Consider the following 60,992-nt stretch of genomic DNA (forward strand, 5'->3'; position numbering starts at 1 on the left):
GGTTGCAGACATGAGCCACCATGCCTGACCTATAATATTCTTCTTATGCTTGGAGACCACCAACAATGAAGGGAGTCAAATGGCTCTAACATAGGTATGTATGATACAAAAGAACTCTGTTCAAAGAAAGCCATAATTCTGTGTGTGCCCAGCTGAGGAAAATGAACCCCAGGGACAGTGAGTGAGGCAGATCACTGCACAACTAGACCCTGTGTTACAGTCGCTTGGTTTTCTGCCATGTGAGACTTCCTCAAGGGAGAGTCCACTACTATCAAGACTCCTTTCCAAGGAGACTGGGACTTAGCATGGTCAGCATGTGTTGGCAGTTTCCTGAACTTCCAGGATTTACAAAGCGGCTGTGAAATTCTCCTGAGGGCTTAGGTGTTAAAAGAAGTTTTGCAATGTACCAGATGGAGAAACCCATGGAAGCTATTTGGGGAAATAACCCCAAAGCAGTCATTTGTCTTTGTTTTTGTAACAGAAAAGTATTGTGATGTACTCAATAAGCCATAGTTCACTTAAGAATTTTTAAAACTCTGTATTCAAGAAAGATGAATCAATTTTCATTCTTTCTTATAATCAAGGTGTAGTTTATTCATTAGGTTGCTTCTGTGATTACGCTGACATTTTTTTCTCAGTAAATAAACAAGTAGATAGAGAAGACAATAATATTGTAAATAGTATTTACTGTCAAAGTTTTGCTGAGTTCTGTGTTATGCCAAAATTGAAAGAAAAGGAGGCTGGGCTTGGCGCGGTGGCTCACGCCTGTAATCCCAGCACTTTGGGAGGCTGAGGCGGGTGGATCACAAGGTCAGGAGATCGAGACCATCCTGGCTAACACAGTGAAACCCTTCTCTACTAAAAATACAAAAAATTAGCCGAGCAAGGTGGCGGGCACATGTGGTCCCAGCTACTCAGGAGGCTGAGGCAGGAGAATGGCATGAACCCGGGAGGTGGAGCTTGCTGTGAGCCTAGATCACGCCACTGCACTCCAGTCTGGGTGACAGAGCAAGACTCTATCTCAAAAAAAAAAACAAAATACAAAATGTGCTCTTAAGATAGATAACTTGATTTTCTCTAACCTCTATAGTCTGGAATATTGTCTCTTTGGCCTTTCTGTAAATGCTATATAGACCAATAATATTCTTAACTTTAATTTTGAATTTCTTCATTCAGGAATTCTAATTCCATGTACCCAACCTAGCTAGTCCTCTCGCCTGATACCCCAGATGATAAATTTAATTAATTAATTAATTAATTAATTTATGCGATGGGAGTCTCCCTCTGTCTCCCAGGCTGGAGTGCAGTGGCTCATTCTCAGGTTACTGCAATCTCCACCTACTGGGTTCAAGTGATTCTCCTGCCTCAGCCTCCTGAGTAGCTGGGAATACAGGCACGCGCCACCACTCCTGGCTAATTTTTTTTTTTGTATTTTTAGTAGAGATGGGGTTTCAGCGTGTTGGTAAGGCTGGTCTCGAGCTCCTGACCTCATGATCTGCCTGCCTTGGCTTCCCAAAGTGCTGGGATTACAGGCGTGAGCCACTGCACCTGGCCTCCCAGATGATAAAGCTTATTGCTTGGTGTATAAAGAAAATGTCGCACATATACACCATGGACTACTATGCAGCCATAAAAAAGAATGAGTTCATGTCTTTTGCAGAGACATGGATGAAGCTGGAAATCATCCAGATCCTACTGCTCCTGCCATGCTGCATCACTGCCACTCACTGCAGTGAGCCCAGCTGTGCACCTGTAGGCTACAGCCTCCAGCATGCAGCAGGTGGCTCTTTCTTTCCCCCTTCCTTTTTTTTTTTTTTTTTTTTTTTTCCTCCAAGATGGATTCTTGCTCTGTTACCTGGGCTAGACTGCAGTGGCGCGATCTTGGCTCACTACAACCTCCGCCTCCTGGGTTTAAGCGATTCTCCTGCTTCAGCCTCCCAAGTAGCTGGGACTACAGGAGCACCACTCCCGGCTAATTTTTGTATGTTTAGCAGAGACGGGGGTTTCACCATCTTGGCCAGGCTGGTCTTAAACTTGACCTCGTGATCCACCGGCCTCGGCCTCCCAAAGTGCTGGGATTACAGGCATGAGTCACCATGCCCAGCCCCTTCCCCACTTCTAAGCTGGGCACACACCAGCAGAACACACAGAAGCAAAAGAGCCTGGAACGGGCTGACTCCCGCTTAGCAGGCTTTATATACCAAGGTTCCTGGACTACATGTTCTGATTGGATGAGAGCAAGCCTTAGGCTAACCAATCAGAACATGATAGGAAAGCCCAATCAGAATAAGCCTAGAGGTTTTCTTTCATCCAATCAGAACATTGGTGGCAACAACAGAGACTGAAGTGCAGCCGGAGCAGTAAGATGGCGGACTAGCAGCTGGCTCGGTACGGTGCTATAGCGGGAGGAGAAGGTGGTTTCCGCTGACGCAAGCTGAAGGCCGGAGCCTGTGGCACAGCGGCTCGCCTCGCTGAGGCTGGTGGCTGCAACAGAGACGGCACAGCTGCTGGAGTGGTAGAAAGGCGGCCACGGTAGGTGCGTATCCTCAACTGTACTGCCCACTGCGTGGGGGCGCTATTCCGGGCATCACTGCCTGCAGCTGGGAGGGGGTTGGGGTGCTATCCAGGGCTGTGGTGCTCGGGGACGGAGGGCGGGTTGGGGCGCTGTTCTAGGCGTCATTTCTTCCGGTATGGGGGCGGTTTGGGGTCGCTATTGGGTGCTCGAGGTGAGGACGGGTTGGGGGCGCTATCGGTGGTTACACTTCCTGGGAGTGTGGGGGTGTTCGGGACACTATCGAGGGCTACACTGCTGGTGGTGGCAAAGGTGGCCGCCACAGCGGTGGCCTCCAAGGAAGGAGCCAGGCTCCAGAATCTAGAGGGAGACCTCCTACTGCTCGTGGATTTAGCCCGGTGGGGGCACAGCGTTTCCATGGGAATCATGAGCATGGCAGGGCCCCGACACCCGTCATGGTTCCCGGGTCTGCGTCCTCTTGCTCTGTGTTGAGACAACCTGGGATCCCTGGACACGGAGTAGCAGGCGTCATGGGGGGACAGGGCCCTGTGGGTGGAGGCGTTAGGAACGGAAACTGGCACTCGGATTGGGCGGGGGGCGCGGGGAGGGGCGGACAGGGCAGGCGGGGTGGTGGTGGCTGGGTGTGAGTTTTGCTGTTCTTGCTCGCCGAGGAGCCGCAGCCCCGGTGGGCCCAACGGCTCCTGTGGATGGGGAGCAGGCCACTGTGGAGTCTCCAGTTAACTGAAACCTGTCACTGCCACCCAGTGGCCACTATGACGAGGTTAGGCTCTAACGTTACCACTCCCTGCATCATGTTCTAGGCTTTTCTGACTTTGTTGGCTCAGCTGCTCCGTGCCAGAAGGAGGAACAACCTGCCACACGCTGGAAAGTGAAGGCTGGAGCCTGGAGCCTGGGACGTGGCGGCTGGCTTCGCTGCGGTGGCTGGTGCTTTGGAGGAGTAGGTAGGAGGGCCGCCGTCTGTGGCCAGGTTGGGGGGCAGGGCTGTGGCTGTGGCCAGGTGGTAAGAGCCTTGTAGGGAGCGCCAGTGCATCGAGGGCGACAGCAGCGGTGGTTGTATTGGCATTGGCCCTAGTGGTGGCAGCAGCCGCAAGTCTGGGGTCCTGGGAAGTGGGAGTAGGAGCGCTGCGGAGCCACCTGGCCTGGCATGGGTAGGAAGCTGTGGGTGCTGTGCCGTGGGCCTCGGTGGTAGCAGTGGAGGTGCCGTCAGGGCAAGGAGGAGTCCTCCCCCTTCTTCTGTAGAATCTGGAGGGTCCCTTCCTTCTGCTGGCACCTGAGCCAGACGTGAATGGAGCATTATCTCAGTCTTAACAAAATTTAGGGGGTGATTGTGTATCTTTTTGCTTGTTTTTTGTTGTTGTTGTTGTAAAAAAGTCTTGAACTTTTTCAGTTTTCATGAATCAAGGAGGGGAAAAAAGGTATCATAATAGGCCTTCTGGTTCTCTCACCTGTTCTTTTTCCTTTCTTCCAGTCTGTTTTATTCTCATCATCATCATCTCGTTCCTCTTTACTTGCTTATGCTGCTGGTTCTATTTCTTGTTTCTATTCTTGTTTCTCCTTCACCTCCTCCTGCTTTTGTTTGCTTTTTCCCAAACCAAAACTGAGTTAAAAATAAACTACTTGTCAGTGTGTTGTACTTTAAAAATAATTGGTCCATTACTATGTCTTAGAGATTTATATAATTATTTAGTTACTTGAATAGCTATGCTTTCCTGTTCCTGTTAACGCATTGTAGGTAGTTATACAAGTAATTAAAAAAAAAAATGAAGCATCAAATAAAATACTGGTAGGAAACAGCCATTTCATACCTCTTTTATATTAGTCTGGAGATATGCAAGAGGCATGGGGTAATAAGTTCCAATTTAGGAGGTCATTAAGTAAACTATATTCCCTTCATGTTATTTCTCTGCCACTGTTTTCAAGATTATTATCTGCATGAGCAAACCTGGTTTGTCACCACATCTTTACAATAGGAAAAGGAAGGGGAGATCATGTGAATAATGTTTTAAGGCCAGGATTCACAACCAAAAGCAAGGCTTTATTAACTTTTGCCTTTAAGAACCTGCAGTACTGAGCCCTCTTTCCTAGTATTACAACCTTTAGTATGAACCCTTTTTTCAGTGATTGCTCTAGAAGTTTATGCATTTTATTGAATACTTTAAAGAAACAAATGTATATTGTATCATTTTTCAAGCCCACAGAGATGGATTAAGGCTTATAATTTTGACACTTTTAAAATTATTTTTAAGGTTATGGCATGTAAAATACTGTTGCTATATGTAAGAATATGCATAAGTACCACCAGATAGCTTATTTTGAAGAGACAGTGTCTAAATTTTTGTCCAGAGTAGATTGGTTGCAGTTTCTTAGGTGTGTTTCTCAGTACATTGCCTCAGTGTTTTAAAGCATGTAGAAATTTGGATTGTTTACTCTCATATGGTCGTTTGTTTATAGGTGGTTTAATATTTCTAGGGACTAAAGACATCACAGCCTCCTTTAAGATTCAGTACTATTAATAAGATTTGTTATATATAGGGTTAGAATCCAACAAACTCAAGAGGAAAATTGTTAAATTATATAGCTGTAGAGCAGGACATAAAACCTAGGTTCTAAGCTCTAAGGGAGCTACCAAACAAGTGCGTCAGTGACTGAGCATAGCATAGAGTGGGCAGAATTACAGGATGGTTAAGAGAGTGAGCTGTGCAGCCTAACTCTATGTAAACATGACTTTTTTTTTTTTTTTTTTTAAAACAGATTCTCACTCTGTCGCCCAAGCTGGAGTGCAGTGGTACAATCTGGGCTTACTGCAACCTCCGCCTTTCAGGTTGAAGGGATTCTTTTGCCTCAGCCTTCCGAGTAGCTGAGACTACATAAGTGCATGCCACTACACCTAGCTAATTTTTGTATTTTTTGGTAGAGATGGGGTATCACTCTGTTGGCCAGGTCTGTCTCGAACTCCAGACCTCAAGTGATCTGCCTGTCTTGGCCTCCCAAAGTGCTGGAATTGCAGGCATAAGTCACTGCCTCTAGCCTGGGGAGGGAGGGTTACTGTTGAAGTATTATCTTTGTATCCTAAAACATGCCCTTTTGAAAGCGATGACGTTGATAAAAATCTTCTACTGAAGTCTTTGCAAGGTATCATCTTTTTACCTCCATTTTCCTACGTAGTGTTTGTATTTAATGTTTTCTTGTATTCCACAGACTGTGTTTTAGTATTTATAACTATAGTATTATGTATTACTTTTCTACATTGAAAAGGAAAAATTGTATTGACCTTGTCTTAACATATAAATGAACTTGACAAGCAAACATTTTTCAAATCAGTTTTCCCTTTCACTAATCTCAAAGTGGGTACAAGACACACTTTCCCATTTAAGGTAAAGGTACACGTTTATACCTTATCTCAGAATAGTCAGAAGTCGGGTTCTTATTGTGTGGTTAGTAATGCAAATATTAGTAAGTTCATGTACTTAGTATTTAGAAGAATTCTGAAATAGCACTTGTTAATTTGTAACTTTTATGCATTTATTACTTTTTTGTAATTTTTTATAGTGTTCCCAAACTTGACACTCATAGGCTATTAGTAGTAAGTTTTACTTCTCTCTCTTCTGGCCTTGAGTACATAAGATGTATTTTCCTTATGTTTAGCATATAATATAAATTTAATTGTTCAGATTTTAAACAAAAAGGACCTATAGAATTATTGCTTACATTGACACCGGCCCAGTTGTCCCATGGATAGGGTTTTGTTTGGATCAACGTAAGAGTTGACCCTGCTGTTAAACCTTGAAACTTGTATCTGTTTTATCTGAGTTCTCTCCTCAAAAAAAGACCTTCAGTAAGTATCAAATAACTGAAAAATATCAGATCTCAGCACCAGCTGCCTCCTGCCCCTCTCTAATTTCTGTTCTCTTACACATTATTACATTTCTTTCCTGACCCTAGTTTTAGTCAGTCAGGGAGATAAATTTGAGACTGAGCCCCTATCTCCTGGGCTGCAGCACCAGGTTAAAGCTTTCTTGCTTGGTAATACTTGTCACCTCAATGACTAGTTACTGTCTGGTGAGCAGCAGGACCTGGACCAAACCCTTGGTGTTCAGGTAGTAACATGAACAACGATCTTAACTGTCATTCTTTACTGAAATTTTACTTTTTAATTACCGGCCTCTTCTTTATTATCTATCATTCCTTTGACCTCATATCTCATTTTTCTTTGACTTTACAGTCAAAGAACTTAATGCTTCCTAAATCCAAATATTAAAGTTAAAAAAAGAGAAAGGAAATGTGTGCAGAGAAAGTGTGTTTTAGAAGTTAATTAAAGATGGATTCACAGATGTTTGTAGATTTACCTAGAGTTTTGAATTCAGGTGAGTTTTCACAATATGCAGTAAGTTGAAAAGAATCCCAAGATAATTGTGACATAATAAAGCTAGGTATTGAAAACCAAAAAGATTTCACCTCAGTATGGCACTTTTAATTCAAGAACAGTAACCACCAAATGAGTTTTTCAGACTAATCATTACTCTTTAAAAATTAAGAGAAAATGTATGTATAACTTTTATTTTAGTTTTAGTACAGCTTCTGACTTTATTTATCAATAGATAGGACAAAATAGATGAGCATCTGCTTCCCTTCCCCCTAAGCAATGTATTCTTCCGAAATGTAATACATTTTTATTTATACTTGAAGGCAGTGTTTTTCAATCTTTTCCATGTTAGTAGCTCAGATCTTTAAGGACAGTGGATGTATACTAGGGGCAACCTGTGGTCTTAATCCTTACTGGAGCTCTGATAATCTTAGATTCTTTCTTTCCTATTTGTGAATAAACTTCTGCTCCAGTAGGATAAACCTGTTTACCATGTGACTGCCTAACTGATCTGTTGCTTTATGTCCCAGTTTTTAGAAGCAAGCAGATTATATTACCCGGATTAAAATGTTTTCTTGATACTGAAGATAGGATCTTAAATTTTTACTTATGAGTTACTTTAAGTACAACTTTGATTAAATTATGGGGATCGAGTTTCCATAGCTTTCACCATAGTGAAAATGGAAAGCAGGAAGCATTCTACAGCAAACCCTGAACTTATTTATAGAAAGTTAATTAAGTGTCTGAGCAAAGCAAGCATTCACACTTCGGGGTGTGTGTGTGTGTGTGTATGTGTGAGTGAGACAGATGAGCATGGTACTTGAAGCATAATTGTGCTTCTTCAGGTTGCAATATCCAGTAATTTTATCATACAGTTACAGTAACTAATGTTAAATCCACAAACCTACTTTGGTCTACTCTGTATTTGTATTCTAAAATAATATTTTTTAGCTTCCAAATAGAAGTGTTATAATTTTTTTGAATTAGAAAGTATTTTTTCCATTGAGTTAAAAAATCATTTTTCATGTTTATTATATCTTAAAAATGATTGCATTGTTATCTAGATTCTCTTTTGTCTTTCACTGTGAGTTTTTATTGGTTTATTATATGTTTATTTTCTTTTTAGGAAGCCATCATTCTTCAGAAGGCAATGACGGAACAGTACCAGCAGCAACTGAAGGACCAGCAGAAGGTTAAAAGAGATTTTATGTGTTACTGTATTTGTTGTATTTTTATTTTTTATTTTTTTCCTCGAAATGGAGTCTTGTTCCATCACCAGGCTGGAGTGCAGTGGCATGATCTCAGCTCACTGCAACCTCCGACTCCCTGGTTCAAGGGATTCTTCTGCCTCAGCCTCCTGAGTAGCTGGGATTACAGGCACGCACCACCACACCCAGCTAATTTTTGTATTTTTAGTAGAGACAGGGTTTCACCGTGTTGGCCAGGATGGTCTCGATCTCCTGACCTTGTGATTTCGCCTGCCTTGGCCTCACAAAGTGCTGGGATTACAGGCGTGAGCCACCATGCCTGGCCTGTTGTATGTCTATTCTCTTTTACAGATTATATTATTCTTAAAACACCTGTCTTGGAAATAAAAGATGATTCTTTTTGGTATGCTTTCCTAGGCAACAAGTTGTTTTAAGTTATAAGAGTTAATATACGTCTTTACTATATTGATCAATAAAGCCTATGAGGATGAAAACTAAGTGGTAACTGAAGGTCTTCATGATGCAAATACTATTTTTCTGATCATAGTTTTTATTATAAATTGTAACTTCCTAAGTATGTATGCTTCATTACTTGTTGATGTCTAAATCTGGCCTAGTAGTCAGTGCACATGGTAACAGATGGTAACGCTAGGTGACAACCTTTAATAATAGAAAAATAGAACATTCTCTTTAATGCAGATTTATTGACATTTTTAGGTATAACAGTTTCCTGCTGACAGCTTTTCAAGTGCTTGTCCATCTTCTCTGTAATACTGGGGCTTTAGTTAAGGGATACTCGAGTGTTGTCAGTAAATTAGTTTATGTACATAGATGTGTTTTTACAGTTCCTCTTCCTGCATTCAGTGTTTAGCTTTTCAGTTATGCTTCCAATTAAGTGTATTTAATTATTTAATCTCTGAAAGTAGAATTAATTCAACTAAATTAAAGGGGCAAATTTTTAATAAGCATTTAATTCGTATGCTGTTTACAGAAAAACTATCTGGGTTTTAAAAAGTTGCTTTAGATTTGCCATCTTAGTACGTCCTTATGTGGTGTACTGTTTTGGTGTTTTATTTTTATTTTTTGATAAAATATACATAATACAAAATAACACTTAACCATTTTTAAGGGCACACAGGTCCCTGGTGTTTTAAGCACATCCGCATTGTTAGCCATCACCACTCTCCATCTCCAGAGCTTTGTCATCATTCTAAACTGCAGCTCTGTACCCCATAAGCAATAGCTCCCCATTGAACCCTCCTCCTGGCCCCTGGCAATTACTATTCTATTTTCTGTTTATGAATTTGTTTATTCTAAATACCTTATATAAGTGGACTTGTACAATATTTGTCCTTTTGTGTCTGGCTTATTTCACTTAGCATAATGCTGTCAAGGCTCGTAACACTATCAGAATTTCCTTTTTTAAGAAAAAAATTTTATTTGTAGAAGTGAGGTCTTGCCGTGTTGCCCAGGCTGGTCTCAAAATTCTGTGCTTAAGCGACCAGCCCGCCTTGACCTCCCAAAGTGCTAGGATTACAGGTGTAAGCTGCTGAACCTGGTGAGTTTTTTTTTTTTTAAATGCCTGAATAATATTCTGCGTATGTGTATATTACATATTCTTTATCTATTCACCTACTGATGGGCATAGGGCTGGTTCTACCTTTTGGCCACTGTGAATAATGCTGCTATTAAACGGGTGTACAAATACCTGTTTGAGTCCCTGCTCTTAGTTCTTTTGGGTATAGAGCTTAAAGGGTGTTGCTGGATCATGTAATTCTATGCTTAATATGTTAACTACCAAACCGTTTTCCACAGTGGGCTGTAACATTTTACATTCCAAAAAGCAATCCATAAAGGTTCCAATTTATCTCTATTATTGTTAACAGTTAATATTTTCTGTTTATGTATTGCATTTTTATAGTGTTTGAAATTCATCTGAGGGTTTTCCTGATACCAAAATATTAGAAAATGTTTTTTAAAAAAATGCCTTGTTGTAAAGACTTTTACATGTTACTTGATGCCCTGTGATCTATTTTCTCAGTAAGAAGAGGAACTTCTCTTCACCCAGCCTCATTCCACTGCACCCACTCTTTTCTGTGTTGGGTTATGCGGGGGAGAAAGGGAGCTTTGTACCACTGTCCTGTGTTGTGGTAGCCCATCACTGAGTTGTAAAGCACCTTGCCTCCTCTTTTACTTGGGAGAAATGCATTGATGCTAGGTGCCATATGGATTTATTTTTGGAGTGATATTTTTCTAACTTTATGGAATTAATACTAGATAGAAAGTTAGCAGATGGATTCTGTATCTGATGAGAGTTTTGGGTAACTTGAATACCTAGTTTCTGAGCCTTATTTTTCCTCTGATGCAAGACCACTGTAAATTAGCCAGCCGGTGAAAAACTCTTACCGCTCTGGATATGGGTTTAGGACCCTGGATTTCTACTACTCATTTTTTTACTACTTGCGCAGGGATCATGGCCCAAGTTGCAGTGTCCCCCCTGCCTGTTGAAGATGAGTTCTCAGAGAGCAGGATGGCTGTGACATTCCTGATGTCAGCTCTCGAGTCCATGATGAGACTTTTTGTTCTAACATTCCATATTTGAGTAGGACTGGGCTGTAGATAAGGTTGATTTGTTTTTTGTAGAACATAATTTTATGTTTTTTTTTTTTTTAATAATGAGTAGTTCTTTCTCTTGAATAGTAGCTGTGGTCAAACACTTCCAACCAAATGTGCATGTGGAGATTCTACACCAGTTTTCGGACAATCTGGATACCAACTGGGTATCCCCCAATTGCATTCTGACACTACCTGGAGTTAGTGCCGACCCTTCAGGATAGAGGCTCAGTCCCACAAGACTACCTTCACTTCACATGCCAATTGCAAGTCCTAGGTTGTTAGATGTACTTTTGACCAATCAGTTAGAAACCAGGATCTCATGGCCCCCTTCTTCGGTTGAATCATTTGCTAGAACAGCTTGCAGAACTCAGAAAAACAGGTTATTTTCTTTTTTTTCTGAGATACAGGGTCTTACTGTGTTGCCAGGCTGCAATTCAGCCGTGTGATCAAAGCTCATTGTAGCCTTGAACTCCTGGACTCGTGATCCTCCTGCCCCAGCCTCCCAATGAGAGTACAGGCCTGCACCACCATATCTGGCTATGTTCTTTTATGTTTTGTAGAGATGGCGTCTTGTTATGTTGCCCAGGCTGGTCCCAAATTTCTGGGCTCACATGATCCTCCCATCTCAACCTCCCAAAGTGCTAGGATTATGGGCGTGAGCCACTGGATCTCACCAATTTACTTTCTATTACTTGTTCATTGTAAAGGATATATTTCAGAAACAGCCAATGAAAGAGATGTACACATGCTGGGCTTCTGCCTGTATTCTCAGCACTTTGGGAGACCGAAGCAGGAGCATCGCTTAAGCTCAAGAGTTTAAGACCAGGCTGGGCAACACTGAAACCCCATCTCTACAAATTTTTTTTTTCTAAAATAGCCTGGTGCGGTGACATGTGCCTACACTTGTAGTTACTCAGGAGGTTGAGGTGAAAGGATGGCTTGAACTAGGGAGGCATACTGGTTGCAGTGATCCACGATTGTGCCACTCTAACCTGGGAGACAGAGCCAGACCCTGTCTCAAAAAAAAAAAAAAAAAAAAAAAGGGAAATAGATGCACAGGGCAGGGTATGTGGGAAGGGGCACAGAGCTTCCATGCCCTCTATTGGGCATGTTACCTCTTAGTATCCCCTTTGTGTTCAGCAACCCAGACATTCTCCAAACCCTGTTGTTTAGGGTGTTTATGAAGGCCTCATTATGCAGGCATGATTGATGAAATCAGTTGACTGTTGCTGATTAAGTCAATCTTCAGCCACTGTTTCTTTCTGGAGCTCAGTAGGTGAGGCTGACAGTTCCAAGCCTCTAATCACATGGTTTGCTCTTCTGGCAACCAGCCCTCCTCCTGAAGCTGTCTAGGAGCTTTCAGTCACCCAGTCATCTCAGTAACATCATCAAATGCATTCTTACTATGGTGGAGATCCCAAAGGTCTTAGAGGTTCTTGTGTTAGAAACCTGGGACTAAGACCAAATATTGAAACAGAAGATGCTCCTATCACCTTTATCACCGAGAAGTTTATGAGAACTTTAGAAGCTCTGTGCCGGGATAAGGGCAGAAACCAAATGTGTATTTCTTTTCTTTTTCTTTTTGGACAGAGTGTCTCTCTCTCACCCATACTGGAGTGTAATGATGCAGTCATATCTATCTGCAGCCTCAACCACCTGGGCTCAAACAATTCTTCCGCCTCAGCCTTTGAAGTATTTGGGACTACAGGTGCACACCATCCTTGCTCAGCTAATTTTTGTATTTTTTTGTAGAGATGGGATCTTGTTACGTTGCCAAGGCTGGTCTCGACCTCCTGGGCTAAAGCGACCCTTTCACCTCAGCCTCTCAAGTAGCTGAAAATACGGATGCATACCACCATGCCCAGCTAATTTTTTCTTTTCTTATTTCTTTTTGGTTTTGTTGTTTAGTTGGGGATCTTGCTATGTTTCCCAGGTTGGTCTTGAACTCCTGGCCTCAAGCCTTTCCCCGCTTTGACCTCCTAAACTGTTGGAATTATGGGTGTGAGCCACGACTACTGTGTCTAGCAGTTACAAGGGTTTTTATAAGAGAAAGAGGGAGGTAAGAGAGTCAGAATTGGAGGAGATGTGATGATGGAAGCAGAGGTCAGAGAAGGAGATTTGAATATGCTTCGCTTCTGGCTTTGAAGATGCAGTTAGGGGCCATGAGCCAATTGAATGGGGGTGGCTTTTAGAAGCTGGGAAAGGCAAGGGAACACATCCTCTCTGGAGCCTCCAGAAGGAATGCAGTCCTGCTGACACCTTGGCTTTAGCCTTAATTGACCTATTTTGGACTTCTGGCTCCCAGAACTGTTAGGTGGTAGATTTGTGGTGTATTAAGGCACTCAATGTAGGGCAGTTTGTAACAGCTGCAAGAAGAAATGAACATGAACCCAGGGGTGGTGGCCCACACCTATAATTCCAGGTATTTAGGAAGCTGAGGCAGGAGGATTGCTTTGGCCCAGGAGTTCAAGACAAGCCTGGGTAGCATAGTGATGCCGTATATATATTTTTTAAAAATTAGCAGGTGTGGTGGCATGCACCTGTAGTCTTAGCTATTAGAGAGGCTGAGGCAGGACGATTGCTTCACCTATGAGTTCGAGGTCTCAGTTGTGATCATGCCATGGCACACCAGCCTGAGTGACACAGCGAGATTTTGTGGGAACAAAAAAAAGGAGTGAGCATGGCAGGAATGGGTACAGATGGCAATATTAAATAGAGTGGCCAGGGTCGCCCTAAGTGAAAATTGAGCAAAGACTTGAAGTGGGGGAAGCAGCTGGCCAAGGTGCTGAGGTAGGAACATTGTAGGCAGAAACAACAGGATAAAGTTGCTAGAAGGGAACTCCGTGATGTGTCTGAAGCTCAGGAAAGAGACCAGTGGGGCCGGGTGGGGGGAGTGGAAGGGGAAGAGAAGTAGGGGAGGAGGCCAGGGAGTTGTTGGGCTTAGATCAGTAAAGATTGTGTAAGCCCTGGGAGGCTATTGCTGGGGCTTTGACTTTTACTCTGACTGGGATGGGAACTGCGGGAGGTTCTGAGCAGAGAGGCAACGTGATCTTTCTTCTGATTTAAAAACATCCCTTGGCTGCTGAGTTGAGAAAGATTGTGGGGAGATTTGGGTAGAAACAGGAGTCCTGAATGTGGCAACATCCAGGCAGGAGATAACGTGTTTCTGACCAGGGTCATGGCAATGGTGAGAGATGGTTGAATTTTTTTTTTTTTTTTTTTGAGACAGAGTCTCTTTCTGTTGCCCAGGCTGGAGTACAGTGGCGTGATCTCAGCTTACTGCAACCTATGCCTCCCAGGTTCAAGCGATTCTCCCGCCTCAGCCTCCCAAGTAGCTGGGAGTACAGACGCCTGCTAGCCCACCTGGCTAATTTTTGCATTTTTAGTAGAGATGGGGTTTCACCATATTGATCAGGCTGGTCTTGAATTCCTGACCTTGTGATCCGCCCGCCTCAGCCTCTGAAAGTGCTGGGATTATAGGTGTGAGCCACCGCGCCCGGTCCTGAGAGATGGTTGATTCTTGTTGAAATACTAAGTAATAATAATAAGAATAATAAAAAACAGTACTGGCTTTCGCAATTATATGAAGTAAGGGATGATAGATTAAAGAAACCTCAAGTCAGGCCGGTGCAGTGGCTTATGCCTGTAGTGTCAGCACTTTGGGAGGCAGAGATAGGAGAATTGTTTTAAGTCCGGGAGTTTGAGACCACCCTTGGCAACATAGCAAGATTTCTCTACACAAATAAAAATTAATAACATGTAATTATCCAGGCATGGTGGTGTGTGTCTGTAGAATCAGTTACTGCAGTTGTCGAGGTGGGCAGATCTCTTGAGGGTGGGAGTTTTGAAACCAGCTTGGGCAACATAGCAAGGTCTCTCTCTCCACCAAAAAAAAAAAAAAAAAAAAAAAAAATAGCTGGGAGTTGTGATGCTCACTTGTAGTCCTAGCTATGGTGAGACTGAGGCAGGAGGATCCCCTGAGACTAGGTGATCAAGGCTGCAGTTAGCTATGAGTGCAGGACTGCATTCCAGCCAGAGTGACAGAGTGAAACTCTGTCTCAAAATGCAAAGTAAAAAATCTAAAGTCGGACCAGTTCCTTTTTGACTATGCAGCCTTTTCAACCCCATAGCTGCGTGACTGGGTTTGTGTTGCTGGAGATGAGGAGACCTGTGCACAGTTGTTGCCTGTCTAATCAGTTTATTTTTAAATATATTAGTGAAATTTATTTCATACTTTATGTCCTCATATTGTGTGGTTTTTTGAATTCTCCTTTGAATAGCTTGTAACTAACTATTCAAACATCTTATTGATTCCATAATTCTTTTCTAACTCGCTTCTTAAAAATCAGAATTGATACTAGACTACCTACTCAGTTTTTATTAATGAGGAGATGGAGTTGTTTGCACACTTTACCTAAGATTAGTGTCATATTAGCCAAATCAAATCAATACTTGAGCAAATGCAAAATTAGAGCTTCTTCAGCATGGAACTCTCTCATGATTCTTGAAGATGCCATTTCCTTTTTTAGTCTTTAGTAAAGAGCTGCTATCATTTCAGACCCCTTACTATTTAGGCACTTAGGAATTTTTTACTGGAATTCATGTAAAGAAAGACCATGGGCGTTTCTAATGAATTTAACATTCATCATTTAACTTCATGACTCATCCCTAGGGCTGTAGTTTTACTAATGAATTTTTCAGATACTACTCAGCTAGCAACTGAGCCTAACCAGGAACACACCCTCAACCATTTAGTGGTCTTTTTTTTTTTTCCTTCTTTATTCCTCCTGAAAGTCGATTACTCTCAGAAGGTGGTGAAAACTTGCATGTCTTTTGTTTTTTTTCCTAGAGACAAGCTCTTGCTCTCTCACTCAGGCTGCAGTGCAGTGGCTTGATCATGCCTCACTGCAGCTGGAAACCCTTGGGCTCAAACAATCCCCCAACCTCAGCCTCCCAAATAGCTGGGACTACAGATGTTTGCCCCTATGCCCAGCTAATTTCTTTGTTTTTTATTGTTGAGATGGGATCTTGCTATGCTGCCGAGGATGGTGTCAAACTCCTGGCCTCAAGTGATCTCTCTGCCTCAGCTTCCCAAAGTGCTGGAACTGTATACAGGCCTGAGCCACCTGTGTTCAACCCCCATTTTCTTTTTTTTTTTTTTTTTTTTTTTTTTGAGATGGAGTCTAGCTCAGTTGCCCAGGCTGGTGTGCAGTGGTGCCATCTCGGCTCACTGCAACCTCCACCTCCCTGTTTTAAGCAATTCCCCTGCCTGTTAATATGAAGGCCGCCATGGCTGATGCCAACCAGTTCTGTCCCTGTATGTCCAAGCACCAGACTTCCTTACTGACCCTTTGCAATTTCAGACCCTCCATCAGCCTCCTGTATCCTGCTGGAGATTTTGGAGCGTCTCAGCATCTCTGGGGCTGCTCGCATGCATCAGGGAGGGAAAGGCAACAAAGCCCACACAGACCCTTGCAAGCATCTCAGGATCTCCCAGTGGGATCCTCTTTTCCCCAGCTCATTCCTTAAAATTCTGCTGACTCCCCTACTTCTTCCTCCAGCTCAGCTCTTACCTGGAGTTGCCCCAAAGGTGACCACAGGGGAATTTTCACAAGGGACTTCCCCAGACTGTTCTGAGATAAAGGGGGTTAGGATTACAAAGAAGTAAACTCTAAACCCTGGTATCATGATCCCAAAGCATTTCTTAAGGGATGTACCCACAGTGGGCGCTGCAGCTCATCTTATTGGGAGAAAAGGAGACCACGGATGCTTTTTCTAGATATGTCTGCAGTGAGGGGTCTGGTTATGCAGTTTATAGTAGAGCTTAAGGAATCTGTTCCAGGACCAGGGATACTTTCTTTTAAGTGTTTCGAATTACAACCTAAACACAACACCTTTACTGATGTCTGAATGGTCAGGGCCCTGGCTTGGGTTCAGGTCTGCAGGGGAAAGCATGCAGGTGTCCAGGCCACGGAATAACAGAGCAGTCAAGTGTCTGTGTATTCTTGGTCAGAACATACGGAAAATGTGAAGAAACTGCGGAATCCTACTCTATCCTTTCTAGTAAGAATTGATATTAGGAAGTACAAGTCATTTGATTATGTTTTTCTTTTTAAAAAATTGTTTTGTGCAATTTGATTTTCTGTACATATATATTGATTTAAAGGAGTGAGAGACTTTCTAATTTCTAAAAAAATACACTTGGAAATTTGAGGGGATTACATTGAATCTGTAAATCAATTTATAGGGTATTGTTATCCGAAGAATATTAAGTATTTTTAAAATTATTGTAGGTATACATAAGTATGGGTTACATGGGATGTTTTGATACAGGCATACAGTGCATAATAATCACTCACATCCTGGAGGGTAGGGTATCCATCCCCTCAAACATGTGTCCTTTGTCTTAGAAACAGACCATCCTTGAACATAAGATGACTTCCAGTTATTTTTCAGTTTATCTTTGATTTCTTTCAGCATTACAAATTGTGTAAAATTCCTGTACCTCTCTTAAATTTTTTCTCTTAATGTTTTTTATTGATACCATTATAAATGGAATTGTTTATTTTATTTTTAATTGTTGGTTGCTTTTATATAAACCATAATCTACTTTGGCATGCCAGTTTTCTGTCTTGTAACATGGATAAATTTGTGTATTAATTCTACTCATATTTTAGTGAATCCCTTTTTTTACAGAAAATTATTTCATTTGCAATAATGACAGTTCTATTTTTATTTTAAATCTGGACAATTTTTTTTTCTGTTGTAGAATTTCCCTGGCTAATACCTTCAGTACACTGCTGAGTAGAGTGGTTAAAGTGGAAATTCTTGCCTTCTCAAACTTTCAGGTAAAGAAGCACAAGTCTGTCACCGTTAAGTATGATGTTAGTTATAGGTTTTTCATAGATACCTCTTAGTGGGTCTCAAAATCTTATTCTATCAGTAGTTTGCTGGGGGTTTTGTCAGGAATGGATGCTTGATTTTTGTAACTTTCTCTGTGCCTATTTACAGAATCATTTTTTGTTCTTTACTAGTATTGGGCATTATCTTGATTGAATTTTAGATATTAAGTCACAACTGCATTTGCAAAACAATCACATTTGGTCTTGGTGTATATTCACATTTTATGTGCCTGGATTTAGCTTGCCTATGTTTTCTGAGGATGTATGTGTCTATATGAATATGGCATATTTGCCCACAGTCCTATTATACTTGTGTCTGGCCTTAGTATTACAGTAATACTGGGCTCTAGAATTAATTGGAAAGTGTTTCCTCTTCTTCATTTTTTGGAAGTATTTTCTGCTGAAGAATTAGCATGAATTATTTATTGAATATTGGTAGAATGTTTTACATAGGTTATTTTGCTCTGGACTTTTCTTTGTGAAAGTATTTTAAATTAATATTTCTGCTTTACTTGAGTGACAATTCATAATACATAAATGTATATTTTATATTATACTTTTCAGTTTACTTTTATAATTTGTACATCCAAGATATTGATTTCTCGACTGGGTGCAGTGGCTCACACCTGTAATCCCAGCACTTTGGGAGGCTGAGGCGGGTGGATCACAAGGTCAGGAGATCGGGACCATCTTGGCTAACACGGTGAAACCCTGCCTCTACTAAAAATACAAAACATTAGCCAGGTGCAGTGGCAGGCACCTGTAGTCCCAGCTACAGGTGAGGTTGGGAGGCTGAGGCTGGAGAATGGCCTGAACCTGGAATGTGGAGATTGCAGTGAGCCCAGATCGCGCCACTGCACTCCAGCCTGTGTGACAGAGCGAGACTGTCTCAAAAAAAAAAAAAAAAAAAAAAAAATTATTTTCTAATTTGTAATATTCTATGAGTAATAGATTTTCTAGGCTGTTAACATGAAAAAATCAGAAATAATATAGAGTGAGGCTTCAGCCCAATCAATGAATGACCCAAAGTCTATTGTAGAATGGATCATTGAAATACAATTTTATCCTTAATGTTTACATTTATTGTGGAGGAAAATAAGGTAGTGATTCTAAAGGAAATTAGTAAAAATACCATTTAACTTTGGATTTTCTCAAGAGGGCAGACAAAGTAGACTTTCTAATTTTTATTGATAATTATATAAGACATAAACAGTTTTTAATTAGAACAAACAATATGCCATTTGAAGAATAATATGAAGATGATAGTTTGATTAATAATTTTGATTAGTATTTGCTTACTATATACAAATATGTTGGGCAAGATTGTAAGCCATTAAACACACACACATATATATATAGACGTATATAATTGTTTGAAATAAGGAAACCACAGACTCATGACCAGTGAAAAACTGACATATTTTCAACCTTAGTAACTTTAAAACTATCATAAAAATTTACCATTTTGATTTATATTAACTAAATATACATAAAACTATGAAAGAACTTTATTAGAAAGTTTGACTAGTCATGGAGATCAATATGTTTCACAATTAAAAAGTAACCAAAGACACACATTATTATCAAATACCAAACCAAAGCATTTAAGAAAAGATTAAACTAAAAGATGCTATGGAATTTGTCACAGCAGAAATACAACAGAGCACACTTCTAGGCACTGTGATACCTTAATAGATACTATCAATTAATGTGTAAACACAGGCCAGTGTGCTCATCATTATATGAAAAAAATTTAGAACTGGTAAACTAGGGAAGTTTGCAGGATACTGTATCAATGTAAAGAAAATCAGTTGCATTTTTTTACTCCAACAACAAATACCTGGGAAAAATCAAGAAGACAGTTACATTTACCATAACATCAAAAAGAATAAAGTATTAGGTTGGTAATGGCAAAAACCACAATTATATTTGCACCAACCTAATACTTAGGAATAAATATAATAAAGAATGTAAAAGATTTGTGCAACACAAACTGTAAAATATTAATGGAGGCAATTATCGAAAAGACACATTTAAAAATACTTAGTGTTCATGGATCAGAAAAATTAATACTAAAACATTCATACTACTCAAATTGGTGTATTATTTAAAGCAGTCTCTATCCGAATTCCAATAGCATTTTCAACAAAAATCTAAAAAAATCTACAGTTTGTGTGGAATTATAAAAGACTCCAAACAATTTTAAGCAAGAGGGACAAAGCTAGAAGCATTACACTGCCTGATTTCAAGCTATATAGCAAAGCTGTAGTCATCAAAACTGCAAAATATTGGCATAAACACAAACAAATAGACCACTGGAACAGAATAGGGAGCTCAGCTATATGTATCCATCTGTATACAGTCAATGAATTTTCAACAAAGGCGTACAGATACACAATGGAAAAAGAATAAACTCTTCAATAAATGGTGTCGGGAAAATGAGATATCCACATACAAAAACAAATTGCACCCAACCTTTACAGCATACATAAAATTAATTTAAAATATATTAAAGATGTAGACATTGGACTTGAAACCAAAAATCTTCTAGAAGACAACACTGAGGAAAATTCTTTGGCATTGGTCCTAGCAGTAAATTTTTGTATTTGATGCCAAAAGCACAGGAAAAAAGTGGGACTACATCAAACTAAAAAGTCTACTGCATGGTGAAAGACAGTCAGTGTCATTAAAAGGCTATTTACAGAATTGGAGGAAAATACTTGTACGCCAAATATCAGATAAAGGATTAGTATTCAAAATCTGCAAGAAACTCATGAAACTTAACCCCCCAAAATAAAAGTAACAATAAAAAGTGACACTTTTTTAAAAAAGCAGCCAAAAACTAAATGTTATTCTTTTAAAGAAGCCATTAGTAATTATGAGAAAAATGCAAATCAAAACCACAATGAGATCTCATTCAAACAAATATTAAGGTGATATTTATCAAAAATTCAAAAGAAAGCAAATGTTGTCAAGAATGTAGAGAAAAGGGACCTTTGTACACTATCACTGGGAATGTAAATGGTAAAGCCATTATAGAAAACAGCATGGAGGTTCATCAAATAATAAAAAATAAAACCGTCATATGATTCATCAATTTCACATCTAAGTAAATATCCAAGGAACGTAAAATTGCTATATTGAAGAGATATCTTCACTCCTATGTTTATTGAAGCGTTATTAACAATAGATAAGATATGAAGACAACCTAAATGTCCATTAACACAGAAGTTAAACAGAATATTACATAGTTGAGCATGGTGGCTCAAACCTGTAATCTCAGTGCTTTGGGATGCTGAGGGAGTAGGATTACTTGAGGCCAGAAGTTCAAGATCAACTTGGGTAACATAGCAAGACCATGTCCTTACAAATTAGCTAGGCATGGTGGTGTACCCCTGTGGTCCTTGCTACTTCGGAGGCTGAGATGGGAGAATAATTTGAACCCAGAATTCAGAGGTTACTGTGAGCTATAATGACGCCACTGCACTCCAGCCTGTTGTTGTATCTTAACAACAACCAAAAGGAAATTTAACATATATGTATGTGCATGTGTGCACATGTGTGTATGTGTGTGTCACAGTTCAGTCCTTGAAAAAAAACTTGCCATTTGCAACCACATGGATCATCTTGAGGTCATTAGGCTAAGTGAAATAAGTCAGACACAGAAAGAAGAACACTGCATTATCTCAATTATATGTGGAGTCTGAAAAAGGGTTTGAATTATAGTTACAGACACTAGAATGCTAGTGACCAAGGGCTGTGTCTTGGGGGAATCAGATACTGGTCAAATGGTACAAACCTGTTTTATAATATGAATAAGGACTGAGGACCTTATTCATGGAGGCTATAGTTAATGTATAAGTAAATTTCATTAATAAAGAAGATCTCAAGTATTTACATGTAAATTTTATTTTAAACCCATTAAAATAAGTTATAGATTAAATGTAAACTCCAAATTGACATATTATTTCCAGTCAGGGATGTTCTAATGAACAAGCATAGTATAAAAGCTAAAATTGGATATTTAGCTAAAGTGTCTTTCATAAATAAGAGTAAATTAAATTTTTTCAGAAGTAAAAACTTTGAGAGATTTGATTGCCGATAGAAAATTGTTAAGAGTATACTTCGAGAGAAACATTTTCTGCTACCAAGATAAAATGAAAATAAAAGTGTAATAGACTTGACATGGAAATGTCGACCCATGGTAGACATTGAACTAAAGAAATTACGTGGTTTTTGGATGCATCCGTTTTGAAATCAGATAAATATTAATAAAAGTGTGATTCCATGCATTTTATTAAGTAAGGTAAAAAGAATTCCAAGGCTACTTGAACAACTTATAGGATAAGACTAGTATTTAGAAATGTTTTCCATTGCTAACTTGTTAAAACTTTATAGCACTTTGCATATTTTGGAGAATGTCAGCTATCCTTTTATCAGCTAATTTGTACCAGTGGAGCAACAGTGGCATAGACATTGCCCACCAGGTTCCGCACACTCAGGATGACTGGGTTATATGTCCACAGTAGGGTTGAAGAGGATGATATGATGAGGTCCTCTCAGAACACAAAGTAGCTCACTAACAGCAGGATGGTCTGAATGGCCCTTTTCTTTGGGAAGGCTCTTGGAGAGATGCTGGTGCTGTGAAGGTGCTGGGATTGCCTCGGATGCTGGGACAAAAGGATCACCATGTGTGTGATTGAATGCAGTGTAATTTCTATAATGAAGACATCCCCGGATAATGTCAGAGTGAAAAAAGGACTTCATTAGAGAAAGTGAACAGTATTTGCTGACCTTAAGTAGACTGGTATGCATCACGTTAGAAGAAGCCACAATGAAGAATATTACGTTACTACCGAAAGACAAATTGACCAAAAAAAAAAAAAAAGAAAAGACAGTGATAATGTTATTTGTGAATTTCTTTACAAAATAACATTTGTTTAAGCCTTGCCAACCAGCAGTTGCTGGGGCTGATGATTCTGGCTTGGTGTACACTCGGGAGACAGGTGTTAGAGATACATAGGCCCATCCTCACTCTGCTAATGTAGAACAAGGACTTAGATTTGAACTCATTCCCTAAGTGCAGTGATTCAAGCATATCTGGAGACCAAGCATCCACTACAGTGAGGAACATGAATGAAGGCCAAGTGATAGCTGATCAGGTCATGGTACTTAGATTTGTGATCCTGAAGGAATGTGAAGATGTTGAAGAAAAGAAGGTGTTGGGTGAAAGTTCAATGGAAGCTTGGGGGAAAAACAAGGCATTTTTAAGCATAACAGAAGCAGAAAGTATGTTAGTCTTAATAACAAAGAAACATATTTCGTATATCTGGGAAAAACTGTAGATCTCTCATTATCAATGTTCTTTAGTGTTCCAAATGATCACCATCCTTATTTTAATTTTACCCACTTCGTGGTTAACTCTGATTATCTCATATACATTCTGGATAATGCAGCCTCCTCACTCGTTTCCACATCAAATAATATACATATAAAACATCAACACATCCACAGTCATGCTGCATAGAGTGTACAATTCTGAAACTTTTGTTGTACCATCTGGGTTTCAAACATTTTAATGTCAAAGCTCATTTTTCTGTGTAGCTTCTGCCTAGTGGATTGTATATTCTCAGAACTTGTCAACAAAATATAACTCCCAATAATCCAGCCTTCAAAATTACTACAACACAATGTCACATTTCCTAATGTGTCCCTGTGGGCTCCGTATGGGTGATTTGTGGTGTTCTTTGTATATGTTCCTTAGTGGATTTTAGTTTTCAGAATTGAACTAGATCAAAATTACTTTGGGAGTCAGAAAAATCTTACTTCTTTTAGAGAAACATAGGAGAACTGCTCTGTCCTCCAGAGGATACATCTGTGACACAGAACATGAGATACAGGGAGGAAAATGTAGGTTGCTTATTACCTCTGCTCCCATCAATTTGTCCAGGTACATTTATTGAGAACAGAAGGATATGTTCATTCCAACCACTGTGAGTGTTGTTGTGTCTTTTAGTGAGTCTGTGCCTCTGTGTTCTTAGAAGATGCCTCACATTTCCCACGCCCTTAGGTTTGACAGGAAGGCTAGAGAGAATGGGAGTTGCCTATGTCCCTTCACTCACATGAAGGGCTCAAGTGGTCTGAAATTGAATATTTCTCTTCTTCCCAACTGAATACTACAGCAGTTTGGTGATGGGTATTTCCCTTACCTCAGGTCATATAAACTCTGACAAAACCCCAGGAGGTTAGGCTTTGCTAAAACAGTTTAATGATGGCAGAGCTTGGTAAGAACAGAATGCTCTGAGTGGCTTTTAGTAGGGTACATTTCCCTTCCCTATGCCAGAAAGATAAGATTTTTCTGTTACTCCTGTGAGAATCTGGTAAGGCTTCTGAAAATAAAACTCTCAAAAGTGAGGAGGAACTAAGACTGGCCTCCATGAAGATTTTCACTCTCAAACTTGTCCGCTCTCAGCTTCAGCAATTCCTCAATTACATTGTAGGTTTTCTACCATAGTACTAATCGCTACTGAAGTTTTTTCTTATGGGTTTCTCTTCTGGTGAGTTGTCATTATCTTTATTTGTATGTCTTTCTATACAATTTGGGGGCAGATGGTTAGTTTATGACCTCATTTTTTCCTTCTATAATTTTTTTTTGAGACGGAGTCTCACTCTATCACCCAGGCTGGCGTGCAGTGGCATGATCATGGCTCACTGCAACCTCCGCCTCCCAGCATGAGAAGCAATTCTCATGCTTCAGCCTCCCGAGTAGCTGGGATTACAGGTGCCTACCACCATGCCCGGCTAATTTTTGAATTTTTAGTAGAAACAGGGTTTCACCATGTTGGCCAGACAAGTGTCAAACACCCGGCCACAGGTGATCTGCCCACCTCAGTCTCCCAAATTGCTGGGATTACAGGCATGAGCCGCTGCGCCTGGCCTTTAATTTTGTTTTTAATGGACACAATACTTTTACGTATCGTTGGAGCATAATGTGAGCATTAGATACATGTTTACATATGTAATAAATTATGGGATTTATCATGTCTGATATCTCATTTTATTATTTCTTTGTGGTGAGAACATTCAAAATTCTCTTTTCTAGCCATTTGAAATATTTAATACAAAATTGTTCACCATAGTCACTCTACTGTGCACTTGAATATATTCCTCCTACTTAACTGTAACTTATTGCCCATTGACCATTTTCTCCTCGTTTTGCACTCTTACACACCCTAATTTCTAGTAACCACCATTCTACTCTCTACTTCGATGATACCAACTTTATTAGATTCTGTATATTAGTGACAATGTGAAGTATTTATTTTTTTATGCCTGGTGTGTTTCACTTAATGTTCTCCAGGTTCATCGTGTTGCTGCAAAGGACAGAAGTTTATCTTTTTGAATGACTGAATACTATTTCATTGTGTGTGTGTGTGCACGTGTATATATATATGTGTGTATATATACACACGTGTGTGTGTGTATATATATGTATATATCACATTTGTAAAATCCTTGTATCTATTGAAGAACATCAGATTATTCCATGTCTTTGCTATGGTAAATAGTACTGCAATGGACATAAGTATGCATGTGTCTTTACAGTCGAATGATTTCTATTTTTGGGGTGTATACCAAAAAATTGGATTGCTGGGTCAAATGGAAGTTTGGTTTTAAATTCTTTGAGAAATCTTCAGACTGCTTTCAGCAGTGGTTGGAAAAATTTACATTCCCACTGGCAGTGTATAAGGTTTTTCTATTCACCACCCACCACCATCTATTATTCTTTGCCTTTTTAATATGGCTGTTGTGACTGATGTGAGATGGTCTCTCGTGACTTCGATTTGCATTTTTTTAATAACTGATATTGAGTATTTTTATATGCTTGTTGGATGCATGTGTGTCTTTTGGGAAGTGTATGTTAATGTTCTTTTTTCATTTTTAAGCAAGGTTGTTTTTTGCTTGTTGAGTTACGTTCCTTTATCGATTGTAGCTATTAAACCTTTGCTGGATAAGTAAGTTTTTTCTCTCATTCTGTAGGTTGTGTGTTTACTGTTTGTAGTTTTTCTTGCTGTACAGAAGCTCTTTAGCTTAATTAGGTCTCACTTGTCAATTTTGTGATGGTTGGGTTTCAATTGCTTTTAGAGTCTTTGTCATGAATTCTTTGCCAGGGCCAATGTACAGCATGATATTTCCTAGATTTTCTTGCAGAGTTTTTTACACTTTTAAATATTACATTTAAGTCTTTAATCCATCTTGAGTTAATTTTTGTATATGGTATAATGAAGTGGTCCAGCTTCAATCATCTGCATATGACTAGCCAGTTATCCCAGCACTATTTATTGAATAAGGAGTCCTTTCCTTATTGTTTGTTATTGCTGGCTTTGTGAAAGATCAGATGGTTTTAGTTGTGTGGCTTTATTTCTGGGTTCTCTAGCCTGTTCCATTGGTCTGTATGTCTATTTTTGTACCAGTATCCATGCTCTTTTAGGTATTGTAGCCTTATAGTATAGTTTGAAATGGAGTAATATGATCACTCCAGCTTTGTTCTTTTGCATAGAAAGCTTTGAATATTCAGCCTCTTTTTTGTTTGTTTCAAATAAGATTTTTCGTTTTTAAAAAATTCTGTTAAAAGTGTCGTTGGTAGTTTGATAGGAATAACATTGAATTGGAAAGTAAGTTTCTTTCGGTAGTATGTCCATTTTAGCAATATTGATCCTTCATATCCATGAGTGTGGAATGTTTTTCTGTTTGCTTTTGTCATCTCTAATTTTTTTTTAGCAGTGGTTTGTAATTCTCATTGTAGAGATCTTTCACCTCCCTGGTTAGCTGTGTTTCCAGATATTTTATTCTTTTTGTGACTCTTGTGAATATAATTGTATTTTTGATTGGATGTTGTTAGTGTATAGAAATGTTACTGATTTTCATACATCTATTTTGTGTGCTGAAACTTTGCTAAAGTTCTTTATCAGATCTAGGAACCTTTGGGTAGAGACTGTGGGCTTTTCTAAGTATAGAATTATATCATTTGTGAAGTGAAATTATTTGACTTCCTCTCTTCCTGTTTTGGATGCCTTTTATTTCTTTCCCCTGCCTGATTGCTCTGGCTAGGACTTTCATTATTATATTTAATAGGAGTCATGAGAGTAGATATTCTTGTTTTGTTCTGGTTCTCAAAAGGAATGTTTCAAGCTTTTGCCCTTTCATTGTGATGTTGACAGTGAGTTTGTTATTGATGGCTGTTATTATCTTGAGGTACATATCTTTGATGCCTAGTTTTTGAGGGTGTTTAACATAAAGGGATGTTAAATTTTATTGAAAGCCTTTACTGCATTAATCTTAATAAATCTTCTGAGAGATCATGTGGTTGTTTCTTAGCTCTGTTCATGTGATGAATAACATTTAATTTTATATGTTGAAATAACCATGCATCCCAGGAATAAAGCCTATCTGATCATGGTGGATTAGCTTTTCTGGTGGGCTACTGGATTCAGTTGGCTAATTTTTTTGAGGATTTTTGCATCTATGTTCATCAGGGATATTGGCCTGATAATTCCTTTTTTATTCTGTTTCTGGTAGTTTTTGGTGTCAGGATGATACTGGCCTCATAGAATGAGTTAGGAAGAAGTCCCTCCTCCTACTTTTTTGGAATAGTTTCAGTACAGCTAGTACCAGCTCTTCTTTATATGTCTGGTAGAATTTGGCTGTGAATCCATCTGGTCCAGGATTTTTTCTGGTAAGCTTTTTTATTATTGATTTAATTTCAGAATTCAGTATTGCTCTGTTTGTGGTTTTAATATCTTCCTGATTCAATCTTGGGAGGTTGTATGTTTCCAGGAATTTCTCCATTTCTTCTGTGTTTTCTAATTTGTGTGCATAGAAATGTTTATATTACTTATCTAATTGTTTCATGTATTCCTGTGGCATCAGTGATAATATTTCTTTAGTCATTTTGTATTGTATTTATGAAAATCTTTTTTTCTTTAGTTAGCAGTCTATCAGTTTTCTTTCAAAAGTCATTTTAATTGGATTTTTGTACAGTTTTAAAAAAAATCTCCATTTAGTTCAGTTTTAATATTTCTTGGCTTCTATCTTTGGGGTTGATTTGCTCTTACGTTTCTGGTTCCTCTATATATCACCAGGTGCAATGGCTCATGCCTATAATCCCAGCACTTTGGGAGGCCAAGGCGGGTGGATCACCTGAGGTCAGGAGTTTGAGACCAGCCTGACCAATATGATGAAACCTTGTGTGTCTCTCCTAAAAATACAAACATTAACTGGGCATGGTGGCACAAGCCTGTAGTCTCAGCTACTCAGGAGGCTGCGACAGGAGAATTGCTTAAACTTGGGAGACAGAGGTTGCAGTGAGCTGAGATTGCACTACTGCACTCCAGCCTGGGTAGCAGAGACTCTGTCACAAAAATAAATATATAAATACAATAAAATAAAAATATATAATGTTAGCTTGTTAATTTTATATCTTTCTAACTTTTTAATGTGGATGTTTAGTGCTATAAACATTCTCTTTGACACTTTTTTTTTTAGCAGTTTCCCAGTGATTTAGGTATGTTGTATATTTGTCTGTATTAGTTTCACTTAATTTCTTGATTTTAGCCTTAATTTTATTCTTTACCCAAAAGTCATCCAGAAGCAGCTTATTTAGTTTTGATTAAATTTTTATGGTTTTGAGAGATCTTCTTGGTATTGATTTCTATTTTTATTGCACCATATTCTGATAGTGTAGTTGGTATGATTTTGATTCTTTAGAATATGTTGAGAATTACCTTATGGCCAAGTATGTGGTGGTCAGTTGTAGAGTTTGTGTGATGTGCAGATAGTGTATTCTGTTTTTGCTGGATGGAGTGTTCTGTGGATGAGTGTTAGGTCCATTTGGTTAAGTGTCAAGTTTAAATCCTAAATATTTTTGTGAGTATTCTGCCTTGGTGAACTGTCTGGTACTTTCAGTGGGATTTTAAAGTCTCACAGTATTATTGTGTGGTTATCTAAGTCTCTTCATAAGTCTCTAGGAACTTGTTTTATGCATCTGGATGTTGCAGTATTGGGTGCAGATGCATATATATATATATACATATATATATGCGTGTGTGTGTGTATGTGTATATATACAAATTTATGCATATATATATTTAGGATAGCTAAGTCTTCTCATTGAATCAAACCCCTTATTATTATGAAATGCCCTTCTTTGTCTTTTTTGATCATTGTTAGTTTAAAGTCTGTTTTGTCTGAAATAAGAGTAGTAACTCCTCCTCTTTTTTTTTTTTCCTATTTGCGTGGTAGATCTTTCTCCATCTCTTTTCTTTGAGCCTATGCATTTCCTTGCATGTGAGATGGGTCTCTGGAAGACAGCATGCAGTTGGGTCTTGGTTCTTCATTTAACTTGTTGCTCTGTGCCTTTTCAATGGGGCATTTGCCCATTCTTTTTCAAGGTTAATACTGATATGTGCAGATTTGATCTTGACATTGTGTTGTTAGCTGTTTGTAATGTAAAATTGATTGTGTATTTACATTATAGTGTAAATAGCCCATGTACTTAAGTGTGTGTGTTTTTTTGTTTTTGTTTTTTTGTTTTTTGATACGGAGTTTCACTCTTGTTGTACAGGTTGGAGTGCAGTGGCATGATCTCGGCTCACTATAACCTCCATCTCCTGGGTTCAAGTGATTCTCCTGCCTCAGCCTCCTGAGTAGCTGGGATTACAGGTGTGCACCACCACACCCCGCTAATTTTTGTATGTTTTTAGTAGAGACGGGGTTTCACCATGTTGCCCAGGCCCTTAGTTGTGGTGTTTTTTTTTTTGTTTTTTTTTTTTTTTTTTTTTTTGTGGTGGCCAGTAGTAGTTCTTCATTTCCATGTTTAATACACTCTTAAGAATCTCTGTTATTTATTTATTTATTCATTTTTGAGATGGAGTCTCTCTCTGTTGCTAGGCTAGAGTGCATTGGCACCATCTCAGCTAATAACTGCAACCTTCGCCTCCCAGGTTCAAGTGATTCTCCTGCCACAGCCTTCTGAGTAACTGGGACTATAGGTGCATGCCATCACGCCCAGCTATTTTTTTTTTTTTTTTTGTATTTTTAATATAGATGGGGTTTCACCATGTTGGCCAGGATGGTCTTGATCTCTTGACCTCATGATCTGCCTGCCTCAGCATCCTAAAGTGCTGAGAATACAGGGGCGAGCCACCATACCTGACAAATAATCTCTTTTAAGGCAGGATAATGTAATGAATTCCTTTAGCATTTGCTTGAAAGGATCTTTTCTCCTTTGTTTATGAAGCTTAGTTTGGTGTGATTAGATTCTTGGTTGGAGTTTATTTTCTTTGAGAATGCTGAATATAGGCCCCCAAATTGTTTTTGTCTTGCATGGTTTTTTTTTGTTTTTTTTTTTCTGTTTTTTTTTTTTTGAGATGAAGCCTTGCTCTGTCGCCTGGGTTGGAGTTCAGTGGTGCGATCTCGGCTCACTGCAAGCTCTGCTTCCCAGTTTCACGCCATTCTCCTGCCTCAGCCTCCTGAGTAGCTGGGACTACAGGTGCCTGCTATCATGCCCGGCTAATTTTTTGCATTTTTAGTAGAGACAGGGTTTCACCGTGTTAACTAGGATGGTCTCGATCTCCTGGACCTTGTGATCTGCCCACCTTGGCCTCCCAAAGTGCTGGGATTATAGGCATGAGCCACCGTGCCTGCCCTTGTGTTGCATGTATTTTTTCTGGAAGGTCTGTTGCTAGCCTGATGGGGTTTCCTTTATAAGTGACCTGCCCCTTCTCTCTAGTTGCCTTTAATATTTTTTTCTTTCACATTGACCTTGGAGAATCTAACGACTGCATGTCTTGGGGATGGTTATCTTGTATGCTATATCCTGGGGGTTCCCTGAATTCTCTGAATTTGAATTTTAACCTCTCATGGAAGGTTAAGAAAATTCTCATGGACAATATCCTCAAAAATGTTTTCTAAGTTTCTTGTTCTCTCTCCCTTTCTTTTAGAGATGCCAGTGAGTTGTAGATTTTGTGTCTTCACATATTCCCATATTTATTAAAGGTTTTGTTCATTTAAAAAAATACGTTTTTCAGTTTTTTTTGTCTGAATTAATTCAAAGAATTGGTGTTTGAGCTCTGAAATTCTTCCCTCAGCTTGATGTAGTCAGTTGTTAATATTAATGATTGTACTACAAAATATTCTTGTGAGTTTTTCAGCTTTATCTGATCAGTTTTGTTCCTTCTTAAGGCGATTTTATCTCTCATCTCTTGAATAGTTTCACTGAATTTTTTAGATTCCTTGAAATGGGTTTCAGCTTTCTCCTGATTCTTGATGATCTTCATTGGCATCCAGATTCCGAATTCTCTGTCATTTCAGCGATTTTATTCTGATTAAGAACTATTGTTTGGGAGCTAGTGTGGTCATTTGGAGACACTCTGACTTTTAGCATTGCCAGAGTTGCATTGTGCTGGTTTCTTTTCATTCGTGTAGGCTGGTGTTTCTTTAACTGTGTTGTAATTTCAGTACAGTCAGCTTGTTTTACTCCTTGATGTTTTCAGAGGGCCCAAGACTTTGCAAAGTGTCTTTGAGGCTGAATTCTTGTCTTTCATTTCACAGGGGGACATATAGCAAAGTATTATTGGTGTTAATGTTTGAGCTGCAACTGAGTAGATGGCACATAAGTGTAATGGCCAGCGGATAGGCTCTTGGCAACACTGGTCCTCCGTATTTTCTTGTGTTTGCAGCCATTCCCCGTTTCAGTGCTGTGAGAGTGGGGGCTCCTCCTCCACTTGAGTACTAGCCACAGGTCTTGGCTTGGCACTCCCAGGCTGGCATCATAGCCCTGGGGTTAACTCAAGTTTTTTATTCCCTCCCCAGCTTGGGAGCAGCAGAGACGGGGACCTTGGCCTTGGCAATGGCAGAAGGCCTTTCACTTGTTTCTTGGGGTACCACCTCAGAGATATGCAGACCTGCTGCCAATCAGATTGATCAGTCAGGTATGGAGCAGCTACGTTGTGGGCCCACGCTGGGACCCCTGCCTGGTAAAGAGCAGGGGATTTGGGGCCAATAGGGAAGAGAGACTGGGCTCTTCTCCATCTGTTGGCTGTGGCCTGCTAGAGGCATGAGCAAAACTCAGGCTGTTTGTTTCTTCCCCAGCCTGAGGGCAGCAAGGGCAGGATCACTGCAGCAGTAATGGCAGAAGGGTTGTCAGTTGCCTCCGGGAACTCCACCCTAGAGAGGCACAGAGCCTCTGTCAGTGAGAATGTTCAGCCAAGGGTGAGGTGGCTGCACTGTGGGCTTAAGCGCAGGGTTCCACCTGGTGAAGAGAAGGGAGCCAGAAGCCCACAGAGAAGAGAGACTGGGCTTCTCTCCATCTTGTGGTTGTGGCATGCTGGAAGTGCTAGCAAAGCAATCAGGGTCTTCATTCTTTTCCCAGACCAAGGCCAACAATGGTGGTACTGCTACAGTGGCAATGGCGGGGAGCCTATGGGTTGCCTCTGAAAGCTCCATTGCGGAGAGATGCAGAGATGGTCACTGCCTGAAGTAACCCATGGGAGTAGTCGGGGGCAGAATGGCTGTGCTGGGGGCCCACGTCAGGAGACTCTATACAGTGAAGAGTAGCAGGGAAGGGGACCCACGTGGAAAACAGTTTGTCTACTTTTTCTGTAAGGCAACCGTGGTATGCTGGAAGCCTATAGTAGTTCTTGGGCTCTTTAGTTCTTCCCTAGCCTATGAGAGGTAGAGCCTGGGGCCATGGCAATTGCAGAAACAGCAGGCTTGTCAGTTACCTCTGGGAGCTCTGTCTGCAGAGTTGCAACCAGCCTGAGTGCTTAAGTAGGGGTTAAGTGGCTGCGCTGGGACCCAGGCCAGAGGGCATTTCTAGGCGAGGTGTAGTGGAAGTGGGGCCTCTATAGGAGATAGAGTAGAGACAGGAGGTGAGTCTGCTCCTCAGCATTGTAGGTATGGCCCCTATCCTGGGGGCATGTGAGAGAGCCTGTCCTCCCCTAGTGGCAGAGCTTTAGCAACTGGCAGTGTTGTGGTCAGGAGTCCAAGGCCCTTAGGATTCCATGTGGCCCTGACTGGAGGGTCTGCCCAGACTCCATGCAGCTCTCTGTGTCAGTTGAGGAGCCCTGTGGGGAAGGTGTTGGGGGATTTTCTGGGCCCAGGATTTCAAAGATCAATGGCAGAAGGGTGAGTCACCAGCAGCTCTTGCTTACTCACCATTTTCCTACAGTGGAGAGCCTCTCTTAGCTCAACACCAATTCTGGCTGGGTGGCTTTCCTGTTTCACTCCTCTCTGCTCTTTGTGGGTCATATTTCTTCCTTGATAAATTCTCCATTTTAAAACTTTACATACATTTATGGAATCCAATTGCAATTTTGTTACATGCATGGATTGCATAGTGCTATCAAGGTTCATCTATAGCATTATCAGAATTTTATTTTTTAAAAAAGATTTATAGAGATGAAGTTTTGCTATGTTGCCTAGGCTGGTCTCGAACTCGTGGGCTCAAGCTATCTGCCTGCCTTGGCCTCCCAAGGTGCTAGGATTAAAGGTGTAAGCCACCAAACCTGGCCAGAATTGTTTTTCCTTTATACAGCTGAATAATATTCTGTGTACGTGTATATCACGTTTTGCTTATCCATTCCCCTATTTATGGGCATTAGGGTTGGTTGTACCTTTTTCACCATTGTGAATAATGTTGCTGTGAACACAAGTGTACGAATACCTGTTTGAGTCCTTGCTCTCAGTTCTTTTGAGTATATACACTGAAAGGGAGTTGTTGGATCATATGATAATTCTATGCTTAATATTTCAAGGAACTGCCAAACCATTTTCCACAGGGGCTGCACCATTTTACATTCCAAAAAGCAGTGCATAAAGGTTCCAGGTTTTTGATATCCTTGCTGACAGTTAGTATTTCCTGTTGATGTGTTATATATTTATAGTGTTTGAAATTCATTTGAGGGTCTTTGCTGTTAACAAAATGTTACAGGTTTCTTTCAAAGAGAACAATATGCTGTGTTATAAAGAATCTCACATGTTACTTGATGCCTGTGATCTATTTATTTTTAGTAAAAAGAGGAACTTATCTCCACCCAGCCTCAGTCCACTGCACCCGCTCTTTGCTGTGTCAGGATATGCGGGGGAGAAAAGGAGCTTGGCAGCTCTGTCCTGTGTTGAGCTGTGGTAGCCCATCACTGGGTTGTAAAGCACCTCTCCTCCTCCTCCTCCTTGGGAGAAATTTCACTGATTGACTCAGCCATCTGGATTTATTTTGGGTGTAATGTTGATGTAATTTTATTGAAATAACACTAGATAGAAAGTTAGGGGATGGATTCTCTAGCTGACGAGAGTTTTGGGCAAATCAAGTACATAATTTCTAAGCCTTATTTTTTCTCTTAGGCAAGAAAACTATAAATTAGGCAGCCCATGGGAGACCCTCGAAGCCCTGAATGTGGGTGTAGGACACCAGATTTCTACCACTCACTTTCTGATTACTTCCCTTGCACAAAGATCATGGCCCAAGTAGCAATGTCCACTCTGCCTGTTGAAGGTGAGAAGTCTTCAAAGAGCAGGATGGCGGTGACATTCCTCATGTCAGCTCTTGAGTCCATGGCGAGACCTTCTATTCTGACATTCCATAGTTGGGTAGGACTGGGCCGTAGATGAAGTTGATTTGTTTTTGTAGAATATATAATTTTATGTTTTTTTAGTTTTAAGGAATAGTTTTTTTCTTGAATAGTAGTTATAGATTTAAGTCTTTCAAATCACATTTTATGACCATACTTCAAAATGTTTATTTTTTATTTTATTCATTTATTTAGAGATGGAGTCACGCTCTGTTGCCAGGCTGGAGTGCAGTGACGCGATCTTGGCTCACGGCAACCTCCGACTCCCTGGTTCAAGCAATTCCCCTGCCTCAGCCTCCCAAGTAGCTGGGATTACAGGCACATACCACCACGCCCAGCTAATTTTTGTATTTTTAGTAGAGACAGGGGCTTCACCATGTTGGCCAGGAGGATCTCCATCTCCTGACCTAGTGATCCACCCACCTCAGCCTCTCAAAAGTGCTGGGATTACAGGTGTGAGCCACCACAGCTGGCCCAGGTTATTTAATTTTTACATTTAGTCTCAAATATTTTTCTATGACGATTTTAGGCAATCATTTGTTTTGCAACTGTTAACTTTGAAATTATGTATAATATTTTTGGTTACTCGGAATGAGTTTGTATACTAGAGAATGATGCTGAAGTTTTATTGTATCTATATGTAAAAGATTCCCAGAATTTGAGGCCATCAGGGCATCTTTACTCTTGTATATCTGTGTTTTCTTCTGCTTACACATTCACTATTGCATTAACCACCTGTTTCCAAATTGTTTAGTGTTAGCTGTTTACTTTTGTTTGTTTGTTTAAGACGGAGTCTCACTGTGTCACCCAGGCTAGAGTGCAGTGGTGCCATCTCAGCTCACTGCAACCTCCACCTCCCAGGCTCAAGTGATTCTTCTGACTCAGCCTTCCTAGTAGCTGGAACTGCAGACATGTGCCACCACACCTGGCTAATTTTTTTTTTTTTTTTTTTTTTTGGTAGAAATGGGGTTTTACAATGTTGGCCAGGCTGGTCTCGAACTCCTGAGCTCAAGTGATCTGTCTACCTTGGCCTCCTAAAGTGCTGGGATTACAGGTGAGAGCCACCACACCTTGTCAATCTTTCCTTCAAAAAAAAAAAAAAAAAAAAGCCCATCATATGCATAATTACAACAGAATATTGAGTGCTGATTATATAGTTTTTATTTTTGTGTTACTATCATAGTAATTAACAATTTATCGTATTTTTATAGGTAGGTAGCTGGAAATAGTATTTATTTTAAAAAGCATCAGGCTAAGGTATTTTCTATTTTTCTTTTACTTTTTTTTTTTTTGAGTTGGGGTCTTACTCTGTTGTCCAGATGGGAATGCAGTGGTGTAATCATGACTCACTGTAGCCTGGACATCCTGGATTCAAGTGTTCTTCCCACCTCAACTTCTGAGTAGCTGGGACTGCAGGCATGTGCTACCACATCTGGCTACTTTTTTTGAGTTTTGGTAGAGATGAGCTCTTACTGTGTTGCCCAGGCTGGTCTCTAACTCTTGAGTTCAAGTGATTCTGCCTCAGCCTTTCAAAATCCTGAGATTACAGACATGAGCCACTGTTCCTGGCCTAGCTAATTTTTAAGCTTTTTTGTATAGATGGGGTTTCCTTATGTTGCCCAGGCTTGTTTCAAACTCCTGGGCTCAAGCAATCTTTCTGCCTTGGCTTCCCAAAGGGATTACAGATATGAGCCACCATGCATGGCCTTAGGTATTTTCTGACACGTTAAATGTAAATATTTTAAGTAGGAGGAGCTATACATTTTCTTCCTCTTAAGTGGTTGGAAGGTAATAGATAGTGCTTAACCTCACAAAGCTCTGTGTGACATAGTTTGTGGATGCTTCTTTTTTTATTTTTTGAGACACGATCTGACTCTTTTAGAATGGAGGGCAGTGGCATGGTCGTACCTCAGTGCAGCCTTGACCTCTCGGGTTCACGCGATCTTCCTGCTTCAGCCTCCCAAAGTGCTGGGATTATAGGCTTGAGCCACTGTGCTTGGCCACCTATTTTGTTTTCTTAAATGGAAATTATTTTTGCATAATTAAAATTTGCATTAAAATTGTTTTAAAAACTTGATAAAATTATCTCCTTAAAGATATTTGAGAATGGTTAGTGGTTATATGCTGTTATTTTATTAATGTGACTTGTTTCTGCCTTGTGATCGTAAAACCAGCTGAAATTTGTGACTGTTAATGTTAAATAAAAATTTAGAGATGAAATGCTGTTCTATTGTTGATAATAACATAATTTTTTAAAATACAAATTTCTGCATAGAGTACCATAGGGTCATTTGCGTCCTTACAATTTCTTTATAGTCCCTTTATCTTCAGCATAGGCATTTCACTATTCTCAGGCTTTATCTCTTCCTCCCCAGCATTAGTAAGACCATTTCTCCTCCTATTCCTATTTGTATATTACACAGTATAATTAAAGGTGTAGAAACTGTTGAGTTCTTGACTGGCTTGTCAGAATACTAAACAGACCTAGGCTGACTTCATTTCTTCCTTGGCTGGTAGACTTCTTTTGTCTTATCCGTGGATAGTACATGAATCTTGATTTGCTCTTTCATAAACTGCCTTTGCTGACAGGATTAAGTGTGGATAGTGAAGCGAGAATGCACCCTCACTTACCACAAGGTAAGTAAATAATAGTTCCTTACAGGAGAGCAGCCACAGCACATTTCATGTAAGTGCAATGGAAGGAAATTACCGTGCCCTATCATTCTTCACGCTGGGGCGCTGTTGGCTCACTTCTAGGCCAGAAGTTCTCTAGCATAGCTTTATTGTAGTTCAAAAGATTTCTGATCACCTTGCTAGCTGCTAAATTAGTTATTGAAGATAACATTTTAAAACAATATTATGCAAAAATAATTTCCATTTAAGAAATTAGAGGGTGATTATTGCACAAATCAAAAACAAATAGTGGGAAGCTTATAGTTTTCAACAAATGATACTGAGAAAATAAGGTATTTGGTAGAAAAATAAAAAAACTTCAATATATAGTCCTCATCATGTGATGAGTTAAATTCTAGATGAGCAAAATAGTTATACTAACACATTTTAAAACTAAATCAATATATATATAATTATTATGTAATTATTTAATTCCATAAATGGCTTTTCTATGCGTAAAATAAGTGATGTACTTGTATGGATCAGTAGGAAAATACACTAACACATTTGAAAAATAGGCAAAGGATATGATAATTTTCAGAAAATTATGCTACAATGCTCTTTAATTTTAACACCAATCAGTGGAGTATGTTTATGATAGTAAGATACCCCTTTTCAAGGTTTCTGGAAAAGTTGCATGGTAGCATTTGCTAGGATATTATGAACCTTATTAGGAAGCAAATTTTAGTAAATTTTGAGTATATGGAGTATTTACTCTCAATGTTTTTTTTTTTTCTTTTGGACTCTCATGTCTCTGATTCTTTTGAGAAAGTCATTCAAGATGTACATATTTTGTTTCCATTTATTACAGTAGTGTTCTTTTTAAGAGGGAAAATTGGAATCACTGACCTTTGAAATAATGTTAGCACTAAATGAATTATGGTATATACATAAAATGGAATACTATATACTCGATAACATTTTTAAAGAATATTTAATCCTAGAAATATACTTAGTAAAAGTCAGTGAGTACTCACCTAAATGTGATTCTGGCTATGTGTAGATGTGGGAATACTTCTGGAGGAAGGAATTACGTAGTGAATGCCGTAACGTGAGTTCCAAACCCCTCTTTGAATACTGATGGCACTAATTTCCCCAGCTGCTGTAAGTGTTTGGGTCACCTTGCCCACCCTTGCCCCGAGGAGGGCCACATTGGCTTCTGAGCTCATAGTGCAGCTGTATCCCTGTTCATTCCTGCGTGCCTCCCACCTCCGGGGTGCTGTTACTGACAGTGCTCCCCAGCAAGCGTGTGTAAAATCTGTGTCTATTTCTTGGAGAATCTGACCTATAATAGATTAAAAGGGATTTCTGTATTTTTTTTCTTTTAAATTCTGTGTTGTCTTTTGTTTAAAATCAGACAAAAATTTAGGAAGAATAGTACCTTTAAAAATGCTGTTAGATTTGTGTTAGATTTTTTAATTCATCTAGCAGAAATGGTGTTTTTAAATGTCTGCCTTTAACATGTTTGCTGTTTGTATTGTTTAAAGCACTGATCAAGTTTAAGGCCGAAGTGACCTGCATCACAGTTTACAAAACAGATGTGTTTGCCTTCAGAACTGAAGGATGGAGGACATAGTTTTTTCAGTACCAGAAAGGACATTTAAATAGATTTCATAAAATATTGTAAGCATTTTTTTTTTGACAGTGTCTTGCTCTGTCGCCAGGCTGGAGTGCAGTGGCGTGATCTTGGCTCATTGCAGCCTCCACCTCCTGAGTTTGAGAGATTCCCCTGCCTCAGCCTCCTGAGTAGCTGGGACTACAGGCACACGCCAAACACCCGGCTAATTTTTTTAATTTACTAGAGTTAGGGTTTCACCATGTTGGCCAGGATGGTCTCAATCTCTTGACCTTCTGATTTGCCCCCCTCAGCCTCCCAGAGTGCTGGGATTACAGGCATGAGTCACTGTGCTAGGCCAGCATTGTATTTTTATCATTTTTTATTTTATTAATTCTAAACCTAAACATTTATATATATGTCATTTTCTTCTAAAGCAGAATGAGGTTTAAACTATAAAAGATTCCCTCCCTCCCTCCCTCCTTCCCTCCCTCCCTTCCTTCCTTCCTTTTTTTTTGAGACAGAGTCTCACTCTGTTGCCTAGGCTGGAGTGCAGTAGCATGGTCTTGGCTCACTACAACCTCTGCTTCCTGAGTTCAAGCGATTCTCCTGCCTCAGCCTCCTGAATAGCTGGGATTATAGGTGTGTACCACCACACCCAGCTAATTTTTTTCTATTATTACTATAGGGACGGGGTTTTACTATGTTGATCAGGCTGGTCTCGGACCTCCAGCCACCTTGCACTCCCAAAGTGCTGGGATTATGGGTGTGAGCCACCGTGCCAGACTGAACTGTAAAGGATTTTCTGAAATGTTCATGGAGACATTTCAAAATGCTCAAAAGGAATCACAGTAGTGGTAATATGTCAGGGTAAATACTGAAGAGTTAAGAAAAATGGAAAGTGTTAATAGTATGGGGTTTCTTTCTTGGTTTTACTCTGAATTAATAAGACACATTAGAGAGAAGGAATGAAGGTAGAGAAATTTTGAATAGATTAAAAGTTCTTACTCAGATAATGAGTTCTTTTCTAAGTAAATATTTGGTGTATTGAAAACAAGAAATTCACTTTGCAAATGAGTTTGTTTAAGGAAGATGCAAAATTAAACAGTTCTCCTCAACTCACTCAGTGGAATCACCTTATCAGAATCTTCAGTGGGTTTTGTAATCCTCATTTAGAGAAGTGTTGAGCTTATTTGACATTGGAACACGGTCTTAACATTTACTATAGGATGTTAGTACTTATGACCTTTCACAGTATGACAATTTTCCTATCTTTGTGTAACTGAACACTATCGATAAAGTTTCATGTTAACTGAGTGGTAGAGCATTTTCTTAAAAACATAGAAAGGAAACAAAAAGGTAGGGTGTCTATAGGCACAGAATACATACAGGCATACCTCATTTTTTGAGCCCAGCAGATACTGCAGTTTTTACAAATTGAAGATTTGTGGCAACGTTGTGTCAGTTAAGTCTATTGTGCCATTTTTCCAACAGTGTGTGCTCGCTTTGGTTCTCTGTGTCACATTTGGTAACTCTTTACAATATTTCAAACTTTTTCATGATTGTTGTATGTACTGTGGTGACCTGAGATCAGTGAGCCTTGATGTTACTGTTGTAATTGTTTTGGGACTCCATGAACGCACCCAGATGAGATGGCAAACCTAATTGTTGAATGTTGTATGTTCCCATCATTTTCTCTCCTAAGGCCTCCCTAGTCCCTGAGGCACAATATTGAAATGAGGCCAGTTAGTAGCCCTCCAGTGGCCTCTGAGTGTTCAAGTAAATAATAGTTGCAGGCTGCTTACTTTAAATCAAAAGCTAAAAATGATGAAGCTTAGTGAGGAAGACATGGTGGCAGCTGAGAAAGGTTGAAAGCTAGGCCAGTTTGCCAGGTGGTGGGTGCACAGGAAAAGTTATCAAAAGAGATGAGAAGTGCTGCTCCAGTGAACACACAAATGATAAAAAAGCGAAACAGCCTTATTGCTGATAACCTACTTGGTCATGGTGTATGATTCTTTTTATTTATTGCTGAATTCAATTTGCTAATATTAGTTAAGGATTTTTGCACCTATATTTATGAAGGATATTGGTCTATAGTTTTCTGTCTTTGTGCTTTGTCTTATTTTATCAAGGCAATACTGACCTTATAGAATAAATCGGAAAGTGTTTTCTGCTCTTTTCTTTTCTGGGAGAAATTGTGTAGAATTGGAGTTAATTCTTTAAAATTTGATAGAAATCTCCAGTGAAACTGTCAGGTCCTAGAGGTTTCTTTTTTGGGAGATTTTAAATGACAACATCTGTTTTCTTTTTCCCTTTTTTTTTTTTTTTTTTTGAAACGGAGTCTCACTCTGTTGCCCACGCTGGAGTGCAGTGGTGCAATCTTGGCTCACTGTAAGCTCCACCTCCTGGGTTCACACCATCCTCCTGCCTCAGCCTCCCGAGTAGCTGGGACTACAGGTGCCGCCACCACACCTGGTGAATTTTTTGTATTTTTTAGTAGAGACGGGGTTTCACCATGTTAGCCAGGATGGTCTCGATATCCTGACCTCATGATCCACCTGCCTCAGCCTCCCAAAGTGCTGGGATTACAGGCGTGAGCTACCGCGCCCGGTCTCTTTTTCCTTTGTTTGGCTTAACCAACACATGTCTATTTGTCACAGGTCTGGAGGCTGAAGGCCCAAGATCAAGGTGCTGGCAGTGTTGGTTCTCCCGAGGCCCCTCCTGAGCTTGCACATGGCCTTCTCCTCTCTGTATCCTCATATGACCTTTCCCTCCAGGCCTACTGCAGATGCAGCTTTCTTAATAGTGACTGGTCTACTCAGATTCTCTAGTTTGCATGGAGTAGGTTTTGATAGTTTGTAGTGTTTGTGGAATTGTTCCTTTTCTTATAAGTTGTCTGATTTATGTGTGTAGAGTTCTTTATAGTGTTTTCTTATTATCCTTGTGATGTCTGCAGAGTCTATAGTAAAAATCCTCCAGTTCATTCTTTCCTGATACTGGTAATTTGTCTTTGCTCTTTTTGACAGTTTAGTAAAGGTTTTATTCTATAAATAGCTTCAAAGAAATAGCTTTTTGTTTTATTCACTTTTTCTGTTTCTCAATTTCATTGATTGTACTCTTTTATTTCCTTCCTTCTGCTTGCTCTGTGGACTTTGGTTTTCAAAAGTTTGACTGTAATGTGTATTTGTATGGATTTCTTTGGGATTATCCTGTTTGGTATTCATTCAGCTTCTTGAATATATGGGCTTGGGTTTTTGCTAAATTGGGGAAATTTTAAACCATTATTCCTTTTTTTTTTTTTTTTTGAGACGGAGTCTCGCTCTGTGGCCCAGGCTGGAGTGCAGTGGCGTGATCTCGGCTCACTGCAAGCTCCGCCTCCCGGGTTTAGGCCATTCTCCTGCCTCAGCCTCCAAAGTAGCTGGGACTACAGGCGCCCGCCACCTCGCCCGGCTAATTTTTTTTGTATTTTAGTAGAGACGGGGTTTCACCGTGTTAGCCAGGATGGTCTGGATCTCCTGACCTCGTGATCCGCCCGTCTTGGCCTCCCAAAGTGCTGGGATTACAGGCGTGAGCCACCGTGCCTGGCCTTAAACCATTATTCTTGAGTGCTTTTCCAACCTCAGCCTCCTCCTACTTCCTCTGGCACTCTGATGACATCCCTGTTAGTCTGATGTGTCCCAGAGATGCTCTTTTTTTTTTTTTTTTTACTTCAATCCATTTCTCCTCTGTTGTGTTCTGATTGGGTAATTTCTACCCTATATATTCATGTTTATGGATTCCTTCCTTTTGTCATCTCCATTATGTTGTTGGGCTCATTCATTGAACTATTTAAATTGGTTATTGTATTAGTTCTGAAATTTTTATTTGGTTATTCTTTATATCTTGATATATAAAAAATTGAATGTATGTATCTATATACTTTTTACTGAGATTTTTCTGTTTTATGGTAGATACTTTATATTTTTTATTTATTTCAAGTATGTTCATAATTGCTTGTTGAAAAGTTTTTATGATAGCTGCTTTAAAAATCTTTCCGGATAATTCTAACATCTTTGCCATCTTTGTGTTTGTGTTTTTTGTTGTCTTTTCTCATTTAGTTGAGATCTTCCTGGTTCTTGGTGTGATGAATGGCTTTTGATCAAAAGCTGTACATTTTAAGTACTGTAAGACTGAATCTTATTTAAATCTCATGTTTTAGCAGACCTGCTTCTCGGGGGCTGCTTTATTGCTGCCAGGTAGAGGTGGAAGTCCAGGCTCGCCTTGAGCCTCAGTTGACACCCATGGTCCAGGTTTCTTTTCGCTGTGGAGGGAGTTGTGAATTTAGGTTCTCACTAGATCTCCACTGAAATCACCCTGTCTGAGAAGAGGAAAGGCTCTTACTGTTTCCCCCAGAGCCTCCCCTGATAGTATGGTTGCCACTGAGACGTCCTGAAAGACTCACTCTCGGCTTGGTCTCAGTGGAATAGGGAGGGCACCGTATTTTCTGCTGGGTGGGAGTGGGGTTCTGGCTCCCCACACGGTCTCCATGGACACCACCCAGCGGGATGGGGGTGTTTTGTTTCCATCTGGCAGGGAAGAAATTCCCAGCCCCCTACTCAGTCTTACTCAACGGTGTTCTGAGGACCCGGCGGTGCCTGCTGAGCATGGAAATTCAAGCTCTTCACACTTGGCCTTTGCTGGTGTGAGGCTGAAGGTTTTTCTGTGGTGGTTCTCTGGAGTAGAGAGGTTATTGTCTAAAAATGATCTGTCTTGCTAGGTTGCTCCTTTCTTTCTTAGATTCTTTGTTAAAGCGAGCAGCTCTTCTCAGGGTCTTTTTGGTCTGCACTGATTGGCGCTTCCAGCTTGCCACCTTCCCCATTACCCAGTGTGGGATGTGTGAAGCAAAAAGGAAACCCAGGTCCTCCCTCAGGTGCTAAAGTTCCGTGCCTGTCTGTCTTCTCCTCACTCTTCAGTCTTCTTGTGTTTGCTTTGTATATAATGTCCAGAGATTGTAGTTGTACTTAGCAGGAGGAATACAGGAAAGAATGTCTACTCCATCTTCGAGAAGTGGGAGTCTTGTCTCCTGCTTTTGTAAGATAACAGGTTTAGATCTACACACACATTTGCCTGGCTACACCTCTGTTCTCCCTGTATCAGAGCACTTGTCACAGAATGACAGTGATTGTGCAAGTATGTCTGATCTCCTCTCGCCTGTGAGTATGCCAGGAAGGCCGGTCTTGATTTCAGTATTTCTCAGCACATAGTGGTCATTCACTGCCGGTTGAGGTGCGTCTGCTGCCCATTTCTAGCCATGTCTTTTCATAGGTGTGTGCAGCCCGAAAACCATCAGTCACCTGCCCAGGTACCTCAGGACACCCTCATCTTCCATATTGTGCCTGGAATTGCTGAACTTGGGCCACAGAGGGTTCTGCTTCCAGGCTGGCTTCACCTGGAGGATAGTGGTTTCGGTGAATCTCCTTATCACCTGGTCCAACCGTATCATTTTACAGATGGGCAAAGGAAGGCCTAGGTAGGTGACTTACTGAAGGTCAGGTTAACAGCACAACTGAATTGAAATCCAAATCTCATGCAAGTCCAGTTCTCTTCTTTTGTTGTGTTTTTCTGCCTTCTTCATTCTGTAGCCTGAAAGTGGGGTCCAATTGTAGCTTTTGTTTGTTTTTTAGTAATTTTAAAACAGGGGGCATAACCACACTGTTTCATGTTTTGTTTTGTCTTTTTAATTGACTGTTAAATTTTATTGATTGCAACCTGGAGACCACAATTTTAATACATTACTAGAAGTTTCACAATTGTATTTCTAATGGGCCTGTTTCTTTTCAGCAGGCGTACGGCTATGGGCCATATAGTGGTGCGTACCCGCCAGGAACTCAAGTTGTCTATGCTGCGAATGGGCAGGCCTATGCTGTGCCCTACCAGTACCCATATGCAGGTAACTCAAGCCAGCCTTTCATTCCTCATTTCTGTCCATTTGCTGAGTAGACCAGAGAGACCTGTAAACATTTTTATTTTTCAGTTTAAGGTTAAGTGAGCTGTATTTTCTGGTTGTAGACCACATAGCACTGTGTTACTGTGCTTTAAAAAAGCCTTTGGTAGTTTCATATTGCTCTGCAAAGCTAGAGTAGGCTTGATTTTTAGAACTTTGCTAATTGTGTCTGGATTAGTTCTCAGAGAATTTCGTACTTATTGGGATTCACTTACATTGAGAAGCAGCCAGAGTAAGAGGCCCATTTTAAGGGATGAGAGGGACCTTTCAGCTGTTCTTCTGGTGAGATCCTTGGAAAGTTATCACTTCTGAGGTGATGTTCTGTTTCACAGTGGAGTAGAGGCCTGGAAAGGGCTTGTATTTATTCTGGGCTTGGAGTCTGTTCTTTCTGTTCTTCACCTTACATGAAACACATGGCAGGCGTGAGTAGCTGGTGTAGGGGTATCATGTCTGGGTCTCCTGGGCAAGGTGGTTGGCAGGGTGGAGGTGTGGGACAATGCTGGCCACTGCTGGGGCTGCAGTGAGGGTGGGGAGGGCAGAACTGTGGTCGATGGCCCCTGTGAAGTGAGGCTGGCCAGGCACAGTGGGCACAGCACCATAGCACAGGATGCACAGGTGGGTGGGCTGGAGCCAGAGGCTGAGCTCAGGAGAGACAGGAATGTGGGGGTTTGCAGGAGGAGGAGGAATCCCGGGCTGTGAGCAAAACTAGCATGGTGTCTCAGTGCAGAGGCAGAGGGAGGTGAGCTGGTACCAGAAGGGTGGGCCACTGATCGTGGTGCCCAGAGAAGTCAAGGAGGCCTCTGGTTACAATCTCAGATGGTGTCCTTGTAGTTGTTGGTGGTTGCTTTGGCTTTGGATGCATTTAGCACTTAAAACGGGTTCTGGAGTCTGGAGTAGAAATAGAGAAATTCCACAATGCTCTCTTCTGGGAATCTGAGGCACAGTCACTCAACTAGCAGGGACTTGGGAGGATCCTGCTTTGCTTGACTCTTTTTCATGTCAAGTTGAAAAACCATTAAAAGAATAAAGAATTATGACAGATTAAATATTTGTCCATTGTCTTGTGAGTCTAGCACACATACTTTTGTTTGAATTACAGTAAGTCCTCACTTAACATCAACAGTAGATTCTTGGAAACTCTGAGTTTCTGTGAAACAACATGTAATGAAACTGATGTTACCGCAGATTAATTGGTATAAACAAGAGTTAAGTTTCTGTGGCTTATTTCTGGTCACAAAAACGTCACCACTTCTAATATTAACCATTGAAATTAATGTGAGCTATACATACATGTAAGATTAATAAAGACAAGTAAGATAATTATTTACCCAGTTATTTCAGTTCATGGCCATGGGTGGCTGGACCCTCTCCCAGCAGCTCAGGGCTCAAGGTGGGAATGCACCATGGATAGGATCCTATCTCATTGCAGGGCACACTCACCCGCACCCCCTCACTCCGACTGGGACAGTTCAGACACGCTGATTCACCTCAGGGACACATCTTTGGGATGGGAAGGAACTGACCTATCCCAAGAAAACCCACGCAAACGTGGAAAGAACCTTCCCGCTCTGCACAGGCGGTGCCCCGAGGGGAATCGGTTCTTTTCTTCTTATTAATGTTATAATGAAACTACGTTAAATGAAACTATTATTTGAGGACCTCCCGTACTTCCTCCATATAAAATATTTTCTCCTTATAATCATGCATTTGTGTTTCTAGGCTTGTTTTTAAATTATATGTATTGAATCCCAAGTGCTACGTAATACTCATAAGTATTTTTAGTAATTGCCTATTATCATATTGGGTGACGTGTTACTAAACCTTCCAGTATTGGCTGTTTTTTTCCTCTCTCTTTTTTTTTTTTCTTTTTTTGCTATTGTAGATACTTCTTTGAACATCTTTAGTCATTTTCCTTTTTGTTCCTGTTGAATATGCATTAGAATATATTTCTTTTTTCTTTTTGAGATGGAGTTTCATTCTTGCTGCCCAGACTACAGTGCAATGGCATGATCTCGGCTCACTACAACCTCTGCCTCCTGGTTTCAAGTGATTCTCCTGCCTCAGCCCCTCAAGTAGCTGGAATCACAGGCATGTGCCACCATACCTGGCTAATTTTGTATTTTTAGTAGAGATGGTTTCACCATGTTGACCAGTCTGGTCTCAAACTCATGACCTCAGGTGATCCATCCACCTTGGCCTCCCAAAGTGCTGGTATTACAGGTGTGAGCCACCTTGCCCGGCCTAGAATATAGTTCTTTTTTTTTTCCTCCCCCAACTAGAATATATCTGTATATGCAGACAGGCCCTAACTCAGGATGGTTTGACTTAATGATTTTTTGACTTTACGATGGTGCAAAAACAATGTACATTTAGTAGAAACCGTACTTCAGGTACTCCTACCCCCATTCTGTTTTTCACTCTCAGTGTAGTACTCATTCAATTACATGAGATCTTCGACACTTTATTGTAGTAGACTTTGTGTTAGCTGATTTTCCCAGCTACAGACTGATGTTAGTGCTCTGAGCAGTTGAAGGTGGGCTGTGTTAAGGTATGATGTTCAGTAGGTTAGGCATATTAAATGCATTTTGACTATGATGTTTCAACTTACGATGAGTTTATTGGGAGGTAATCCCATTGTAAGTTGAGAAGCATCTCTATTAATACGTCAGAAAGCATAGACATTTTTGAGGGTTCTTTTGGATATGATTTAAAAATATAAATGCTTTCAAACATAAAAAATAGGGATGATGGTATAATGAACTATCATGTGTCCATCACTGGCTTCAGTAGTTACCACATCATGTCTAATCTTTTATCTCTACCTCAGCTTCCTTTCTCTACCTCTGGATTAGTTTAAGGGACATCCCAGATTTGTAATCATTTCAACTCTTAATATTACATTAAATCTGGATAGCATTTTACCAAGTTGATCCCAGAATGATTTACCAACTGATAATATCACTAGCAGTTACTGATGCTGTGGTTTATCTGTAATTCCATAAAGATTGCTTGTTGTGCTCTGAAAGTTTTGATAGCTTCAATAAGTCTGAAGTGGAATCATCGAGTTGCTTTAGTTTATATCCCCTTTTATGAATCATTTTCCTTTTGCACATTTTTCTGTTGGAATCCCATGGGGTGGTGAGTTTTAAGCCTTAGCCTTGCCACATGAGAGCCAGCCTCTTTCTCAGCTTCTTAGGGCAGTTGCCGCTGTTTTCTTACTGTACAGAGAGCACAGATACTGCGGACGTGGTTGTTTAGGGCGCTTCCAGAAATGAGTCCATCCTTGCCCTTAGCTCTCGTCAGTAGAGTAGAAGTAGCACTCTCACAGGCAGTACTCGGAATGCTTGCCACGTAAGGGGCTGGATCAGTGGGCATTATGCAGCCTGCCTCAGGGTGGTGACCAGGCAGCCCCCAGACCTCCTTGCTGTGGAAGGGTCAGCTGGGTTTGTGGTTGATACACAGCAGCTTGTGCTGACAACCAGATGGGTGCTTTGCCACCTCCATGCCATCCTGTCTGCCAGGGTCTCAGAGCCTAGAGCTAGTCCACAAGAACCCTCCTAGTCACGCACAGAGCTGGTTAAGGCTTTCTGTTGAGTGATTGGGACCAGTGGTTGGTCAGCCAATTGAGAAAGTACAGAGTACTGTAGACGTTCTGTAAACATTGTGCTGTGATTTCACCCACTAGTGGGTGCTCGTTCGGCTCTCTCATCATGTGGGGTTAGGGTGTTTGCTTTGAGTTGGCTCCTTTGGTTGGAGTCTTCTATTTCTGTCTTGTAGAGACCATCCTCATGACACGTCATTGCACTGCAGTTTCCAGGGGTAAGTCCAAGAGCAGACTTCTAGATTTTGAGACTATAGTGCTCCCATCCTTCCATCTTTTATAGTTTTCTCCATTCCCTGATTTGATGATAATTTGTAAAAGTACCTTCCTTTATTTAGTTTTCCTGTAGTATCTTAGTTGCCATAGAAACTGTGTCTGCCTTTTTCTCATTCACATTTTGACCATTTATGTAGTATTAATTAAACTAGGCAATTAAAATAGTGTGACCTGGAAGCATCCACAGCTGATTCTGGCAAGGACTGAGTTCAGCGCAGGAGCAGAGCTGAGCAGGAGCCACAGGAGAGTGGCCTGGTCCTGCAGCCAGCGGACCTCAGCATGACCTGCAAGGACAGGAGAATGCAGCTTTTCCAGGAGAGCTTCTTATTAGGTCAGCCCACAGGTTTCATCGTGTTACATTTGGCTAGTTGGAGTTAACATTACTGAATGTTTTAAAATGTCAGGGCTGTGAAAGTAAATGCCATAATTCCCTAGTTTTGAAATTTAAACATTGCAAAAATAATCACTTGCTTCCAATACTGTTACCTGTACGAGATCAGCCCTTGTATTTACAATGGTTTCATTGTACTACTCTGTGCCTTTTGATTTTTGTCATTCATCATCTTCTGTTGGATTTGAGACATTAGTGGGTATAAATGCATACTGTAGCCAGAATGCCTGGGTTTGTGTGGCCTTAGTGTCCTTAACCATTGTGTGCCTCGGTTTGCCCCTCTGCAGAATAGGGATAAGAGCGCACTCAGTTGAGTAAGAGCATTTCAGTGTATGTAGTGCTGCAAGTGGTTGGAAATGTTCACCTTTGTTATCACTGAGGGTTTCACTTCTGCTCTTCATCCACATGTGCACATCACTAGTGAGTAGTTTGTTTTTTTTCTTTTCTTTTTCTTTTTTTTGGGGGGGGGGACAGAGTCTCACTCTGTTGCCCAGACCCTGGATTGCAGTGGCAGGATCTCAGCTCACTGCAGCCCCCGCCTCCCAGGTTCGAGCAATTCTCATGCCTCAGCGTGGGATTACAGGCATGCGCCACTACCCCTGGCTAATTTTTTTTTTTTTTTTTTTTTTTTTTTGGTAAATTTTGAAGAGACAGGGTTTCAGTATGTTGGCCAGGCTGGTCTAAAATTTCTGGCCTCAAGTGATCCACCCGCCTCAGTCTCCCAGAGTGCTGGTATTACAGGTGCCAGCCATCTAGCCTGGCCAGCCAGCCTTTGAACCATTAAAGGAATAGAGGATCAAGGAGGAAAGCTAACCCTATTAATACCTGAGCAGTTTGAAAGCTACTTAGCTACTAGGCATTGTAGCTGTGAAGCATGGAAGAGAGCAAACAGTACATTTCCAGTTGTAAATTTTAGTCTTGCAAATTAAATATTAAATTTGTCTGTGGTTTGTTTTTTTGAAGTTTTCACCTCTTAACATAAATATTTTTTCTCCATAAAGACATGTAGTAAAAAAGAGTAGGCTGGGCCGGGCGCGGTGGCTCACGCCTGTAATCTCAGCTCTTTGGGAGGCCGAGGCAGGTGGATTACGAGGTCAGGAGATGGAGACCATCCTGGCTAACACGGTGAAACCCCATCTCTACTAAAAATACAAAACATTAGCCAGGCGTGGTGGCGGGCGCCTGTAGTCCCAGCTACTCAGGAGGCTGAGGCAGGAGAATGGCGTAAACCTGGGAGGCGGAGATTGCAGTGGCCCGAGATCGAGCCACTGCGCTCTAGCCTGGGCGACAGAGTGAGACTCTGTCTCAAAAAAGAAGAAGAGTAGACCGGGCGCTGTGGCTCACGCCTGTAATCTCAGCACTTGGGGAGGCCGAGGTGGGTGGTTCACTTGAGATCAGGAGTTTGAGACCATCCTGGCCAACATGGTGAAACCCTGTCTTTACTAAAAATACAAAAATTAGCCGGGCATGGTGGCAGGCACCTGTAGTCCCAGTTACTCAGGAAGCTGAGGTGGGAGAATAGCTTGAACCCGGGAAGTGGAGGTTGCAGTTAGCTGAGATCATGCCACTGCATTCCAGCCTGGGCACAGAGCAAGACTCCATCTCAAAAAAAAAAAAAAAAAAAAAAGAAGAAAAAAAATCAAGTTATATGTGCAGATTTAAGGTTTAATTTAAAAATTGGTTTGCATGCATACTAAGAAGCTAATTTGCTTTAAGTGAGCATTTCCTTTTTGGGCTTTTGTTGGGCACTGTGTCTCTCCCATGTTCCCCATTTGTCTGCCACCCAGTAAGCATGGTGTGGAGGGCTGAAGTAGAAATCAAAGGCTGGAGTCTGAAAGCTTCTTTAGGGTTCTGCTCTTTGCAGATTAGGGACCTTGGCCCTTAGTGAGCTGAGGATCTTGGTTTCCTCCCAGTGCGATTTCAGGGATGTGGGCCACACGATGTGCCTGCTGTGGAGGAGGGCTGGGGTGCCAGTGTGACAGGAGACAGCAGATCCCTTTTGTGAAAGGAGAACTGGCACTTCGCGTGATGTTAAACTTCACAAACTGCTGCTTAGAGATCTGCTACTTTCCTTCTGTTTTAGGACTTTATGGACAGCAGCCTGCTAACCAAGTCATCATTCGAGAGCGGTATCGAGACAACGACAGTGACCTGGCACTGGGCATGCTGGCAAGAGCAGCCACGGGCATGGCCTTAGGGTCTCTATTTTGGGTCTTCTAGGGGCCTCAAGGTCTTGATGTGCATAGCTTCTGATAACCCTGTGTGCAATAATATGATTTGCAGGGCATTTCTGTGTGTGACAAATGTTTTTAATAATAGTTTTAATGGTTCCTTTGAAAGTAGTGATGTCATAATTGTAACTAATCCACATAAGTACCACAGAGAAAGGTTTGAACTGTGCTGTTGTGTTCAAACGCTGGCTCTCCGGGGCACTGGCTCATTCCAAGACTGTCCTTGTGCAACTCTCGGAACACCTTATTTGAGCACACCTGTTTTGAAAGGCATTTTCTTTTTAGAGTTAGGTGTAGTGCTTAAGGGTTAATTTATTTTCATGTTATGCTGGTAATATAGTGTTGTATGCCTAATGAGTGATTGTGGCAAGAAAAGCTATAGCTTTCCATTTAACTTTTTCAAACCACAGACCAGAACTGGTTGCTTGTTACTTTAGGAGTTGTGGGTTGGTAAGCTCCCAGGTACTTCCCGGGGCCATGGTGTGAGAGCCCCTGTCCTGCCCTCTGGGGCTCCACAGGCCCCCGGCAAGGCCTACGGCTCAGGATGACAGGGCACAGCCCGCCTTTGAAAAATGATGCTTCAGAAGTCTGCCTGACTCTAGCTGCTGCTTCTCACCTTATTCTGGTATGGTTTTGGTAGCCATACTTGGAGAACGTTTCCCGCATTGGGAATTGATTTGAGCCTGCAAGTTTGAGGGCTTTATCCTTTAAAACTTGGAGAAGCCGGAACAATAACAAGTGTGTGGAGGCAGATTTGCTTTATTCCAAGAGAGCTGTTTGAGTGTGTGTCTGCCTAAGCCTCCCGATAGCCTAGTTTTCTACTTGCTGAGGATGTAATGTTAAAGGAACAGCGAGGGAGCGGAAGGAGAGCCTTAGTTAGGGCGTTCCCATTTCAGGCCTTCACGGGGTTACGCTGTGCGGGAGATGCTCTCATCTCTCTGAAGGCCCATCCTGTGCAGAAGTGGGGCCTGTGACTGTTCACGGAGCACCAGGGCAGACCGTAGCTGAGCAGACTTGGGTTATGGGTGGGAAATGGGGCCCAGGGACCCTCAGGACACAGGGACTGGCTCAAGGTACCACTCAGCCCGGTCAGGATCCCCAGCCTTGCTTTTGTTCTTGATCTCTTTGTGATAGAGAAGCTTAGAACATTGAATTTTGAGCCCCAAAATGTGTGAGTCTTTGGAAAAACCATTCCAGCCTTTCTGTCAAATGCTCTTATTTTCAGTATTCTGATGTATGTATTTGAAATATTCACATTTCTGTTATTTCTTGTTTTTAAGCTCTGAATTATTCCAGTTTTCTGTCCTGCATGCTTTCAACAGTGTGCTTTTACAGAGGCAGTTTAGCACAGTGAATGTCCCTGCCCCACACTCCATATGGTCCTGTTGTCCTGAAAATACACTCCAGGTAGCACAGACTTGTTATTTTGCCTGGCTGGTTACACACATGCTGTCTTGCTTTGCTGCTCAGCCACCTCCCTCTGAGGCCAACTTAGGCCAACCTACCTGGGACTCCATCTAAAGTCAGACGCCAGAGAAACTGAGTGGTGACCACGGGTCTGCTTTTCTCTCTGATCCTAGGGGACGTGTTGACATGGGAGTATCTGTTCCCACATGGAAGGATGTGTGTTTATCTCTCATCTCTGAATAGATGTAATATATGACAAGTCTAGTGTCCATGGTTTAAAATGTTGCTTTGAGGATTCTCCATCCTGTATAAGAAGAATGACTTTCTTCAGATTATAATCATTATTAAAGCTGTATGTACCCTTTACTTAAAAACTATTAACAGTTTTTCATGTTGCACTGGTAATTTTGAACTTGGAATTGCTGGGTGAGAATTCCAGGAACCACAGAGTATTGATTTTTGCTGCCAAAATGCTATTGAGGCAGATGTTCCTGTGCTCCCTTGGCTGCTTCTGGCTGAAGGGGAGAGGTGTGGACTGAAGCTTGGGCACTCATGTGTGTCCCCTCCCCAGTCCCCATCCCAGTGGGGCCAGCCTCATTAGGCAGCCATAGATGAGCCTGGAACTTGACTGTCACTAGTGACTTGATCCTGGTGTAAAATGCATACTCGGGATAAGGTCACTCAGGTATTTTATTTCTTGGCCACAACTCCCATAGATGCCAATGTTTTGATAGCCTCGGTTTCTCAACGATGTCCTTTGTTTACAGTGCTACACTTCATACAAGTCAAGAAGTACTTGAGTTAGAAGAAACTTCTTATTCAGGTTTGAGTAAGCATTTTACTTCCATGTGTACTTTTAAATAATCCATACCTTGAAGAAGTTGGCCAGTGACATTATATACATGCTGATCTGGTTGTTCTTTTCATTCCTTGAGTCAGCTTCAGGGTCTTGGATATTAAAGAGGAGAGGGAGAACTGTTAATATTTCGGGTCATCATTTGTGAACAAGGCCAGACTTTGCCCATTTTAGGTTATCCAGGACTCAAGGTAGCCATCTGGATCATAAGAAGGTCCTGCAGTTGAGACAAAATGACCCAAGTGTATTTTCCACAAGTTTTGATCCTCTGTAATATTTCTTTTTCCTTCCCTAGTGTGTGTAGATGAAGGCATGGAATGCAGTTCCACTTTCTCCCCAGAGTTGATCTTTTTGTGATTGCTTTCCCGTCTCTAGTATTCTGTTGTGTCTAGAGAACTGATTTTTTCCTACATATGCAGATTGTACATTTGTAAGTGAAAATGTCAATACATTAAAGCATTAACCTTAAAGCATGTTTCATTGTGACTTCTGTGTCTTTAAAAAATTACTTTGTAGTAACATACTCTCAGCTTTTTCTGCTGTCATGGATCATAAGAATGCCATTTATTGAGAACCTACCAAATGCTAGACTATATCGTCACATCAGAGACAACTCACTGAATTCTTAGTGACTCTGTAAGGGAGGTATTCCACTGGAGGGACCAAGGCCCAGAAGTTAAACAATTTACTCAGGAGCATGCAGGTAGTAGGTCTCCACATCTGAGGTTAAAACGCCTTCTTGTTCCCTGTGCCATGTGAATATATGATTTCCACAAACAGGAGTGGCCTGTGTAGTCACACTCGGGATGGCTGTGAGAAAATGGACACTATTTTTCCCACCCAGACTCCCCGGCAGTGTGTGTCCAATAACTTCTCCAGCATCTTTGGATACATGACTTCTTTTTTTGTTATTTTTATTTTTTAACTTTTATTGTTTTGTTTTGAGACGGAGTCCTGCTCTGTCGCCCAGGCTGGAGTGCAGTGGCCTGATCTCAGCTCACTACAAACTCCGCCTCCCGGGTTCACACCATTCTCCTACCTCAGCGTCCCGAGTAGCTGGGACTACAGGCGCCGCCACCACGCCCGGCCAATTTTTTGTATTTTTAGTAGAAACGAGGTTTTACCGTGTTAGCTAGGATGGTCTTGATCTCCTGACCTCGAGATCCGCCCACCTCAGCCTCCCACAGTGCTGGCGTGAGCCACCACGCTGGCCAGTTATTTTTGTTTTAAAAAATCATTTTAGTTCCTGAATTGCCTCCCTCTCCTCTGGGCTAGCTTTTCTGGCTGCCTCCCATGTTGCAGACCCTGGCTGTGTGGTGATCATGTTTGCCGGTTACAGTTATTTCTGGCTGCCTCCCATGTTGCAGACCCTGGCTGTGTGGTGATGGTGTTTGCCGGTTACAGTTATTTCTGGCTGCCTCCCATGTTGCAGACCCTGGCTGTGTGGTGATCGTGTTTGCCGGTTACAGTTATTTCTGGCTGCCTCCCATGTTGCAGACCCTGGCTGTGTGGTGATCCTGTTTGCCGGTTACAGTATTTCTGGCTGCCTCCCATGTTGCAGACCCTGGGTGTGTGGTGATGGTGTTTGCCGGTTACAGTTAAGTTGGGGGAGCCACACCCTGGAAGCTCTGTCTCTTGCTTTTGTTTGTTTAGAGAAGAATCCTTTGATGTTTTGCCTGGAGACCATGTTTCTGGAGGGGTTGGGCTGAGGTGGTGTCATCCACACACAGACTTTCTGGCCTATTCCATCTTCTCTGGGGCTGGCCTTCCTGCTTCCTCTGGCCCCTAGGGGTTTTGTTTTGTTTTGTTTTGTTCTTTTGAGAGGAGTCTCGCTCTGTTGCCAGGCTGGAGTGCAATGGCACAATCTCAGCTCACTGCAACCTCTGACTCCAGGGTTCAAGCGATTCTCCTGCCTCAGTTTCCTGAGTAGCTGGGATTACAGGCGCACATCGTCATGCACAGCTAATTTTTGTATTGTTAGTAGAGACAGGGTTTCACCATGTTGGCCAGGATGGTCTCAGTCCCTTGACCTCGTGATCCGCCTGCCTGGGCCTCCCAAAGTGCTGGGATTACAGGTGTGAGCCACCGCACCCGGCCCCCTAGGTTTTGTTTTTTAACTTACTTTCGTGAATAGATTATACATAGCTCGAAAATTAACAACAAAAAGATACATTCAGTAAAAGGTCTTTCATCTGCCCAGTACCACTGATAGTGGTTTATCCTTAATGGGTTTCTTTATGCATTGTAAGCTAGTACAAGATGATTTTTCTTTCTTTTTTACACTAAAGTAGTATACGATATACAACAGTGGTGCTTGAATCAATCTCAGTATGATTTTACACTACTAAGTTTTTGAGCCCCCAAAGAGCTTTTAAAATGTGAATCAGCTGGGCGTGGTGGCTCACACCTGTAATCCCAGCACTTTGGGAGACCAATGCGGGCAGATCACGAGGTCAGGAGATTGAGACCATCCTGGCTAACATGGTGAAACCCCATCTCTACTAAAAATACAAAAAATTAGCCAGGCATAGTGGTGGGCGCCTGTAGTCCCAGCTACTCGGGAGGCTGAGGCAGGAGAATGGCGGGAACCCGGGAGGCGGAACTTGCAATGAGCTGAGATTGCACCACTGCACTCCAGCCTGGGCGACAGAGCGAGACTCCGTCTCAAAAAAAAAAAAAAAAAAAATTGATTTATATCAATATTATATTAGAAAATAAAATTGAGATTTACAAAGTAATAAACCCATTGTATAGTGATATTTATTTTTATTTAATTTTTTTTTTTTTTTTTTTTTTTTTTTTTTTTTTTTTTTTTTGTGAGAAAGAGTCTCTATCTGTCACCCAGGGTGAAGTGCAGTGGTGTGATCTTGGCTTACTGTATCCTCTGCCCCCCAGGTTCAAGCAATTCTCCTGCCTCAGCCTCCTGAGTAGCTGGGATTACAAGCACCTGCCACCACGCCTGGCTAATTTTGTATTTTTTTTATTAGAGACAGGGATTCATCATGTTGGCCAGGCTAGTCTCAAACTTCTGACCTCAGGTGATCTGCCCACCTTGGTCTCCCAAAGTGCTGGGATTATAGGTGTGAGCCACCCAGAGTGACTTTTTTTTTGAGGCAGTTTCACTCTTGTTGCCCAGGCTGGAGTGCAATGGCGTGATCTGGGCTCACTGCAACCTCCGCCTCCCAGGCTCAAGCGATTCTCCTGCCTCAGCCTCCCGAGTAGCTGGGATTACAGGCACCTGCCCCCATGCCCGGCTAATTTTTTTTTGTATGTTTAGAAGAGATGGCATTTCATCATGTTGGCCAGGCTGGTCTTGAACTCCTGACCTCAGGTGATCTGCCCGCCTCGGCCTCCCAAATCACTGGGATCACAGGCGTGAGCCAGTGCACCCGGCCTATAGCGACATTTTAAAAGAACGTAGAAAACTTATTCTTCAAAACAGAATCAGTGAAGCATGACATTGTTTTCACATCACAATTTTCTTTAGTGCCATGCTTAGTAGAAGACAGCTGGATTTTCATCTTTGCATTCCAACTGTCGTGACGCTTTTTGGTTGGGATATATGAAGGATGTACATCCTTATACTGTTGTGTAGTTGGAAAGGGAGCACCTAGCGGACCCTGTAAAAGGATCCTGGGCAGTCTCAGGGTCCTTGGGTCAGACCTTAAAAACTTCTCTGTATGTTGTTCTGTGCCTTAATTGTTCACTTAACATACCTGGTATTTCCATATCAGCACTTAAAGAACCTGTTTATTCGTTTTCTTTGTCCCATAATTTATCCAATACCATTTTGACTTTTTCTATAGCTAACAATGCTAGGATGTACCAGTTACTCCTGGTTGGGGGCTCCTCAGTGTGGTGTGGAACTAGTCGGTGACTAAAGGTTCCTGCAGTGCAGCTCACAGCTCACCTCCAGGATCACCAGGACGTAGAAGCGGAAGTCAGCGCTGTACACACAAGGTTAACACGAGGTCAGCTGCTGTAGTAAGCCACCCCAAATCAGCAGCTGAATGCAGAAAAAGCTCTATTTCTTGTCTCGTCTTTTTCTTTTTTTGAGACAGCGTTTCTCTCTTGTTGCCCAGGTTGGAGTGCAATGGTGGGATCTCGGCTCACCGCAACCTCCACCTCACAGGTTCAAGTGATTCTCCTGCCTCAGCCTCGTGAGTAGCTGGGATTACAGGCATGCACCACCACACCCAGCTAACTTTGTATTTTAAGTTGAGACAGGATTTCACCATGTTGGTCAGGCTGGTCTTAAACTCCCAACCTCAGGTGATCCGCCCGCCTCGGCCTCCTAAAGTGCTGGGATTACAGGCTTGAGCCACCGCACCTGACCGAAAAGCTCTATTTCTTGTTCAAGTCGCAGTCCATTGTGGGTTCAAAAGGGATGAGAGTCCTCTGCTCCAGGCTGTTGTTCAGGTACCAAAGCTGCTTTTCTCTCTTTGCCTTGGAATCCGCTGTGGGAACTTACACAACCTGCTGGAAGAAAAGGCAGTGAAGGCGGGACGCGGTGGCTCACGCCTGTAATCCCAGAACTTTGGGAGGCTGAGGCGGGTGGATCATGAGGTCAGGAGATTGAGACCATCCTGGCTAACACAGTGAAACCCTGTCTCTACTAAAAATGCAAAAAATTAGCCTGGTGTGGTGACAGACACCTGTAGTCCCAGCTACTCGGGAGGCTGAGGCGGGAGAATGGCATGAACCCGGGAGGCAGAGCTGGCAGTGAGCCGAGATAGCACCACTGCACTCCAGCCTGGGCAACAGAGCGAGGGTCTGTCTCAAAAAAAAAAAAAAAAAAAAAAAGACAGTGAAGACACACCATCCTCAGCTCTGGAGTGGCGCTCCCCTTCCAGTGGTGAGAGCTAATCATGTGGCCTGGGCTCAGTGCTTGAAGTCTGGGAGGTGTTGTCTGAGCTCAGGAAGAAATGGCCCTCACCTCAGCTGCTGATAAACGCAACAGGCCATAGTTAATGACAGATCATGATTGTCAAGTATCATCAATGCTCGGTGGAAGCTGGGTTTATACTAACTTTCCTTTGCAGAGTTTTTACTGATTCATAAAGCCAGTGGTTGCATATTACAAGCAGATCGTTAGTTCACACAACACAAATGTCATTTGGTCACGGATATTTTTGTTGCTGTTCGATCGTTTCTTTCCCTACTTATCAACTGGTGTGGATGGACCTAGAGAAGATGTTCACCCTTTCCAGCAAGGAATATAGTTCCTTCATCCGTTTGTCCTTTATTAAATTAAAGTCATGCTGAGGACGACGCGTTATTGCCCTTGGTTGTCCTGCTGCCCCTTCCTATGAGCAGCCTGTAAGTTCCTGCCCGATGCCGAGTGCCTGTCCGTGTCATCTTGCCCACCAGAGGAACAGAGTCCAAGCCTCACGGGTGGTGTGCCGTGCCTGGGGGAAGGGGGCGTGAGTGTGTCATGTTTGAGCAGGTGCTTTAGGAAGCAGAGGGGGCTTCTGCAGCCTTCTCATCCTTTTCCCCACTGCAGGAGCTGCTCCCTCCCCTGTGGTCCCAGATAGGACTCATGGGGCAGAGCCTTCACAGCTGCTCCTCGGGCTCCGTGTCACGGAAGGCAGGGGGAGCATTGTTTGCCGTACAGCAAAGCTGACTGGGATGAGCTGCCACCGGGTGCTGTGCCAGGTGAGGGGGCACAGCAGTCAGCGAGACCATACTTGGAGAGGGGGCAGTGGGAGCACTGCCCAGGCCTCACCAGAGTGACGGGTCCGGATAACAGCCCACTATGTGGGGTCCAGCTTACACCACACCACGTGGGGTCCAGATTACACCCCACCATGTGGGGGTCCAGATTACACCCCACTATGTGAGGTCCAGATTACACCACACCACATGAGTGACGGGTCCGGATTACACCCCACTATGTGGGGTCCAGATCACACCACGTGGGGCCCCAGATTCAGAGCTTGCCCTTCTGAGCCTTTTCATCTCTGTGAATGACGGGAGGGGAGGGATGACGCCAAGCCCACAGGGCTGGTAGAGGACTAAGTGGCCTGAGTGTGTGGGAAGGCTGAGCGCGGTGCTGGGCACACTGAGTCCTCTGTAGGTTTGACCCTTCCTCTGCTCCTTTTTTCCTGAGCTTCTCTTCTGTTATTTGTAAAAGTGGGTGACGGTGTCTCCATAGCCCTCGAAGATGAGACCATTCCCTTCTTGTTCTTATGGCCAAGGAAGGCCCTGCCACGCCTGAGCTTTGCAGGTGGGAAAGGCTTCCTCTGCCCCTCCAGGGAGTGTAAACATGGAGTCTTGGCATTTCTGTATTCCCAGGACCCTTTATTGGTCTTTGCATAATGCCCCACTTTTACTCTTCTTGCAGAACTTTCTCCCTTCAACCACTAACCTAAGCTGGTGGATGCGGGGGTAACGAGGCACGGTGGCAGTGATGTCTGGCCTGAGCCATCACTGGGCATCTACCAGCTGTGTGCTGTGGGGGGCAGCTCGCCTCTGCGTTTCCCCTTTTGTTTACGACAGGTGCAGTAGGAGCACCCTGAAAGACTGTGATGGGCATTCGCTGAGTCAGCACAGACGGGAGGCACGGAGAGTGGTGCTGGGAACCTTTGTAACTACTGACAATACGTGTTTCTCATGATGCAGGCTTACAGATGAGGCGACAGACGTGGTGTGCCAGCCCTGAGGCACCTGGACAGGTCTGAGGTCCTGCTTGGCTTGGTGGTTGGCTCTGGGACCTGTGGGACCCCAGCAGGCAGGGAGCAGGCAGTGTGGGCTGGGCTGGGGCAGAGGCTACCCTGGCACCTTGCTCTCATTTTACCTGGTATTGGGGGTACAAGTTGGCCACCTTGCCAAGGTCTTGGGAATCCTGAGGACTAAACTCCAGTGGCCAGGAGCAGGTTAGAAATGCATTTTCCTGGGACTTAAAGCCACAACGTCCTGAGGGAGTCTGGGGTGGCCCGAGTCTGCATTTCCGCCTGCCCTCAGGTGATTCTGTAAAGCCTTGACTCCCCTGGTCCTGGCCTCCAAGCCCCGCCCTTTCTGAGACCTCTGCCTTCCTCTCTCCTCTCCCTCCCTGCTCACCTAACTGACCTCCGCTGAGCTGCTGGACAGGTGTCCCCTCCTCTAGGAGGCCTCCTAGCCTTCCCTCCAGCTCAGCACAATGCGGAGAGAAGCGACACTGGACAGTATGGCCTCCTCCCCTCCTGTGGTGTGACTGAGCCCAGGGACAGTCACTGGCCAGTGGGAGGAAGGAAGGGGCCCAGCACTGGCTTTGCATGGCTCTCTGGGCATGCCCCTGCCTGGGAACTGGGAAATAGGTCAGAGGCAACTCCTCCTGGGCCCCAGGGGAGCTGGCAGCTCCACCAGACCCTCCACTGCTGTGTCATCAGAATGGCAGTTCTCAAACAGGGTCATCTCCAAAGGGCAGTGAGCTAGGTGCTCCTGTGCAGCACCCCAGGCAGGCCCTGCCCCGTTCTTTCACTAACCTGTCAGAGGCCAGGTGAGCAGCTTGTGTGTTCCTGGCTCAGTGCCTGGGCAGGTGTGCCGGGCAGGGCCCATTCTCAGGAGCTGTCTTGCCTGCCTGGTGCAGACAAACCCAGGCTGTGACCTGCTCAACAGATGTGCAGCAGGGACCCTTAGGGAGGTCTCTGGGGCTGCACTGATCTCAAAAGGTTATCACTTCTGTGGGCACGGACGTGGATAGTGTGGGAACATGGCCTTTCCAGCCTCGGTGGCCTCCTCTATAAGGAAGGTATAGTAATATACAGTACCACCTGGTAGGCATCCAGTAG

At 42.0% G+C, this 60,992-nt stretch overlaps 1 long non-coding RNA gene across 1 annotated transcript; it reads left to right on the forward strand.

The window, feature by feature from the left end:
• Positions 1-2,336: 2,336 nt before the first annotated feature.
• LOC135965072 (uncharacterized) lies at positions 2,337-53,696 on the forward strand. Its single transcript, XR_010577907.2, has 7 exons — positions 2,337-2,536; positions 3,334-3,474; positions 8,023-8,088; positions 17,490-17,568; positions 35,212-35,304; positions 44,299-44,407; positions 50,813-53,696. It is a non-coding gene; the product is annotated as an uncharacterized lncRNA (long non-coding RNA).
• Positions 53,697-60,992: the final 7,296 nt, after the last annotated feature.

Source organism: Macaca fascicularis, chromosome 9 (assembly GCF_037993035.2).
Source record: "Macaca fascicularis isolate 582-1 chromosome 9, T2T-MFA8v1.1".
In the NCBI taxonomy this organism is placed as follows: Eukaryota; Metazoa; Chordata; class Mammalia; order Primates; family Cercopithecidae; genus Macaca; species Macaca fascicularis.